Consider the following 57,664-nt stretch of genomic DNA (forward strand, 5'->3'; position numbering starts at 1 on the left):
ATGGATGGATGGATGGATGGATGGATGGATGGATGGATGGATGGATGGATGGATGGATGGATGGATGGATGGATGGATGGATGGATGGAAACCCTGGTGCTTTGACCAATAAGTTTAAGTTATGATATTTCCCAGATATTCATTATTTCTATTATTGGTTGTCAGTCATCCTGGACTTGCCAAAACTAAAAAAGGTTTAAAAATAAAGCAACTTAACAAGTTATAATTTAAATTAATACATAACTTGTATTGCGAGCCGCTACAATAAATCAATGTCTATGAAGAATTTTTTTAAAACTTGTTTTTATTTAGAGCCTTAAATGTTTTGTACAGATGTAGCAGAAAGAAATTAGTTATGTGACACTGAAGCAAACTCAATTCTAAACTAAATTTTAATTTGATTTTGACTTTGAGTCTCAACAGTTTGTTTACTGAGAAATACACACATTTGATGTGTATTGCCACCTATAGTAATTTTTGATCCTGGAGTTTGAACAGGTTAAAAACTTTTTAAACCACACTTTAGTGCTGGATCAAATCCGGCGGCATACATAAAGCCCCGCCCACTCGGCACACTGCTACAGAGGTTTGTAGATAATGCAGACCCATTGATGACGCTCAGCTCCGACAACTAGCCAGGGGAATATGCAAAGTTTCCGAGTAATGGATTTGGATGGATGATGAGTAAATTGACCAAAATGTATGGATTAGAGGATAAGAAAATAGCTCAGATTAATCCAATTAGTGTAATTCCTCCATGGCTATTTCCTGAGGTTAATGTAGACATGAGACTTCTTAAAATGAAAAACGACTGGAATTTAAATGAAATAGGGGTAAAGACTGGTGTATATTTACGAAAATCATATTATAACTACCTCAAAATTTATTCAGATGGTTCTAAAAAATCCCAAAGGATGTGTGGGAATAGGAATAAATATACCAGAGTTTGAAATCCACATCTCCAAAAGATGATCAGATCACCTATCTGTTTTCACAGCAGAAATGATGGCAGTTACATTAAGCCTACAGTGGGTAGAGGAGGTTCGACCAGACAGGGTGGTGATATGCACAGATTCTAAAGCAGTATTAGAAAGTATTCCGGGAGAAGGAAATAATAGGAAAGATTTAGTATTAGAAACTCTGCATAGTTTATTTAGATTATATAGAGGTGACATTGATGTTTGGTTCTGCTGGGTACCAGCTCATGAAGGGGTTAAAGAAAATGGAAAAAGCAGATAAATTAGCAAAAAGGGCATTAGAAATGGCAATAACGATAATAATTTCTTTTGGGAAAGGGGAAGGGAAATCATGTATTAAAAATAAAGAAATAGAAGAATGGCAAAAAGGTGGAATGAAGATAAGAAAGGGAGAAGATTATATAAAGTACAAAAGTCAGTATTAATTAGAAATATTAATGAGAGAAACAGAAGGGAAGAAATAATAATGACCAGATTAAGAATAGGCCACACCTATTTAAATGACACCTTACATTTAATAGGGAAGAAAAGTAATGATAAATGTGAAGGATGTAGTGAGAAAGAAAATGTAGAACATGTATTAATGAACTGTAGAACATATAAATCTGAAAGGGAGAATTTGAAAAGAATGGTTGGAAGGACAGGTCAATAATTGAGTCTTAAAGGAATATTAGGAAATGAAGGAAACATAATGGATATTTATAGATTAAGGAAAGCATTATTTATTTTTCTTAAAAATACAAGATTAATAAATTTAATTTAATAGATGTAAAGAAATGTTACACACACGTGTACAGTAGGTGGCGGTATGCACCTCAAAGTTGCTTGCAATCCGCCATAATAGAAGAGAAGAAGAAGAAGAAGAAGACAACTAGCCAGGGATCTGCTAAGAAGTAGCAGTTTGCGACTTCCTTTGTTTTTGACCATTGTGTCATTGCGAGGTTTGGGACATGGCTGAAAAGGAGGGTAGGTTAAATACAACTCTGTAGCATGTGGGCAACGGTTTAGTTTTCTTTTATGTATCTCTTTGTGTGGATTTGTCGGGCTTTATGGTTAGCATCTTGTGCTAGCTCAGTGAAGCGCAGTCATGCCTTCTGGTCTTAGCAGACTGCGTGCTGGTGGAGCTGAAGTTATGTTCAAGAACTTCTGTCAAGGTTTCCACAAAAGGCTTTCTGCATTCCAGGTGATTAAGCATGGTGAAGAAAACCCTGAAACTCGAGTAGATAGTACAAAGTTTGTAACAATATTGCAACTAAAAAGTGAAAAATAAGATGTCTATGTCGAAATTACTAAAATAAAAACCTTACAACGAGAACTGCCGTATCAGATAGATGCGTGGGACAAAAGAGTCCAAGATTGTGGAAATCTTAGACACTTATTGGTTGTAAAACTCTATTGCGAGCACTTTTTGGAATTACCTGCCAGATATTTGTGTTAAATCAGCCAAACTCACTATAGATGTATTATCTTACCGATAAAACAGACCAGTCACCTTTTCCCCATATTGTTTAACGGGATAAACTCTTCTCCTTCAACTGACAAGCTTGTGCATTCTATGTACGTCACTGGGAGACGTCACAGTTGTTAGTTGAAGATCTTTATGAATCGTTTTTGCAATATAGGCACATGTATACAGAATTACTAAATGCAAGGGGTTAGAGGAGACAAACTTTAGACAAGAACTTACAAAAGAAAAAAGCACAAACAGAAAATAAATTTACTAGTGTGTAGAAAAGCATCACTTATCTGTTTATTATATTTAAGAGTATAACTGGTTCCTATAGAATATGCTTTATTAATCCCCAAGGGGAAATTGCTTGTGGTTTTCTTGTTCCCAAGTCTTTTACCTGTGATGCTGTGTTGCAAAAGCTCATTGCTAAAGTGGTGGACTGATGGTCTGTCCATCTCGCATTGTGAAAGAGAAAAGTTTAAAGAAACAGAAGTTTGGCAAAAAAGACGACAACAAAAACAAACTATTATTCACAGGATCTAATGCAGTGGTCTCAAAGGGCCGGTGTCCAGCAACTTGTAGACGTCTCTCTGCTTCAGCACACCTGGCTCTGATTAGCTTCTGTGGAGCTTGACTCCATGCTATGGAGGAAGTTTCACCATTTAATTCCAGTGTGTAGGACAAGGGACACATCTACAGGTGGCAGGACTCTGGTAATTCAGGACTGCAGTTTGAGATCACTGATGTAGTGTTTGTAGATTTGAGAGTATTTTACTTTGCAATCATATAAGCAAAGAGAAAAATCTTCTATTATCAATTTATCAATAAATAGATGTTTTATGATTTTAAAAATCATATCCTTATTAGGTTAAAGGTTTATAAATTAACCTTATCCCAATCAAGATAAATGGCACCTAATGAGTACCTAAAAACAAATACACATGTTTGCTTAACGTCTCACTTCTAGTCCATGGAATTGAGTGATAATGTACAATATATTTTTTTAATAAATGCAAATTTATGACTTATGTTTATGTGAATAACCTTTCCATTATAAATAGGTTGTAATTATCTAAGCTATGATTCACAAATTCAAGTTTCGAGAGAAAACTAGATTATCTGGGCATGAAAACATTAAAGGTGTATGGATGAGTTGCTGACAACATTTTTGATGTCATTGTGGTCGTCACAATGCTAACATTTCTATACCTATATGAAGCAAAAATACTCTACCATTTCTATACTGCAACATTTTTTGAAGGCTGCGGGTTTCATCCAGTTGAGAGCAAAATTATGATTAATCACAATGTCAGTATTTGAATTTTCCATTACTGGAGTAAAACCAAAAAGTAGGGGGAGAACTCAGCCTTTGTTTAGAAAAATTCCTAATTAAAAAATGTCACTTCCTTGTTTGGCAAAACAGTAGACAGTGGTTCTGCTTTGTGGGAGCAGATGTGGTTCTGCTGGAGGTTACTTCCTGTTAAGAGTTTTTCCTCTGCACTGTCACTACATGCATACTCAGTATGAGGAATTGTTGTAAAGTCAACAACACAAATGATTGTCTGCTGTCGTTTGTGCTACAGCTGGCTAATATGGCTCAAAAATAAAATCTCCAATTTTAAGGTTTTTTTTCTCACTTTCTCAACAAAAAATTACGAATGATAGAACATATTTAAATGCAAATTAAATGTAATCTAAAATATATTTAAATGTTAAATATAGTTTCAAAAACTGACTTTTTTAAAATCCTGCCTTCTCTTGAGTTGTCCTGAAATCCAAATAAATGGAAGCTGTAAAACACGCTCATCAAACAAGATTGAAAAGCATGGTTGGCTTACATCACTGAATTATGGAAACACAAGTAGTACATTGGTGAGAATAAAACCCTGGTTTTCAAAAGTTCAATTTTACAAAACAGAAAATTTGATAAACTGATTTATTGACCAGCCGTAGTACATGCCACTAAAAGTCAAATGCAAAATACCAGATTGAAAATGAAAATATTGGATCATACCATGGAGGACAGATCCTGAACATTAAATGGGTTTAAGACTGAAGGCTTAAAGAATCTAGAGCAACATGCCAAACTAAGATAATTTAAATGGTAATAGACCAATCATAGTAACTACATTTTAACAACTTCAAGTCACTTTTTTGCACTCAGATTTACCTGGTAGAAGTCTAGTGGTAAATTTTACCACCAGACTCTACACAAACCTCTGCCTAGGTTTCACTGAACAGTGGACATCATTTGCTCTGAGGACCAATTCTTTCCTTTTTATGGCCAGCCACCCCCAACTTCTAATTGAAGCAGGGTGGTTGGCTCTGCGCAGCCTGGTACAAAATGCTACTTATTAAAATACTCAAATATTCAATAAATAGTTACAAATTCTTGCATGCAAATGGTTATTGATATGTAAATCTACAGTTAAAGTACAGTGCTGAATAAAATGCTAGTTAAGGTGATTTTAATAAAGTGCAAAGGTGTTCTTAAAGTGGTGTGCAAGATACTTGAGTAGAACAGTCCCAGTAATGAAGACGTCTCAATTAAAGCCAGTTTATAACCATAGAAATACAAGCTTCTGATCATGATAAACTAACTCTGAGAAAATATTAATTAAGGATGAAAAGGTAAGACAAATATCTGATTACTTGTGTTCATACATTTAACTTATCCCTTGCTGATCCTCTTCAGTGTACGATGATGCAGTGGAAGAAAGGGTCATCAATGAAGAATACAAGATCTGGAAGAGGAACACTCCATTTCTGTATGACCTGGTCATGACCCATGCCCTGGAGTGGCCCAGTCTGACTGTGCAGTGGCTTCCAGATGTCAACAGGTAATTAGGCCCAAGCAGCGAAGCGCTGGCGGAGGCTTATTGTAATCACAGGATTTCTTATTCTTATTTTTCCGCCACTTCACGGGGCTGTTTGGGGCCTTTAACATATTCAAAAACTCACCAAACTTCACCCAAAATTGTCCCCTGACGAAAATTTTCGGATTCTGGCGGAATCCGAAGTGGACGTGGCCAAACTGCTCTACAGCGCCACCTAATGTGAGTTGGGGGGAAAATGTAGGTCGTAGAGATCTGAAAATCGGTATGTAGGTAGATCTCCCCAAATTTTTTTCAAATCTCCCCAAAGAAAAAAAGTCTTGGAGGTACCCCCTAAAATCCTCAGGGAGGCAGCCATTTTGGGTCAAAGGTCAAATTTTGGCCATTTTTCAATTTTACTCACGTCGAACTTTAACGAACTCCTTCTAGGGATTTTGACCTATCGGCTTCATTTTTGGTCAGGATGCAGTTAATGGGTGTGCCATTAAAAGTTATCAAAACGGTGAGTTTTCATACATGTTGAGGGGGCGTTCCTGGGCGCCGAAGTTGGCGTACTCGCCAAAGAAAACGAACAGCTACAACGTTCACATAGAAAGGTCAATTGGCACCAAACTTGGTATGAGCGATCCTGGTTGGATGCCTGACGATCCAATGCCGTCATAGTCTTACCTCACTTAAGCCCCGCCCCCTCAGAACAGGAAGTGACAGTTTTTTTACTTGGAAAGATCCAACTCTGGCTCTCTTGACCTAATCAAGATGATCTTGTGTCAGAGGACTGATAACGAGTTGGTCTCACTTGCTTTAAAGCGCAAAGAATTTCCAGTGAAGGGCGTGGCCATGGCGACACGGCAAAGTCACAGGTCACACCGCCGCCATACGTTTGGGTCTAGATTCCACATGTTTCAGTCCAGCTGCACAAAACTCACTGAGATCGATCCTTGTTCACCCCCCAACAGGAATTCAGTGGAAAATTTGGTGGGCGTGGCCTAATTCCTCCACAGCGCCCCCTAGAATATTTTAAATAATCAGCCCCCAGCCATGCTTTATCCCACAATTATGAAACTTGGTACACATGTGTAACTTGTCAGGACCTACAAAAAGGTTTCTTGGAGCCATGATCCAAACCCCACAGGAAGTCAGACCATTTTGGATCAAAGTCGCCCTTTTGTCTATTTCATTGATGTCGTATCTGAGCGAACTTGTCCTAGAGCTTTCGAGATCCAGGCTCCATATTCCGTCAACACAGTCTTGAGGCATTGAGGGTCAAAAGTTATCAAAGGAATTTTATATGTCAAAGCATGTGGGCGGGGCCAAGCCTCAAATCTGGCCATTTGCCATAAAACATGGAGGCTGGGGGAACTGCGCCAGAGCGTTAGCGGTGGCGAGAGAGTGGTGGTGCAGGAACCCCCGCGGTTGCAAGTATGCCTTCGGCGCGCTTTGCTGCGAGGGCCTCCAACGCCTCTTGCGGCTTTAATTACAATTGTTTTGGTAATAAAGTCTCAGTAATGGTGACATGGAACTGCCTGATGCACCGCTGATCTGGAAAAATCAACCAGTTTGCATGTCTGTCCAGTAAAGATGCAGCTGCTTTCTATTTGGTAAGCACAAAATTGTCCTCCTGGAGACTGACTGGTAATGACATTTTATTCTCTTAGATTATTGTTGATGGTTTTCCCCATGTGGCATTTCACAAGCCAGTAATTCTCTGACATCAAAGTACAACACGCAGACAATACGGTAAATGCTTTTTCCAGTTACTGTCATCCCAGAACAACACAGAGAAACCTATTGGCAGGTGATTGTCTGGAACTTAATGGTCAAGTGAAAAACCTCCAAAGAACTTTGGGCATGAATCCAGTGATCTTACAACTACAACAGCAAGAAGGGAGACCTGAACCCAGAGTTTTGAAGGAGAAACCCTGTGCCTTTCTCCCATTGATGTACAGTTTCCCTGCTACCCTAGCCTGGCCTACTGCCTTCCTCCTCCACAATTCTGCTTGAAATAATTCTCACTCCCAGCACAGTCTGGACTTTCTGCCCTGTACTTGGTCATCTCTGGTAGAATTTTAAACGGGCTAATCCGCGAGCAGAAGAAGTTGTTGTGAATGATGACGTACGTTACTACAGGAAGTCCAGTCTCTGCTAGGCCTTAATCTGAACAGTGTTTATGTGTGAGGTTCATTTCTGGTCTTAGAGTGGTTCTGAAGAATCAAAGTCAGGATATATTTACTTTATGTTCATGTCTAACATCTTTATAAAATAGTTTTTCTTTTACAAGCATTTTTTCTGGAATGTTTGAAACATTGATTCTCCTTATCTTTTCTTTGTGAAAAATGCATGCTTAGGCCAGAGGGGAAGGACTACACAGTCCACCGGCTGGTTCTGGGGACCCACACATCAGATGAGCAAAACCATCTTGTAATAGCCAGTGTCCAGGTACCAAACGACGATGCCCAGTTTGATGCATCACACTACGATAGTGAAAAAGGAGGTTAGTACACAGATCATTTTTGAATTTCATAGCAACAAAACCGTTTTCTATTAACAAAATCAAAATTTTAGTGACAAATTTATGTCAACGACCAAAGTATTCATACCGCTTCAAACTTTACCACATTTTGTGACATTCTGACCACAAACCTCAATAGATTTGATCTGATTTCCATTGGTTCATTTTCATTTCAAGTTATTTTTGTAACCATTGCAGGGTTTCCCCCAGAAAACTTGTTAAGCCCGGTGGTCGGGGTGCCGAGGCGTTCCACCGGCGGCCCACCGTGTTTTTGTATTGAAAGATGTTAAGTAGGCAGGAAATGTAAAAATATTACTGGGTAATTTTATGTTACCCGAAAACATCGCCAATGAAACGCTATTTAAACCCACATCTAGTCTTAAAAACAACTAATCAAAAAATACAATTAAAATTAATATCAATTATTTGCACTTCTGTTTAATCCAAATTAAGTCAGCAGCTCCATCAGGCCCCCCAGGGCTTCAGGGGCCAATAAATGCTAATATTTTAACAGAGACCACAGATATATGAATGTAACACTTGTTTATTGAGCTAAATTTTATTTAATGGTTTCAACACACATAAATTAAAAGATTTTAAATTGTTCAAAATGTATATGTAAGATTTTAATGAGCTGACAAGTTTACTTTGTAAAAGTTCAAAGAACAATATAGTTAAATTGTTACCATAGCTACCAAATTGTTACTGATGCTATGAGTTTAATCTTTGAGTTTGAGCTTTGTTTGTTAATACAAATGAGTAAACTGCTATTATAACTTATTGATTTTTAGGTTGGCCAATTAAACTAGTCCCCCTCTCCCAGATTTCTCTAAATTTAACGCAGAAGCTGTAAGTGGTGCGGATGTTTTTAGCATGAAGAGGGGCCCCCAAGTCAAATTCTGCTTCAGGCCTCATGCAGCTTTGGACCGGCCCTGCATGGTGAGTTAAATCCGCTGCACTGCGCAGAGATGCGTAACAAACAGGAGATTCAATTCAATGCTGCTAATGTGGCTTTAGTAGCTCTTCCATTTCATGTCTGTTGAGTTTTTAACAAGGAACTATTTTGGTTGGTCGAGTTTATGGGACGAGTTTCTCAGATCTCCACGCACATTAACTCTGACTGATTAAGTGGACAAAGCATTCGATATGGTTTAATGCGTCGTTTAACCGTAAAAATACTACTACCAATAAAATAATATAAAACCAGCATGATGCGTGACTGCGAGGCGGCAAGCGCGAAAACTCCTCATCGGGCTGAACCTGCATGATGAAGTTGGCGCTGGTTTCTTAACCACTAACGCTCTGACCAACCGGGAACACAGCCAGGCGCTGGACAGCATGTTGAAATGGAAAAGCCGCACAAAATTCTTTGTCCACAAATATAAATCATTCTCTACAAGTTATTCCTGCGGTTCACATAGAGCTAACACGGTAGGGTTTGAACTCCTATCTTGATCAAAAACTCTGGAAAGAATCATAATTCCTCACAGGGGGTTGATGTCAATATCCATACAGGTTAGCTTGTGTCCAGTTTGAGTGAAAGGAGGCATGGGATCTGCGCTGAGGTAAACTTAAGACATCCAGCTGCTGCAACGCGCAGAGGCAACGCGCAGAGGCACCAGCTGTGTGATTGGTCCGACTTTAAATGCATAAACTATAAATCTATCTTCTCTAAACTTAATCTTTTTCTAATCTTTTAGGAATTTAGGAATAAATCTGCTCTGCCAGTGAAGTGCTCAGAGCAACAGAGATGCTTACAATACGGCTAAAAAAAAAAAAAATTTAAAATTGCTTTTTTTGTTATTTTTCTAAAAACATAAACAAGAAATGCTTAGCCTGGCGGCAGGGTTATCAAAGCATGGCGGGCTGCCAGGCCTGTAATACACTGGGGAAAACCCTGCATTGTTGCTGTTTGGTCATTAACAGAGGTACCAACAATTTTGTTTGTGTGTGTAGATCTTACACACTTAGATTTAGCATTATGAATGCCATTTTAAACCACATACATAAATCATATTCACTTAGCATGTTGAAACTTAGTTTTTAAAAAAACTGTTTATCTTCCAGCAGGTATGTTGTTGGAGGTTCTGCTGTTTGTAGGTGTGGGGTGTTCATGGCATCTGAGCAAATGACAAGTACAGTATGTTTGATGAGAAGCAAATATCCAGTGATGCTACTGGCCGTAGCCAGGGGATGTTTCTACTACCAGAACCAAACGGTACTGTAGTTCTTCTATTACGCTGTAACTGGCCACAGGTGATGTTTTATATGCAGCTGTTCAGTGTTTTATCAGATTGTAGTGCTTTCAATGTTGGGCCTGTGTGTTGTCAGAGTTTGGCGGGTTTGGCTCAGTGAGTGGGAAAATAGAGATTGAGATCAAGATTAACCATGAAGGAGAGGTGAACCGAGCACGCTACATGCCCCAGAATCCCTGCATTATTGCCACCAAAACTCCCACATCTGACGTTCTGGTCTTTGACTACACCAAGCACCCATCAAAGCCAGGTGAGTCAAAATTGAACTTTTGCCTATTGACTGTTCCTAAATAGTCAATAGGCATTTAGCCTATTGACTAATTAGGAACTGGAGTGATCATAAATTATGAATATGAATATTATTATTTCAGATCCCAGTGGGGAATGCAGTCCTGACCTGAGGCTCAAAGGTCACCAGAAAGAAGGTTACGGCCTTTCCTGGAATCCAAACCTCAGTGGGAACCTGCTCAGTGCCTCTGATGACCATGTAAGTGGCTGAAGGAACACTATTAGTGCTCTGCTCTCTCCTTTCCTAAAATCTACATCTGAGTATTTGTCGACATCGACATTCTTAAAATTGTGTACAGTTGGACATGGGGTGTTTGGATCAGAAATCAGAACCTTCCTGCCAATAAGAGATCCAAAGAACTGAACAATTGCAAGAATAATTTGTGCTGTTTTTAATTTTACCTCTACAGACCATCTGTCTGTGGGACATCGGTACCGGCCCTAAGGAAGGAAAGATTGTCGATGCTAAGACCATCTTCACTGGTCACACCGCAGTTGTGGAAGACGTGTCATGGCATTTACTCCATGAATCCTTGTTTGGCTCCGTTGCTGATGATCAGAAACTAATGATGTCAGTAGCTGATGTCAAAGCAGAAACTTTCCATAAAACACTACTCCTCCATGTTGTGTTTCTGATAACTGACATGTTCCTGTTGGTTTCTTTGGGATTTGGGCTGCTTCAGATGGGACACGCGTTCCAACAACACTTCTAAAGCCAGCCACTCTGTTGATGCTCACACTGCTGAGGTCAACTGTCTGAGCTTCAATCCCTACAGCGAGTTCATTCTTGCTACAGGTTCTGCAGATAAGGTGGAAACCATGCTAACGTTGCAAATTCAAGTTTACCTGTAACTCCCAACTGATTAAAGACAGATGTCTTTTTCTGTTTGGTCCTCCCAGACTGTTGCATTGTGGGATCTAAGGAATCTCAAACTGAAGCTCCACTCTTTTGAGTCCCACAAGGATGAAATTTTCCAAGTAAGAATTTTAGTTGTTTTGTCAAGAACTTGTTGGGTCCTCATATCCAACTTATAATGCATCATAAACAATAATAGTAATATGCTGACCAGAAATAAACCAGTCATCTAAAACTGTCAGACCAGCTAGCAGTGTGATTGGGAAAGATCCCAATAACCTCCTCACTTCCTGCTTCAAACGAACGTTTGTCTTTATATCCCTTTGGAGTTTAAATCCTTCAGAAGTTCAGTGGCTAGAGTTGTGAAGCTGAGACGATTTGTGTGACGCAGATTTCAGACACCAGACTTTCATATTCTGTGTCAGAACAGTCATTTTTATGGCAGGCAGCTGTTTACATGCTACATGTTAACGGGTCAGGGATGGTTTGATACTTTGGGCTGTTGGACTCTGCATTCAGTTTGATCTTACTAGGGACTATCCATTCTGTTCATTAGGTCCAGTGGTCACCTCACAATGAAACCATCCTGGCCTCCAGCGGTACTGACCGACGTCTCAACGTCTGGGATCTCAGGTAGAATCTTAGTGTTCAGTGATGATTGCTGATCATGAACTTTCCTGCTCACATGTTCAGGGGTTGACAAGTGGAGTTACTGTGCAGGGTGATAATGATGGATTCTGTTTTCAGTAAAATTGGGGAGGAGCAGTCTTCAGAGGACGCTGAGGACGGCCCACCAGAGCTTCTGGTAGGTGATGTTTAGCAGAAGCCTGTGATGGACAGTATGACACGAAACCTGTCTGCTGGTTGTCCAGATGGAACCTTTTAGTGGTTTGTTGGCAACCTGCTCATGTCTTCATCCAGTTTATCTTTTTTCTGCCACTTCAGTTCATTCATGGTGGCCACACGGCCAAGATATCGGACTTCTCCTGGAACCCCAATGAACCCTGGGTCATCTGCTCCGTGTCCGAAGACAACATCATGCAAGTCTGGCAGATGGTGAGAACAGTTCTTATCCAAAGTCTCTCTTGATCAAATTAGAAACTAGATCCCAAGGTTTGATCACTTTAACCCTGACTGTACCTTCATCTAACGGAGATGAAGGAAAGTCTGAAGGGACATTTTGTGCTTCCCTTGTCTTCCAGGCAGAGAATATCTACAATGATGAGGAGCCAGACAACACACCCGCATCAGAACTGGAGGCTCAAGGATGATGAACACCCTGACCAACTAATCTGCCACCACCTGGACCTGGCTGCCTCCTGATCCAATAATTTGTGAAATGTCAGAGCAGCCTGTGCCCTCTCTAGTTCACACTTGAATTTGGTGTCATTCCACTGGCCCCTGACGGCCAGGGCTCTGAACAGAAGCACAGATTGGTAATGCTGTTCCCCTTCAAGTGTTTTCTCTTCAGTATTATGAAAAACATTTTGTGGTAAAGGGCTTTAGAAAATATTGTTCATAAAGTTATTTTTTCAGACCCACTAAGTTCACAGGAAAACATGATACCACAACATTAAGATGAATGTTTGCAGCTCTTGTTGGTAGTTTTCTATCACCACTATGCAGATGTACATTGCCAACTGTGAGCTCGCTACTTTCCAAGGTACAAAACACTTGGCGGTTTGGGATTATTCATCATTACATAATGTAACACATTATCAGTGATGTTTCTGGCACCAAACTGCAATAAAGCTTTTCTAAATGTTGCTTTTCAAAAGCAGATGTTTGAGATTTGCGTGAAGTGGCTAGGGAAAATTAATCCAGACATTGGAAATCCTACAAAATGTTTATTGAAAAGCATGACAGACTTGGAACATTTTACATTTAGAAGGTGGTAAAAACAAAAGCAGTCAGTTTGCTGACTCATGGCCCTGCCCACAGAGGTAGATTCTGACATTACTCGAGTAATTCTGGGGCAATGCCAAGGTCAAGCTGTCTGCAGCTCAGCCTGCTGAACATTTAGTTTCCTCTGATTTCAACTCGGCATGAAGAGTCGCTTAGAAAGGTGGGCAAAGGTCAAAGTGCACATACTGCCATTTTACACATTCACTGCTATGCAACACTTACAATCTTAATTATCTCACCTGGACTACATCCATATCCGTCCCACTACTTTGTTATGCCAAAATATTAGTCAGACAGATCTGGGGTCAGCCTGGAGCTAGAGGACTACATGTGAAGTAAGTGCTACAGTAAAACAGGACAGGGCACATTGCATGGTAACAGCTGCTGAGGCTTATGGAAAGGAACAATGATTACTACAAGATGTGCAAATAATGAGATGAAGTGACAAATCTACTTTTCAAGTGAAGAGAACCCAGAAGGGTCAGTAGTACAATCCTCCCCAATGACAGCAGTCAGGCTGGTACCTGCTGCTACTTCCTACATTCACTTAAGGTGTAAACTCACTGAAGAGGCCACACCCCCATCAGAGCCCTTAATGGTTCCTAACAGCAGATGTATTCAAACTCCAGAAAAGCAAATCCCATCTTCTCTTCCAAGATCAAATCTGACATGGTTGGATGTCAACGTTTCAAACATAATTCACACCAATGGCCCGTTAAAACCAGCCTCTGCGCTCTGAAGAATCTGCAGGATCAGGTTGGAGACAAACCCTTCACATCTCATTTTGATCTGATATTTCAACATTTATCTTGTAAAATGTGGAAATCTCCACCTGAATGACAGCAGTGCCGTTTAGTCTTCCTGGAAGTGCTTTAAAGGCCAAGTTTGATGAAAACGGACAGATGGAGATAGTCACAATGAATAATACTGGCTATCTAGTCAGGAGAAAAACTTAGCATAGGATGACCCTGAGTTTCACTGGAGATGGTTCCTAAATGATCCACTGGTGGCAGCAGACCAAGTTAAAACCAGAAAGACTAAAGCAGACAGCCAACATTACGAGACATTCACACCTTCACTGGGAACTACAACTGACTGTTTGGGACCAAAAGAAACCCTAAACATTTGTTAGAACTCCATATGATGGATTTTAAAGGAAATTTCCTTGAAAAATACAAATGAGAATGTGACTTAGAAAAATAGCTCAACTATTTGATGGTCTTCAATCATCTGGTGGCCCTTATGTACTAGTCATATTTTCAGGAAGCAGAAGCTTTGAGGAAAATGTCGTGATTAGACAGACCTCTGTACTGCAGTCTGCTGGAACGATGTGCTCCAGGCCCAACTCAGCCTGACTGGTGGAGGAAAGGGCTTTGCTCACAGCTCAGCGCCTTAGAAATGTGGCAATTCTTCATACAATAATTTTATTGAGCAAAGTGTAAAAACACAAAAAGATCAAAAAGATAGTTTACAATTGTGAAAGGGTAAATCTTTAGTAATGGTAATGTTTCAAACTGCCCCATAGCAGCTTCAATCCAGCAGCCTCGTCGGTGGTGTTGCTGCAGCAGTAGTGGGTTTATCAGCAGCATGCTGTGGGGGCTCCTCACACGCCTCCAGCTCTTCATTATGCGCCAAATCTTCAGAATCCTCCTCGTCGTCGTCGTCTTCCTCGTCCTCCATGGGCAAGGCCTCGTGCTGGTCGGGGCCAGGCGGCACCGGCCCCTTGTCCCTCTGCTCCTGCAGGAGGCTCAGCTGGTTGCTCAGGTCGTTCCTCTCCTTCTGCAGAGCTCTGCACAGGCGCTCCAGCAGCTCCAGCTTCCCCTGCAGAGCCTTGAAGTGCCCATCACGCAGCGTTTTCTGCAACAGTGTTCCAGACACAGCAACTGTGTATAGTAGTACTATTGATTAAAACAAAAACAATCACCATAACCCAACTATAAATATGCACAGTTGTTTTTCTCGCAGAAATGATACTCGTGGTGAAACCCCTCCTTCTGCTACGCCTCAACCAATTCAAATACAAGCAATTATCTGGGTTTTTGTAGCAGACAGCAGGTAATGTAATCTCCCATTACTCAACGGCAACTAAGAAACTTACTCCATTGCACGTGCATACAAGTAGCAGCAAACTTGTTCAGGGGACAAAGAGATTTTATTTTCTAGTTTCTGGGTGCCCCACCTCTTTCTGATGCTGCCCTGGGGAACTGCAGATATTGCCCAGAAAAAAACCGCCACTGTGCACGTTGTCAAGAAATGTTTGAGAAGTTTTATTGTCTTTAACCAAACATGTCCAAAGATTCCTAGTTTTCCAGGTGTTAATATTCAGGAAAGTTTAAAGGAATTTATTTTAAACGTGTTAAATTTAGAAATGCCCCTCTCCATTTCCTGTGGAGCTTGTGTGATGAAGCCACAGTCACTTGTTCTCATCCAGCCAAGCAACCAGCATAATTTGTGCATTTGAAATTTTGAGCTTGTACACGTAGATGTGCACACACAGTCGGTCTGATTTTTCTGCAACTTTCTTGCATCGCAGCCTCACTTATTTTTCTTGCAGCCTAGCGACGCAAGAAAGCTATAAATAGCCCTTCACAAGAGAAAGGTTTTAGATCAAAATAGGTAGTTTCAGTAATCTGTATCATGTAATATTAGCGCATTAAAATGTTCAAATTAATGTTATGCGTTAACGTGGTCAGCCCTAGTTTAAAGAGTTTGTGGGTAAGAGGCTCACCTCCTCAGCCATCTGCAGCAGCGCCTGGTTGTTGCTCTCCCACTTGGTCCTCCACTGCGTTGTCTCCTTTTCCAGCTTCTTGATCTTCTTTGTCATCTGGAATTAAATCCACACCAATCTTGTGGCTGGTGTTATCTTACCAATCTACTTAGAACTTGTATCTCACTTCACTGTACTATAAATATTTATTCAGATTGAAATTAGTGTGAAACTGCTATGAATGGTACATCTTGATATTTTTGGCCAGAAGTTGCCTTGAAATGTTGCTTCTAGCAGAGAAAATGTTTGAGGTAGGTTTATATTGCTCTGAAGGGATCCAAACTCTTTCAATGAGTAGACTGTTGTGAGACACCAACATCCCATAATAATTTCACCAAAGCTACAGGCTGATAACCAAGCTCCTCCTCCAAAATAAAACTTGGCAGCTTCCTCTAAACTCTCAGTCCCAAAGCTTCCGCAGTCTAAAAGTAACTCCTAATATAGGAAAATTGATCAAAATTCTCAAATTCTAACAAGATTATTCTCCAAATTTTCCCTCAGCAAGATAAAAGTTATTCACAAACCAGTGTTTATCAAACTTTTTCAGAGTGAAGACCGCTTAACTCTTAAACAGTCAGGGGCCACTTAACCTGAAATCACGATTACACAGTTTTTTTTAACCACCAACACTGTGTACATTAATAACATTTAGTTCCATTTGTGATTTAGAAGCACAATTAAAGAAAAATAGACTTGAGTTGCTTTAACAGAAACAAAAATTCCTTTTCTGCACCATTAAATATAAAAATAACCGACCAATTGTATTTAATATTTTTTTAATTAATAAAAACAAAGCATCATTCATTAACAAGCAAAGTCACAAAAAACAAAGAATAGTTCAGACTAACTGGAGCGATTCATACCGCTAACCATTCAAAGGAATCCAATCGCTAGTGAACAGCGCATCACTTCCTCTGATAAGTACAAGGTGTCCTGGAGTCGTTTTCTTTCTGTCGGTCTGCAGCTTTTCATTTGAGAAAACCCGGTTTAAGCCAGTTTTCTATCATTATTTTTAACACAATCCTTTGGTGAACTAGCTCCGAGCACATTGAGCTAACATTGCGGCAAACAAACGGAGGCCACTGTTTGAGAAAGGCCATTAATGAAATGTTAGCAGTTCATAAATATCCATATCAAATGGATGATGTAGTAAAATGATCAGACCAGAATCATTGGACATTGCGAGAAACCATGACCAATAACAATAACGAAGATGTAAATAAGGTTTGATCAAACATGTTCATTGGCATTAATACAATACTGTAGTTTCGTCATGACACATTTTCATTCTAGATTTAATGATTGGCTCATTTCTACCATTGATTCATGAAACAGCCAAAACTAGGCTGATTTCTTTCAGAAAGACTCAGGAAGTAGCTTAGCAAGGAAAAAACTTGCTAAGCTAGGTAGTCAGGGCGCTGAGGCGGTTCACTAGCATCCCATCATGTTTTTGTATTAGAAAATGTTATGTTCACAGAAAACGTAAAAATTAGGGATGCTCCGATCAGGTTTTTTGCTGCAGATTCCGATCATCCATGAGGCTGATCTCTGCCAATCACAAATCTTTGCTATCGCCTTGAATGGCTGTTAATTTTTCATTTTAGGTATAAATAATACTATTGTTTGGCAAAATGGAATAATTATCTGGCAATAAATTCACCTAATTTAGACATAATAGACATATTTTAATTCATATCTAAAATCTTTTTTTTTTTTTTGTTACATGCTGCAGCTTTCAGCAGACGTTCGGTGTGAGAGTTCACTGTCTGGTGGAGGTTGAGCGGCGCTATGTCTGTGAAATATTACTACTACTAGCGGCGGTACAAGAGCAACAACAGAACCAGCGTCTTACACCGTCAGCTCCAAGACTTGACTTACTTTTCAGGTATTTGTTTAGCTTTCTGATTGTGATACTAATCCGGGTGAGTTGGTAGTTGTGCGCTGCTTTACCTGCTGTCTGGCCGCTCTGGATGAGCTCTATTTCCTGCAGTGAACCTCGAGATGGCTATACTCCCATCAAGTGCCTGTTTTTTAAATCCCCTGTTAGATTCGTTGTGTTGATGCATTTTGACATGCTTCACCGCCGAGGTAATTTTCCACCGCAATACGCAAACTTCCTTATTCATTCTCAAGAGCGTTATAATTCCACATGACAGGATTTGTTGCTGCGCACTTGTGCAATGTGCAGGAAAGAGGAGATAAGCTGCACATGCAGGCTGCAAAGCAAGATAAATGTGATCGGTTTTGGTGATTGGCAACACGAGTCTGATTGGCGAGCACCGATCATACACTTTTTCACGGAAATCGGCCAATTATGATTGGTGGCCGATCGATCAGCACACCTCTAGTAAAAATATTACTGGATAATTATGCTACTAGAAGATATTGCTGACAGTACTTAAACCTGCAACAATGGAGTCAGAAAAACAACAAATCATAAAATACAATTAAAATATCAATTATTTGCACTTCTGTTAAATCCAAATTAGGTCAGCAGCTCCATCAGGCCCCCAGGGCTTCAGGGTCTCCATAAATGCTAACATTGCAATACAAATCACAGATGTATAAATTAACATTTGTTTAATGAGAATATCAATGCCATTAAATTTGATTTAATGGTTCCAGCATAAATAAATTAAAAGATTTTAAATTAACATATACACTTAATATTTTAAGGAGCTGCCAAGTTTATTTTGTAAGTGTTCAAAGAACAAAATTCATAGTTAGATTGTTTCGTTACCACAGCTAAAATCTGATGTTGCTATGAGTTTAATCTTTTGAGCTCTATTTGTTCACAAATACTTCTAGATAAATTAAAATTATAACTGATGACTTTTAAAGTTGACCAATTAAACAAGGCCCTCTCTTCCAGATTTCCTTAAGTTCATGGTGAAATACTGTTGGTGGTGCTGATGTTATTAGCAGTAAGAGGGGCCCCTAAATCAAATTCTGCTCAAGGCCTCATACAACCTTGGAGTGGCCCTGGATGATGAGCTAAATCCAATGCACTGCACATCTCTGCTGGACACAGAGGGACAAACGAGGAGATTTAATTTATGTGGCTTTAGTAGCTCTTCCATTTCGTGTCTATTGAGTTTTTAATGAGCACCACAGAAACTGTTTTGGTTGCCCGAGCTTTATGGAATGAGTTTTTCTGATCTTCGTGCACGCAACTCCTTCTCCTCCACACCTCCTCAATAAGATAAAAATGTATGTTGTCTTGGTACTCAGAGTGACCCTAAAAAGCTGAATGAATCATTCTGAAGCAGCGACTCCTAGCAGGAATCTCCAGGCAGAGATGGGAGCTCTGTGGGAGGACATCATGATCTTTCTAAGTCAAGCAACAAGTCTTCAGGACACAAGTCTAATTTGAGTCTGACTTACTTTTTGAACTCAAGTCTCTGGTTCCATTTGATTTGATTTGATGGAACAATTTTGCTGTGAACTTTTTAGAGAGGTCACAGCTGTGAGACAGAATGTTCTTCTCTAGTTAAATGATGTCAAAGTCGTAGGCCTGAGGATGCTGTCTAACCATTAAGACACAAAGAGGTGAAGATCCAAAGCTCACCTTCTCCATTTCTTGTCTGAAAGTGGTGAAGACTTCATTACTTTTAGCCAAAGTGCTTTGAAACTCTTCAAACTTGTCCATGTACAGGGAGAGCTGAGAGGAGAGAACATTATACCAGAGCTCATTTGTACAACACTACGTTTACTTTATTACAGCACATTGTGTTGCAGAAGCATCCATCCTGATTGGACCAGCTCACCTGTTGTTTCAGCTGAGATTCTTGCTCTTTCATCAGCTCACATTTGCGCCTGGACTCTGTGGCGTCCTTCAGCAGCTGAAATGCCACAACAGACAAATGTTTAACCCTGAACTAGGCTTCAAGACTTAATTTTTCCTCTTCAGTCCTGCTAACAGTTTAGGTGCTTATGTTCCATTCTACACGGCTGATGCTGCTACAAAGTTCACAGTTTGTCAACCTCCCCAGTGTTCAGAACGAAGAGCCACCATGGAGAAAGAAGAAAGTAGCAGCGGAGAGCCATCTCATCCTGGTGTAGAGGGGTGACTACTAACCCAGAGTGGTCAATAGTCCAATCCAAGCATGACTGCTTGGATTGGACTATTGATATATACAGCATATTTATAACAACTGAAGGAAACAGTTACTTGATTGTGATATAAAACAGCACTATGTGCCTGGAAAATACATAATACTGCCCGTTTGAGTGTGAGTTAGCAGCCTGAGTAGGACTAGAACTGAAACTCACTTGTATCACACAGCTTTTTAGAGTGTACAGTGATCCCTCGCTATAACGCGGTTCACCTTTCGCGGTCTCGCTGCTTCGGATTTTTTTGTGCAGTTTTTTTCACAGAGCATTGTGTTCTGCGTCCTGATTGGCTAAACAGTCTCCGAGCTCCTTCTCTACCTGTGTGCCAATAACGTTACGGTATTTAAATATAAGTAATACAGATTGGCCATTCAGGAGATGGAAAGCTGAAAACTTTGAATGCCAGCTGGAAAAAAAAAAAAAAAAAAAAAAACTGTCCAGAGGCAGCGCAGAACCCGACCGGAGGCTCGCTTGACGAGATCCGTCGCTCTGCCGTAGATATAGCTGTGAATCTTGCAAAGCAGCTTGGAGGAGACGTTTTAATGACATGACTCCGGATCACATTAAGGCCCGATTGATGAACACGCACATCCGCTGACCTGAAAACAGGTTTTGTTCTTTGGTTTCAATAGAGTATTTAATTTGCTGTATAATAATTGTAAAACCTAAAGGTAACTACTTCACGGATTTCACTTATTGCGGGTTATTTTCGGAACGCAACCCGTTCCGTAGGATCAGGATCACTGTACTTAAAAAAGAAAACTGTGTAAAACTCATTAGTATTAAACATCAGAACCACTATTCTAAAGGCCATAGCATGCCGCTCGCATCTGACTCTTAAAGCTTTAATCCCTTTTGGTTTTTTTGGCATGCCAGCTCCGACTTGAGTCTTACAGACCACTGGACTAAGATCAAGTATTCAAAGAGAGATTCATGAGTGTTGGTACCAGAAGTCCTGGCAGCATGAGTGCAAGCTGGCCTAGCAGGAAGCTCAAAGCTGCTACCCCCTTTCATCTTCCTGTACTTCTTGCGTCCTACAAAGAATAAGAACGCTACTCTTTTTGTGTATAGAAGATTCTAGTTTATATTTTCCCCCAAAGCAGGTCTACTTTGCTATGCCAACTCATCTCACTGACATTCTAGTTTAAAGGCACAGTCCATACCGCCACAGCCAGATTCATTTTCCAGATCCGCCGCAGCTTTGCCTGGCAGTTCCCAGATTTTCATATCTACCTCAGGGGTAAAAATAGCAGGACCGATCCAAAACCATTTGAGTGACATTTGACCGTATGTATTGATTGGCTCATGATTTACTATATTATGTTATAGTTTAGCTATAATAGAAAATAGAATTCTAATCCCTCACTGTTTGCATATGGTTGTGTCTACATCATACATACACTGTAAAAAAAACAAAAAACGGGTAAATGTACAGTAGAAATTTGAAGGAATTTTTCCGTTTTAGTTTTACAGGTATTTGCACTGTATTTTCCATTTTATGCATTGCATCATGGGAACAAGAACCTTCGCAAAGCGCGAAAACTGGTCAAACGACATTTCAAGCAGACCCTGGAACATATATCTTTTGGACTTCGGTTGGATTAAGAGATGGAGTTACCATTCTGCCACCACCCTGGTAAAGTAAAATAAATAAGAACACATTCTTTTCTGTGAATAATGTTTTTAAATATTTGTAGTTGACTTCATGAGACTTCTGGCACAGTCTATAATTGCAAACTATTTTGCTGTCTTTTTTTTTACAAAAAAGGTGTATATTATTTTTACAATGTTGTGTTTGCTTGTGTATTATAAAAGTAAAATGCAATGATTGCTGTATTACTATTCATGTATTTTACCAAACTCAAAGTACCGGCCATTTTTTCAAGTCAAACTGAACTGAAAGCTAACCGTTCATGGCGTCATGCTACTTATGTCTCAATCCTGCTTTTTAACTTAACTTTTCCTGGAAAGCACCTAGGCATTTTTATAATAGGTGTGTACATTTGTTTTTGTTTTACTCAACCTGTTAAACCTTTAGTTTAAATTAAGAAATATGTGGTGTTTTCTACAATAACATAGTTATGTCTCTTTCTAATAATGTCTAATGCAGCACTATGTAACACATTTTTTTACATATTTGTTGAAGCTGTCACTGTGTCGTGATATTGCATGAGAGATAATCTGTGGAAAAAAATTTAGCTCTTCTGTTAGCCAGTGCTAACTGAATTCAAACAGTCAGAGCCAGGAGGCAGGTCTTAGCGTGTCAATCACAAACTCTTGTGGTGCTGCTCATCCCACTTCTCACCGATCTCTTGCGTTTGGCTACGCTGCAGCTAACGGAACCTCTCATGAATGTTAAGGATGAATGTTAAGGCTAGTTAGCATGGACACCGATGACAGTGGATAAGCGGTTTTCCTATAATGGTAAATTGATTGACAGCATGAAGAGGTTGATTGACAGCGCTAAGACTATCCTCCTGTCTCTGATTGGTTGGTTTTGGTTGGGAGTGATGGATTTCTTCAGATGGAAATAGTAGCACAGGGGGAGTGGAGGAGTTTGTTATTTTCACAAATTATACGTCTCATAACATAAAATCAAGACATGGTGACTTTATTTTAACAAATATGAAAAAAATCAGTGTATGTTTTTATTTTCTCAAGAAAATATTTGTGTATTGTGTATGCCAGGGGTGCACCAATAAATCTTCCCCAAATTCTTAATTTTGAAGATTGGTGATCCGCCAATACATGTGAAAGTGATTTCATCCACTGATCTTATCTACCTCAGCTAAGATCTAAAAATCAAAGCTTTCCTCTCCTGTTAGAGACGTTTGACTGATAGACCGACCCACCAGGTCATGTCTCCATGTTTGCAAGTTATCAATAGTCACCCCACTGTTGCCAACCCACTGACGTTTTCTGCATTTAGCAATATTCAGACAAGACAATCAGTATGGACCAAATCAGAATTAACAAGTCAGATTTTTAAAGATTGGCCAGAAATCTGCAATTGACACACTCGCAGTGTAGATTTTTTATCTGTCAGAATTCATCAAAATTACTCAATGTTGTTTGTGAAAGAGCGATTAGCAATTGGTGAGACACTGATGAGCAAGGTGATGTGCCGCTGTAATGTAATTTAGAAGCATTTTGTAAAAAGTACATTTATAACATGAAGTGTTTCTGTGTTAAACTTGAGTATCCATTCTCTTTGTTTAGAGTTTTTCTGGGCTCAAACCCTGAACGAGGTCGACTGACACTATGCAGAAGGTGAAGAAGCAGCTTTGCATCCCAGATGGCTCAAGTTCCTTAATGAACTGAATGACTGGGAATCCATAGAAAATTTGAGCCTTTTGAAGTTTAAACGTGATTGATCATCTCATCAAACTTGGTGCACCAAGAACCTTTGCGAAGCACAAGAATTGATCACTGAACATTTCAAGCTCTTGGTAACTGGACCTCAGAGTTGGATTAACCTTTTTTTTGCAGAACATAGACATAAAATACTGTAAAATACTGTTATGTTCACAGCGACTAGAGGTAATGAGAGCACACACTCATGAATCCAGTGTCTTCCACTGTCGTTGGCCTTAGGCTGGGTTTATGTAGCATTTGATTTTTAACTAAATATTTATACCTGTATTTCATAAAAATAGTGGTTGACTTTTGGCATTTATTTTGAAGTATGTTGGTCCTGTTTACAACTATGATTTTCATGTTCCAAAGCAATTTTTTGTATGTTCCATCTTATAGTAATTAACAAAATTGTTTGACTACAAAGACTAGAGTCAAGACTGCTTTACATTTAATTTATACGTTGAAATTTGTATAGTAAAATGCAATAAATTAGTTGTGATGTACAGAAGATAAACATTAGCAAGCTCAAGAATATGTTTAACACTTAATATATAATAGCGAAGGTTAGTTATAAAGATTAGATGACGTCTTAAATTGCAAAATAAAATCTGCAAATTGTCGAATGGTTTCATTTTTATATCACTTTGCATGAGCTGCTTTCAAACTAAGTGTTTTGTGTTCTACAACTACATTTCCTGTGGATTTAGAATTTAGTTTTGTTTCAAAATTATGCGAAGAATATATTAAATACATTAACTTTAATATATTTTACACTATAATTAATATATGGTATAGAATAAAGACTGCAATGGTTTGGAAGACAAAAGTATTTGGAAATGTCCAAGGTTTTTTAAAAAAGTTTGTGAATATATCACAAAAGACAGAGTAAAAAGACAAGAGAATTTCAGTTTTGGGTTAACAAAATAATGGTATATTTGACATAAACTGTTAAATTATGGAAAATATTTTGGTGGAAATTCTGGAAGAAAAAAAAACAAAAAAAACAGAAAATGTCCTGGTAACTTTTTGCCAGGATATTTTCAGTTTTTTTTTTTTTTACAGAATTTCAGTCAGAAGTTTCCCGTAATTTAGGGCTGCACAGTGGCGCAGTTGGTAGAGCTGTTGCCTTGCAGCAAGAAGGTTCTGGGTTTGATTCCCAACCCCGGTCTTTCTGCATGGAGTTTGCATGTTCTCCCTGTGCATGGTGGGTTTTCTCCGGGTACTCTAGTTTCCTCCCATAGTCCAAAAACATGAGTGTCAGGTTAATTGGTCTGTCTAAATTGCCCCTAGGTGAGAGTGTGTGTGTGCATGGTTGTGTGCCCTGTGTGTCTCTGTGTTCCCCTGCGACAGACTGGCAACCTGTCCAGGGTGAACCCCGCCTCTCGCCCGAAACGTTAGCTGGAGATGGGCACCAGCAGCCCTCCTGACCCCACTAAGGGACAAGGGTGCAAGAAAATGGATGGATGGAAGTTTCCCGTAATTTAGTTCACATTTTTCTGTTAAAAAAAAAAAAAAAGGAAAATGTCTTGGTAATTTTCTGCCAGTACATTTTCTGTTTTTTTACGGAATTTCCAGCAGAATTTTTTTCTGTAATTTAACAGTTTTCTGTGTTTAAAATTTAACATATAAAAGCTGTTAAATTACGGGGAAAAAATCTGTTAAATTACTGAAAAAAATTCTGCTGAAAATTCCGTAAAAAAAAAACCCCAGAAAATGTACTGGCAGAAAATTACCAGGACATTTTCAGTTTTTTTACGGATTTTTCTTTTTACTGTGTACATCATCCGATTTGCACCAAACTTGATGATTGACCTTTGCTAACTCCCAACAAGCAGCAATACCATTAAATAGTAATTTGACTCCACTGCACCCCGCAGGGTATTCCAACAGCTATATCTTCTTACTACATCAGCTGATCTACACCAGAATTTTTGTGCATCATGAAGGATACGCAACACATCGTCACAACGGAGAACCCTGAAGTTTTCCATTGCCGAGGATTGCTGCAAGCATCAGCAGAGAGTTGAACACAGCTGCTGCTCATATCCCGCTCACAATAAGGAACACAGCGTATAATGGAAAAGCTCACTACCTGAGGTTGAACTGAGCCACACATTAACCGGTTAGAGCGCAATTTGTCAGAGGAAAAACACCTCTTGTATTGTGTAGCTCTGACCCCAGGTTGTTCACATATTGACTCCAGATCCAACTTGGTCATAGTCACAAGAATCACTAGCTGTCAGCCAGGCCCTGTTGACTTCAATATGTTCCATTTACTGCTTATGTCTTTCAATCCAATTTTCTGTTGGATCGGATGCAAAAACGGATATGGTGCATTTTGGCCACAATATTCTGATGATCTGATTCTGATCTGCCAAGGTGTTCTGATGAGCTCATACATATCACAGACAGTTAAAAAGAAGAAATTATCTTACAAACTCTCTCTCTCGCTGCTGCTTCTCCTCCACTTCTTTCATCATCTCAGTGATTCTTTGCAGCTTGGCATCCATTAGCTGCTGCTGCAGCTCCTTGTGTTTGAACACCTTGTCTATGTGCTGCAAAAAGAAACGATGTCAGCATGCAAGACAAGCACAGGAACACAAACGTCTTCATTTTCATTAATTATATCCATGAATTAGAAAACCTCCCTAGCAGTGACAGGTTCCACTCCAATCGCAAGTACTGGAACAGGCTCCAGATCACAGCATTTTTGGAAGGATCATAATCAGAGTAGCTGACGATATTTTCTGTCACACTACAGTTTATGATTTTACATCATCTGTCCTGTAAAAAGTCATCAATTTTCCCCTTAGTCGTCAATCTTAGAACTCGGAATGTTCTAAGATTGTCGACTTGCTTGCGATAATCATAACCAATCATCCTGCAGTGTTTGGTGTATTGCGTAGAATATCAGGACCGCTCCGATTTAAAACCGGGCATATTCAACAAGTTGGATTGTCTTGGCCCAACTATCGCAGCGTGTGCGGTTTTCCCTGACTGGGAGCGAGAACGCAACCTGTTGAATGTGACAGGTAGCCAATCAGAAAGCATGGTGACATAAGCACAGAGAGGAATCCCAAACAGCTGACAACGAAGATGGTCTGCGGAAACAGCATGAATGTTTATTCAGCATTTCATACAAGGAATATCAATAGAAATGATGAGGAGAGGAGTTGGAGCGAAACTGGTTTAGATGTGTGTATTTATCCATAATAAATGATATTTGGAGTTTAAACTATTAAAATAAAAGTGTTTATTGTGGAGACTTCACAACTTTGGCAGATTTCAGTTATTTGAAGGCAGATGTGGTCCCCAATGAATACCAAGTGACCACTAGCCTTTTGCAAATTGCCTGCCAGGATGTGAGTATTTTAATAGTCTTAAAATTCAAAAATACTTTATTGCTACCAAAGGAAAATTTAATGTTGTAACTTATTAACTCAAATTCTGACACATTCACAGTATCTCACCTAAATCATTCATCTGTCAGTCAGGTGAAGCATCCACCTGACTACAGCCTGGTTTCATTTAGTCTGTTATAACATACTTCATGCCAACACGTTTCATAAACACCAAATGTTAACTCAAAAGTGAAGCAGTGGGACTGCAGCAGATATTTGTGTTTTGTTTTTTGTATCGTATCAGCTGACGCATACATGCATTCGTCAATCCATTATCTTATTAAGCAGTATGCCATGAGATCACATGACCATATGCACTGTTGTTCTCTCCCTGGCTGGTAATACTACAGTATTACAAGACTAGGTGCCAACAACATCAAGGTACGTTTTCGACTTTTAATGGATTTTTAGCTGTTTAATTGTATCTGCCCTTTGAAAGTCCATCTCTGCCTCACTGTGAGCAGTGTGTGTCTGTTTCACTTTGACATCGTGCTCAGGGTTTTAAATTCACTGCGGGATTGCAGGTAATTTTCCAATCAAGTTTTTATAATGTGGGAAATTCACAGTGACGTGATGATGTGCACTGGAAGAACACTTCTCCTTAGTATGAACTCTCTTCACTGTCCAACAGCTGCCGGATTCTTTTTACCGTCAGATAATAAAATCATGGAGTTAAAACATAACTTACCAACTGCAAAGGGCTTGGGGGGCGTGGGGCACTAATGATAACAGGCAAAACTGATGCCAGTGATGTCGGAAACGACAGAAATCCTTATTTTTCCTCCAACAGATAGTGTCATTGGTGGCAACTTTACTGACTGAGTCTATGTGGCTTACATAGCAGAGATCAAATCTGCAGATGCATTGGGGGAAAAACTAGTTGATGCTAAATATCAACTTCGCTCCGTGGCTCAGATGTTTCTCATTTACCAGCAGCGAACAGAAAAAGGGAGGCAGATTCGGCAAGAAATGGTAAATGATCTGTTTTATACAACACTGGACTGGTCTGGGGACTCTTGAGCTACATCCAGCCATTCACCCATTCATGCACAGAATCACAGACATGTGAAAGTTAAACTGAAGATATACAGATGAAGTGTGATGAGAAGCCTAGCTGTATGGAGGGCTGATCCTACCAAAAATTCCAATAACTATAAAAACATAAGTGAATTGATAACGTAATTTATGTGGCAAATACTGCAACCAAAAAAAAAAAAACTTTACAAACTTCTTCAATTACACAATGTGACAAAGTAATATTTGTTTATAATTTTTAACAGTATTAATGTAAATATCATAACTATTATTTAATTTGTGACATCATAACTATTCTTTAATTTTCATTTTCTTCAATCTTAGTTTTCTTTTCAATATTTTTTTCTCTTTTGTCCATATTCAGTATTTATTTAATGCAATATTTGTATTTACTGCAACAATTCAATTAAGAATTTGTGTGTAGTTTTTTATGTACCGTCACCTTTGTGAACCATGCATTGATTTATTTTTTCCTTTACAATTTCTTGTTACAATGCAATGCTCCAAGAACTTAAAACCCTTCCGCAGTTTTAAATCAACACTTCTGAATAACATTTATCATTGTGTCGTTTGTATCATGTAAACAGAGGTAGACAAAGAAATATTGGCTTCAACAATACCCCCCCCCAAAAAACAAAAAAACGGCAGCACATATCGGAGTTCTGTCAAACCGATACCAAAATAATTTCTGACTGGTCAATTTCTAGTTTGAACTGACCTGGTGGCAGGAGGAAGGTTAAGTGTGACTTGGCAGGCTAAACGTTCATGTGAAGCAGAGTGGAAGCATAACTAAACCAGACGATGGGAAGCTGCTACAGTAGAAACCACTTTTAGAACCTGACTCACAACAACCCGAAGTTGCCCATGGTGCTGAGTGAAGCTGCAACATGACTGCTACATTTGGTTCTGACCTCCTCTCTGAGCTCGTACTGCTCTATGAGCTTCTTGAGCTTGTCGGCCAGCTCCATGTTCTCCTGCCTCAGCTTGGCATTGTGGGAGCTGTGCTGCTCCATCTGCACCTCAATGTCACCCAAAGTCATCTGGAAGTGCAGCATGGCCTCCTTCCGCTGCTCCTCATACTCTCTGGACCGCTGGCCGTTCTCCTCCTGTCAGTGAACACAGAGCCAATCTGCTTCAACATTATTACAGTAGCTCACAAAATTAAGTGTAACCCTCACAGTTATGTAAATATTTAGTTTCATCTTCTCATGGGGCTAAACTGAAGATATGACACTGTTATAGAAACTGTAAACTGACTACTTGACATTGTATCAGAGTAGATTTGCTTCGGCAAGGCAGTGGTCGTCTTAGAGACATGTTTGTGGCCCAGTTTCTGAGGGGTGGGGAGAGACCTGGTCTGCTTCAGAGCATGTTGGAAAAATTCTATGTGACCAACCTATGAACTGCCTCTCCACTACCTGGGGGCATTGTGTTGCTTAGCATCACTGGAAATCAACAACCAGACCTGTTAGAAATAAATTTAAAATGGAAAACATCTTAGCTGTATAAAGGGCTTTGTAAATTTAAACGTGCGCAATGAAATGAAATGTATGCAAAGCTTTGTAGACTTCAAGGAGCCTAATTCTTGTGAAGAGAGCCATTACCTTCAGTGTCTTGTTGTGTCTCTGGAGTTCTCTGCAGAGACTCTCCAGCTTGCTGCGGGCCAGGATGGCTTTGCTGTGTTCTCCCTGCAGGTGGATCTTCTCCTTGACAATCTGAGACTGCTTCTTCTGCAGGGCTTTCAGCTGTTTCTGCATACAACGGCTCTCCTCTAGCTGAACCAACCACAAAGTCACAACACATGAAAATAAAAGGTAAATAAAAGCTGTACAATCTTGTAGGGATGCACCAATAAATCAGCCCCGATTTCCTTAATTTTAGAAAATCTGTGATTTGTCCATATCTAAATGTGAGGCTGATCTTATCCACTGATCTTATCTACCTCAGAAAAGGTTAAAAATCAACCTGTCCTCTTTAACTCTGCCATGAGAGAGGTTTGACTAATAGAACCAGCATGACCTGCAAATATGCATATGATGTCTGCACGTTTGTTTGTTTTTTGTTTTTTTTTCAGGCAGACAAAAAAAAATGCATCTGCAGATCAGGAGGATTTTTCAAGATTGTTAATTAGCCAGAAAACTTCTGGCTGATGAAGTTACATCAGCCAGAAAACATATAGACCAGTCACAGTGCTGGTCTATATGTGAACACGGTCACAAATCAAGCTTTAGAAAGCTAATGTCAGTCTCTTTCACAAAGTCATTCAATGATTTTGTGTTTTCAAAAATAAAGTTGACATCACAACACAGAACATGTGGCTCAGAAGGTGTTCTGTTCTAAAGGAGAGAACACAAAAGCATTCCTGAGACCTCCAACTGCTCAATAAAGGTCAGGGATCTGTTCATTCTCTGCACTTAACGTAATTTAATGACAAATATTAAAGCAGATCAAACTACTTCCACCTTAATCCTGCAGCTGGCTGGCCCCACAAACGTGTCATGCAGGGTTTGCCGCAGTGTCGGCCCGCCATACTTTACGAGCCCCCCGCCAGGCTAAGCGTTGATGGTTTTTGTTTTTAGAAAAAAAAAAAAAAAATATATATATATATATATATTTTTTTTTTTTTAAGCGGGACTGCAAGCATCTCTGTTGCTCTGAGCGTTTCACTGGCAGATCAGACTTATTCCTTAAAGATAGGTTTATAATTGATGAATTTAAATGGTAAAGCCGGGAGCGCAGATCAATCACACCGCTGGCGCTTCTGTGCGTTGACGCTGCTTGATCACTGAAGTTTACCTCATCGCGGATTGCACAGGCCTCCTTTCACTCATACTGGACAGGCTGACCTGTATGGATATTTACATCAACCCCCTGAAAGGAATTGTATTTCTTTGGACAATTCTATATCAAGGTAAGAGTTTAAACCCCACCGTGTTAGCACTGGTTGCGCAGCTCTATGTGAACCACAGGAATAACTTGTAGTCACACTTTCAGAGGTGCGTGTTGAGGGAGTGGTGAGAATGATTTATCTCACCATTTTCACCAGAGCTGCACATACAGGGAAGATAGATCCGCACATAACAGACTTATGTGCGGCGTTTACATCTCAACACGCTGCCAAGGGTGTGGCTCTGTTTTCCCTGTAAAGTTTATGTTTGTGGTCCCGCTTGGCTGGTGCATTAGTAGTTAACGAACCAGTGCTAACCTCATCATGCAGATTCAGCCCGGTGAGGAGCTTTCGCGCTCGCCTTGTAGTCACGCATCACGCTGGTTTTATATTATTTTAGTATTATTTTTCCAGTTACAAGATGCATCAAATCATATGAATGCAAATGCTTTGTCCACTTAGTCAGCCAGAGTTAATACGTGCTGCGGCGCAGAGATCTGTAAAACTTGTCCTATAAACTCGAGCAACCAAAACAGTTTGTGTGGCAATTATTAAAAATTCATCAGACACGAAATAGAAGTGTTGCCATTAAATTAAGTCTGCAGCTTTGTTGTACATTTCTGAACGCAGTGCAGTGGATTTCATCCTGGATTACTGGTCCAAGGCTGTATGAGGCCTCGAGCAAAATTTGACATAGGAGCTCCTCTTGCTGGTAAAAGCATCAGCACCTCTAACAGCTTCTTTGTTAGATTTAGTGAAAACTGGGAGAGGGGAAGTAGTTTAATTAGTCAACCTATAAACAATGAGTTACAATTGCAGTTTACTCATTTGTATTTGTGAACAAACATAGCTTAAACTCAGATTAAACTCATATCATCAGATTCTAACTATGTAACTATGAATAATGTTCTTTGAACTTTTACAAAGTAAACTTGACAGCTCCTTAAAATCTTACATTTAAATGTTTAACAATCTAAAATCTAATTTATATATGCTGAAACCATTAAATCAAAATTAGCAGCACTGATAATGTAACAACTGTTACATTTATTGGTAACACTTTATTTGAAGGGGTGTGCACAAGACTGACATGACACTGTCATAAACATGACATAACACCTGTCATGAACATAAAGAAGTCTTGGGGGGCGCTGCTGAGCACCGGATATGTGGTTTAAAGTACATTCTTGCACCTCCTTACACACTTTTTTTTTAGAACAGACTGGACTACTAGTGAATGAAAATACATATCTGATTTGCAACTTGTAAGTACCGGAGTTAAACATGAGGAAAAACAACAAGGCTACTCGCAGCAAGGCTGACCACGAGGCTCCGGCTGATCCACATGCTAATAGCATACTGCTAACCAAGATGCAGGAGATGCTGAACGACTCACGCACTGATCTCAACAGGTTTGAGAACATTGTTTCGAATGTCATTAAGCGGGAGATCTCAGCTGCTGTGACACCGTTAGAAGTTATAATTGTCTCGTTTGGGAATGCTATTCAGGACTTGGAGTGGGCTGCTAATGATCAGGACAGGAGGCTAGCTACCCTGGAGGCATCGGTCAATACCTTAAATGTATTAAGTGGAAAAGTTGTCCAAGAAATGTGAAGACTTGGAGGGTTGCTCCAGACTAAACAACATCCGCCTTGTGGATGTACCAGAGGGATCCGAAGGTCAACAGCCAACGAAGTTTGTATCAATGTTGCTTCAGGATCTACTTGGCCTTGATGCTAAGCCTGCCCTTGACCAGGCTCATCGCACATTGTGGGCCAAGCCAGCAGAGGGGGACCCACCGCGCCCGTTCGTTGTCCGTGTCACCCTGTTTCAAGAACGGAATGAGATTCTACGGAGGGCTCGAGTCGTCTCCCTTACTCTACGGAGGAAAACGTGTGTTCATTTTCCCCGATTATTCAACCTCATTTGCTAAAAAAAACGTGCATCGTTTACGAAAGTGAAGAAGGAACTCCATTCTTGCCCCAGAATCAAGTTTGGGCTTCTTTTCCCTGCAATATTACGGATCACTCTTCCCAACAGGCAAATTCGCTAATTCGAGGACCCAGCCCTTGCTGCAGACTTTGTTGAGAAAAACATTAAAAACGTGGTTGATCCGGCCACAGTTTAATTCGGGAGGTGCCGCTTGCCAATATATATGCTCCTAATTGTGATAACGAATACTTTTTTAAACATGTTTTCCAGTCACTTCCCGATTTGTCCACTTATCACTTAATATCGGGAGGTGATTTTAACTGCTGGCTTGATCCTCAGCTGGATCGCTCGTCAAACATAACCAGGCCTTCACGCTCATCCAAAATTATTAACTCCTTTATGTTCGAATTTAATGTTCATGATGCCTGGCGTTTTCTTCACCCTTCCCAGAAGGTTTACTGTTTTTTTTCCCCCAGTCCACCACACCTTTACGTGTATTGATTTTTTTCTTGATTGATAATAGATTGCTGTCCTCTCTCATTGGGTGCAAATATGATGCTATTGTTCTGTCAGATCACGCCGCAGTTTCTATAAATATTAGATTCGACTCTTACCCCACACTGAGCGGCCACCGTGGAGGCTAGGCACCCGTCTGCTATCAAGTGAAAAATTTGTATCTTTTGTGGCACGACAGATTATTTTTCTAGAAAATAATAGAGGACCTGAGGTGTCGGCCTCACTACTCTGGGAGACACTTAAAGCCTTCATCAGAGGGGAAATTATCTCCTAAATAAGCTGCAAAGAGAGAAAATTAGTACTTTGACACGCCACATTTCTCAAATTGACAACTTGTATGCAATATCACCACCTCCCACTTTGTACAAGGATCACCTTGTGTTGCAAGCCGAGTTTGATGTGCTCATGACACAACATACTACTGAGCTGTTGCTTCAGTCTGGTGCCCAGTTTTACGAACATGGAGATAAGGCTGGTAAACTCCTGGCTCACAAAATTCGAAGCGTGTCAGCCTCTTGCCGCATCTCTTAGATCCCAGGGTGTCACAACTAACCCAATGGAAATTAATTTGGCCTTCAAGGATTTTTATAGGACATTATACTCCTCAGAATGTACTCCTTCTGTAACCGATTTTGATAACTTTGACGGTTTCGAAATTCCTACCATCGGTCAGGATGTAGCTGACAATCTTGAGCCCTATCGTCACCTTCGAACTTACTGAAGCAGTTAAGACCCTACGGGGGGTAAATGGCCCTGATGGGTAACCTTGTGAGTTTTATAGAATATTTTGGGACAAGCTTTCTCCACTACTTTTAGAGGTATACAATGAATCTTTGACCTCTGGGCACTTACCTCAGACCCTTAATCAGGCAATTACTTTACTTGCTAAAAAATGCAAAGACCCTCAACTCTGTTCTTCCTATTGCCCAATAAGTTTACTTAATGTTGACTTTAAATTGCTTGCAAAAACAATAGTACTAAGACTAGAAACAGTGCTTCCCACTGTGGTTGGCATAGATCAGACCGGCTTTGTACAAAATGGAAACTCCTTGTCCAACATAAGACGACTCTTTAATGTAATATACAGCCCACCCTCTGTCAGTACTCATGAAGTTGTGATATCTTTGGACGCCGAAAAGACCTTCAACAGAGTCGAATGGCCATATTTATTCTACTCGATTAGGAAATTTGGCTTTAGGGAGAATTTTCCGTCTTGGATTAAGTTACTTTATTCTGACCCATGTGCATCAATTAGGACAAACAATACCCAAATCTGGCTATTTTTGTCTCAGTCGCTCTACGCGCCAAGGCTGCCCGCTGAGTCCGCTATTTGCTTTGGCAATTGAACCCCTTGCAACGTTAGCTGGAGATAGGTACCGGCAACCCTCCCGACCCCACTGAGGGACAAGGGTGTCAAGAAAATGGATGGATGGATGGATGGATGGACCCCTTGCAATAGCGCTTAGATGCAATACAAGCATTATTGGTATTAAGAGGAATGACATGGAAACCAAGGTTTCTCTATATGCTGATGATCTTCTTTTGTACATCTCTAATTTGAATATTTCTATTCCTGCTGTACTTGCCACACTTGGTAAATTTGGGCAGCTGTCGGGCTATAAATTAAACCTCAGCAAAAGTTAATTATTTCCAGTTAATGAGTTAGCTAAAAGTTACCCACTGCACACATTGCCATTTAAGGTCGTAGACTAGAGCTTTACCTACTTAGGGATCCAGATTACATCCAAATACAAAGATCTTTTTAAAGCTAACTTTTCCCCTTTATTATTGCATGTTAAGGAGGACTTTGATCGCTGGTCGGTGCTTGGCTTCTCGTTGGTTGCTCGGGTTAACTCGATCAAAATGAACATCCTGCCACGTTTTTCCTACTTATTTCAGTGCATCCCTATTTTTCTTTCACGGTCCTTTTTTAGCAAACTTGATAGTATAATTACCAAATTTCTCTGGAATGGGAAGGCTCCTCGTATACGCACTCAATTCTTACAACTCTCATAAAGACTTTATGTTCATGATAGATGTTATGTCATGTTTATGACAGTGTCATGTCAGTCTTATGCACATCCCTTCAAATAAAGTATTACCCATTTATTTATCTGTGGTCTGTGTTAAAATATTAACATTTATGGGGCCCCTGAAGCCCTGGGAGGCCTTATGGAGCCGCTGACTTAACTTGGATTAGGGCTGTTGTAAACGATTATTTTAGTAATCGAGTAATCTATAGATTTTTCTTACGATTAATCGAGTAATCGGATAAAAAAAATTATAAAATAAAATATAGGTAAATCTGGCATAACACCGGTGTTACTATCAGATATCAATATCAGTCTAATTTTTCATATTTGAGCATCTCCAACAGTTACTTGATTGTAGTTTAGAAAACTAACCTGTAACAATAATAGCTCACTTTCTAAGTTAACCAGAAGAAAAGTTATACAAAGATCTGAAATTATATTGAATTTGATAATAAAGAGGCAGGCTCACAAATACACTTGTAAAAAATGTCTATAATTCAGCTTTTAGTTAATGTATTAATCTTCAGTGAACTCTCACCTTGCCCCATACTTGTCAAGCTTTGGGCTTGAGAATACAGGAAAAGTCACCTGGAGCTGGGGACTTGAGGAGGTGCTGGGGCGGGGGCGGGGGCAGAGGGGGGTGGAGGCGAATGAACAAACGTAAGATGGGGGTGGAGAGGAGAAAGTAGACCAGGGGACGAAAGTAAGAAAGCAATATGGGATATTTACGGCACCTTCGTTCGTCACACTCTGAAACTCATCTACCAGCCATGTACCACCACGATGATTTCCTTAACCTGTTTGTTGAGACCGGGGTGATATGAAATTTATTGTGCGGTTTGTCCGTAAAGATACATTTATACTATAAACATCAACTACTCAGCCGCCCGCCGTGTTCAGTCTATCCGCTCACCTGTATAAATTCTCCTGCAGCGCTCTTTCCACCGTTCGCTTTCAACCAGCAGCTCCTGGAGGAAAAAGGCTGCCGTACTCCAAGCATCACACCAGTCATTTTAAGGATGCTTACTGGTCCCCCAAAAAACAATGAAAAGCCGGCCATTATCATCAATCAATAAAATCCCACGGGCTGAACTTGAAAATTGGGACATTATGCCGCCAACACTTAGCTTTCGTCAACAACTCAGAGGCGGAAGTGAGTACTACGCGTAACGCAAATAATGTCCCGGCCGGAACACGGTGCGCCAAATAATAAAACATAAATTAACGAAGCTTGGGGGTAGGTAAATTTTCCTTGAGGAATTTTAGTAATCGAGGTACTCGAATCATTCGAGGAATCGTTTCAGCCCTAATTGGGATTAAACTAGGGTTTCTCAAAGGGGGCGGTACCTCCCCCAGGGGGCGCTCAGAGGACAGCAGAGGGCGCTGGCGGAAATATTTACAAAGGGGGGCGCTGTGATGCCTTTGGGGGGCGTTTGCTCGAAGGTAAATTTTACACCTTATATGCACAACAATACAAGTTTAGACTTTGAGCAACTTGCTAAAACGGTATTATGTAACATTAAAACATGCTTGGCTGCAACTGTATCAATGGCAGCTCTTCTCCTCTTCAGTGTTTGTAGCTTCTTGGTGCAGCTCCAAGCTCCTGCTACTAGTAGCTTCACCGCATCAGTTCAGCATTACACCGGCTGATGACGTTTGTGTGATTTCAACTAAGGTAAATAAAGAAATCCCTCCATGGGTGATACCACGATAGAGCACTTTCATTTTATAGAGTTATTGGTGTTGTAAGTGATCTGGTATGAAATGGTAGTACCACAGCACTTTTGAATTTTAATCATCAGAATACCGGGATTTTTTCCGTTGTTTTAAAAGGTTGACGTCAGTCTGCCTTTCCCTGTCGATGCGCTTCCCAACCGCCCCGCACTGTAGGGAGTAAAAAAAAATATTTAAAAATGACTTGCACGTTGCGCAAAACTCTGAAACAAGAGAACCGTGACATAGAACGGGGCAACAAACTAGATGTGAATCAGGATCAAAGAATTCGGCGCTGAGCAGTGAAAAATCAAGAACTTATGAGTAGCAAATCAGGTGAAACTCATGATGATTACGCGGTGCAGCAGGTGAATGACATGATGAGTGAAGATTGCTGGTGGTGTCAATAAAAACAGTAAAATAAAACTAGAAACAGGAGAGAAACTAAATGGAAATGAATTAAGAACAAAATGCAAGGATAAACTAAGAAACTAAATTACCGAAAATATAGAGGAATAAACTGGTATGGCAAGATCTTTCGAACAATAACTAATGCAGAGGACTGTATGGCAAGAACAATCAGACACTGTTTTTAGATAAAAGGTAAGATAATATTGTTGAAGTGCCATGGGTTTGTTGAGACAACATCTAGTACTAAGAAGGAATATATTGTACAGACAATAACAGTAAAGAACTTATCACTTATTTGTTTTTAATTAGATTTTATTTTATATTTATTTCTTCAATATTATTTTTCATGTCCGTGTTAATGTCATAATGGTGTTAATGACACTTTCAATTAGTCTCCTTAGGATTTTACTAAGAACCACTTTGTTCTTTGTAATTTCTGTCCAGTAAAATTATTATTCTATAAATCAATAAGACAGGTCTATTGAAAAATATCATCCATCTTTCTGTCCCATAAATATGGGACAGAAACATCCTTTTAATGGCATTAAAAGAATCTGAAACTTTTGTTTTTCTACTTAAAAAACTGGTTTGCACAGTAAATACCATGTGAGTGAAATGTTATAGCTGATACTCTGATGTCCCATTCTCTTGAAGGCAGCACAGAGCTGCACCACCAGAACCTCAAACACTGAAGAGAAGAAGAGCTATGATTAATATAGTTGCAGTTCTATCCATGTTTTAATGTTGCACAACACAGTCTTTTGCAAATAGTTCAAAGTTTAAACTGGCATTGTTGTACATCTTTTATCTGGTCATTTTGTGCAACATTTAAACAACTAACATCAGAAAATGGCACAGAAGAAGAATTTTTTTCCACTCTGGCTGCTGATAGGCCTACCGATTTTAAGCTGAATGTCCGTTACATTTCGTAGACACCTGTGAAAATTTTTTTTATTCCCATGGCTTTTATGTTCTCTGGAAAATTACTCTTGATTATAATTACAGAAGCAATCATAAAAATTAAAGCATCAACAACAGTGTCAGTAATATTAATAAAATAATGTTCAGTGAAAAGTAACATACAAATTTTTGATGGGGGTGGTAAGGGACCTGGATAAAGTATAGGGGGGCGCTGGCCCAAAAAAGGTTGAGAAACATTGGATTAAACAGAAGTGCAAATAAATGACATTAATTTTAATTGTATTTTTTGATTTGATGTTTTAAGACTAGCTGTGGATTTAAAAAATGTTTCACTGGCGACTTTTTCCTGTAGCATCTAATTAGATGCTACAGGAAAAGGTCTGGGTAATTACCCAGTAATATTTTCACATTTCCTGTCTACTTATAGTACTGTTATAAACAAATATTTTAGTAATCTAGCAATTATTTTTACAAGTAATCGGATGAAAAAATTAATAAAATAAAAATATTTGTAAATCTAGCACAACACCAATGTTACTATTGGATATTAACATCAGCCCAATTTAACATTTAAAATGTTAAATTAACTTTCAACAGTTACTTTTCTGTAGTTTAGAAAATTAACCTGAAACAATAATAGCTCACCTTTTAAGTTAACCTGAAGTTATACAATAATCTGAAATTATATTCAAGTTAATAGTAAAGAGGTAGGCTCACAAATATAAAATATGTATGTGCTCCAGCTTTTAGTTTATGTATTCATCTTCAGTCAATCTAATAGATGAACTCTCACCTTGCCCAGCCATTTATAGCTTTTGTGTAGGCTGATTTTAAAATTAGTTAACTGGACTTGTAGCCATTATTTTGTGCCCATGTGGCTGGACACCACACACCACTATCGAACCCATTATACCTAGGATTTCTGTCGGCTAATGTGTCTCAGGTTTTGAAAATGGGCCGACAACTCCTGTAATGTGCGCTGGACATTAGACTAATGAAATGAGGAAGGGAGGGTCAGTGGAGAGCACAGGAGCTGAGCCTTTTTTCATTTAGTGTCATCAACAGAAAGACAAAAGGCCGGAAGAGATGATAATTAAAATGAGGTCGATAGGTTTAATTTATCGTCCGATTAATTGACACCTTCGTTTGTCACACATAGAAACACATCTACCAGCTATGTACCGCCACAATGTTCTCCGTCACCCGTTTGTTGAGACCGGGACGATACAAAATTTACTGTGCGGTTCGTCCATAAAGTTACACTTGCACTATAAGCATCAATTACTCAGCCACCCGCCGTCTCCTTTCTATCTGCTTATATACACTTAACATCTTTAATACAAAAACATGGTGGACCGCCGATGGATCACCTTGGCGTCCCGACCTCCGGGCTTAGAAAGTTTTCTGGGGAAAACCCTGATCATGGCTCAACACGTCGGGCTGATCCTTCTAGACGTGTTCTGCAACCTTAGGCGTTTGGTTTTACACAAGGTAGTGAGATTTTTAATTTTTTTTATAAAGGTTTTATTGGCTCTAGTGGCCTTTATTTGATAGTTAATTCACAGGAAACAGGGTAATGAGAGAAGGGGAAGACATGCAGCAAATGTCGCCAGGCAGGGAATCGAACCTGTGATGGCCGCGTCGAGGACTGAGGCCTCTATATGTAGGTTGTGCTGAACCCCTGAGCCACCACAGCACAGGTAGTGAGATTTTCAATTATACGCTCTGTTCCTCACTATTGTAGGCAGAATGTGGTTCTGATGGACTCCAATAAATTATTAAAAATTTATATCTGGCCTAAACAAAGATAAAGACTCAAATCAGCTGATTATTTGGCAATACATATAAAAACAATTACATTCTGGCATTTTATTTTCTTGAATTTGCGATCTTTTGGATTTATGCATCGTATTTTCCGCACTATAAGGCGCACCTAAAAACCTTCAATTTCCTCAAAAGCTGACGGTGCACCTTATATATGGACCAATATTGAGCCACAACAGGTCTAGCAACTACGATAAGCAGCCGCCGACTTAATTTTCCCCCGTAGAAGAAGAAGCGCACGGTGCATGCTGGGATAGTTTTCAGAACGCTGGTTTGTAATCTATTAATAACGTTTGACTGACCTATCTACCTACCGACCGTCTAGAATCAGGTCGTCTGCAGGTCATTTTGCACCACGTTCTCCACAAACATGCTGTGCGCGAGCGGAGAAGGATCACCATCGTCAGGCCACGCCCCAGCCCAGTCGCAGTAGGCTCTCCTCGTTGACCGGAGTCGGACTGTTTTGTTGATATTCACTTTAGTGCAGCTCCATCTAGTGGATGCATAAAGTAACTCCAGCCTCTCCTGCAGCATCTATTCTATGCAACTTATAATGCACCCCTTTAAAACTTATATATGAAAAAGTTTTAAAATAGGCCATTCATTTAAGGTGCGCCTTACAATCCGGTGCGCCTTATAGTGCACGGTAATACTGTAATACTATAGAAAATACGGTAATACTGTCAAAAAGTGGTAAACAAATAGCCAGTTAATAAAAAAAAAAAACTCTACAGTGGTTTAGTGTCTTATGTAGCCCTATGTAAAAAGACAGAAGCAAACATTCCTACCAGATCTGCATATTTTTTGCACAGTGCTGCCAGTTTCTCTTCAGGCGTGGCAAGAGAATTCAGTGCCTGCATCAGCAGTACGACCTCTTTTCCTGCAGGGAAAATGACAAGACAGCCAAAGAAACACATTAAAAATAGTTTAATAAACAGATCACAACACTAAAAGCTCCAGTACAAGAACTCAACACATTACTTTTAGATTTATGCCATCTTGGCAAATTATTTATCATACAAAGACAATTTTGCATAAATTAGAGAATGGACATTAGAATGAAACTAGTAAAAAGGAACAAAACTGTGATTAATGATATATTTAAACTGTTTTGAAGCCAAAGATCAAACAGAAATAATTTTTAGTCAATTTTATATATAGCAGCTGCTTCAAACATCAGCAGACCTAAATGTAGCTTCCCAAACCATTACTAACTAGTAGAGATGTGCCGATCAGGTTTTTTCCTGCCGATACCGATCACCCATGAGAACCGATCACCGATACCGATCACATATTTTTTTAATTTTTTTTAAATCATAAACACTACCGGTAAAATTATGTGGAAAAAGGAACCATGAATTCACCTTAGACAAAAGCTTGTTTTTAATAACTTTTTCCAAGAAGAAAACTAAACAAAACAGGCATTGTGCAAATTGTACTGCTATCGGTAATACTATCTTTAACAGACTGAAAACATATGGAGGCTCTGAAGAGGCTAAATAATGCAAAGAGCCAAAATAAAACCTCTCAACATTGCCAAAAAATTCAAGTATAAAACTTAACATTCAAAGGTAAATACAGGATCCATTACAATAAACAATCCAGAGTTACTGAATGAAAACTTCCTGATAGCATGGCGGCTAGCTGATTACTGCTAGTTCTGAGTGGCTGTTTCTGACTGAGCGGAGTAATTATGCAGAACAGGGAGGAGATCGATTATTTTTTTAGAGATTATCTGTTTCATGTTAGGACAGCGAAGGTTTTAATATGTACGTAAAATGTATTTTTTTAGGTTAGATGCTGCAGCTTTAAACAGAGGTTCAGTGTGAGAGTCACTACCAGGTGGAGCAGAAGCGGCGCTCCGTCTGTCAAATATTACTACCTGTAGCGCGTAGCAGCGGTTCAACAGCGAGAGCAGAACCAGCGTCTTACATCGCAGCTCGAAGACTTAAATTATTTTGCAGGTTATTTGTTTAGCTTTCTGACCGTCATGCTAATCCAGGTGTGTGTTTGTAGCTGTGCGCTGCTTTACCTGCTATCTGATCCTCCATGTCTTTTTTACTGTAGTGAGCCTCGATGTAGCCAAAGTCCGTCAAGTATGTCATTGTTTTTATGTCGTATTAGATTCGTCATGTTGATGCATTTTGACGTGCTTCAATTTTCCGCTGCAGCACATAAACGTCCCCTTTCACTCAGTGCGTTCAACATCGCTTAGGATTTGTTTCTGCACGTTTGCGCAGTGTGAAGGAAAGAGGAGAACAGCTGCACAGGCAGGCTGCGAAATGAGATGCAAGTGACCGGTTTGTGTGATCGGCAACAAGAGACCGTGATCGGCGATCACCGATCATGCACTTTTTCACAGAAATCGGCCGATTATGATTGGTGGCCGATCGATCGGCACACCTTTACTAACTAGTGTTCAGAGTGCGAATGCACCAACATGTATGTAGGCTGTTGCAGTTACTCCTCTCGTCTTTTTACTTTTTCATGTTATTTATTTACAACATGAATTGCTTTTTGCACTTTACTAGAAGCTCATCCTCAACAATGTTGACTAAGAGTCTAAATCTTTTTCTTTGCTCCAGAAATATGTCTTTTATTCTGCCAAGTACAACAACTTGACCACATTGTTTACACCAGCTGATTGTGCTGAAACCAGAAGGCATGGTGTTCAGATCTGGAGACACATATGGGCTGCAAAAAAGGAAACAAACAGCTGAGAAGAGCAACAAGCAATAAACAACAGAGTGTTGTGGAGAAGAAGAGCAACAAGCTGTTTCTCCCCTCTCGTTACCATGGGCAACATTAGATCGATGGCCAACAAGACGGATGAATTAACAGCACTAGCCAGGAGCCAGAGGGAGTTCCGGGAATGTAGCTTATTGCGTTTTACGGAGACATGGCTGAACTCCGACATTCCTGATGCCAATGTCTCCATCAAGGGCTATGAGACTGTTCAGGCTTACAGGGATTGCACCAAGAACATAAAGCAGAATTGAGGGGGGGGTTGCTGTTCAACTAAACAACCGTTGGTGCAATCCTACTCATTTAACGGTCAAGGAGCAAATCTGTTGCCCGGATGTTGAACTGTTGGCGGTTGGTCTATGTCCATTTTACTTACCAATGTGAACATTTCCATGTTATTGTGGTGACTGTTTACATTCCTCCCTCTGCTAACGCCACGATGGCCATGATGTCTGGACATTCGACTGCATTCATGGTTATCGAGGGTGATTTTAAACATGTTACCATGGACAAAACCCTGCCCAACTTCACCCAGCATGTGAGCTGTCCCACCAGAAAGGAGAGATCCAGAGTCCTTTCTGTTAACGTAATGCATCTTTTACCGTCTAACTGTATGCTAACGTAAAAGATGCATACAGTTCCTCTTCCCTCTGAGTAGAGGGAGTGGAGAGGTGCAGCTCAGTTCTTGTTACATACATCTGGTAAAGAGACAGCCTGCAACCACGACGACAGCCAGGAAGTGGTCAAAGGAGGTCAATGAGACACTACAGTAGTGGTGCTCAAAGTCGGTCCTCAAGGGCAGGCATCCTGTATGCTTTAGTTCTCCCCCTGGTTTAACGCACCTATCTTCACATGATGGCTCATTAGAAGACTTAAGAAGAACAACGACATGCTGAAAAGGTTGTTAACTACCACCAGGGACTACGAGGCTGGTCCACTAACGCACCAGCTAACCAAGAAATGCATAGGAAACATGCATTTCCTATGCATTTCTGAGGAAGAGAGGCTGTGTGGGCCTCTCTTACTCAGGCCCACACAGACCTGATACCTACAGATTTTAAGCTGAATGTCCATTACATTTTTCATAGACACCTGTGAAATTTTTTTTTATTCCCATGGTTTTTTTTGTTCTCTGGAAAATTACTTTCGATTATAATTACAGAAGCAACCATAAAAATTAAAGCATCAACAACAGTGTCAGTAATATTAATAAAATAATGTTCAGTGAAAAGCAGCCTACAAATTTTTGATGGGGGTGGTAAGGGACCTGGATGAAGTATAGGGGGGCGCTGGCCCAAAAAAGGTTGAGAAACACTGGATTAAACAGAAGTGCAAATAAATGACATTAATTTTAATTGTATTTTTTGATTTGATGTTTTTAAGACTAGCTGTGGATTTAAATAGTGTTTCACTGGCGACCTTTTCCTGTAACATATAATTACCCAGTAATATTTTTACATTTCCTGTCTACTTAACATAGTACTGTTATAAACAAATATTTTAGTAATCTAGCTATTATTTTTACAAGTAATCGGATGAAAAAATTGATAAAATAAAAATATTGGTAAATCTAGCACAAGACCAATGTTACTATTGGATATTAACATCAGCCCAATTTAACATTTAAAATGTTAAATTAACTTGTAACAGTTACTTTTCTGGGATAGTTGTCAGAACACTGGTTTATAATCTATTAATAAAGTTTGACTGACCTATCTACCTACCGACTGTCTAGAATTCCTTTGCATTTCTGAGGAAGAGAGGCTGTGTGGGCCTCTCTTCCTCAGGCCCACACAGACCTGATACATTTAATCAGTGCAATCACAGAGCCACGCACTGAGCAGCATGTTGAGACATAAACACACGCCGCACATAACGCTTTGTTCACACAGATATACTATCGTCACTGCATGCTTAACACGCACCTATAATTGCGGTTCACAATGAGCTGTGTAAGCAGAGCGAACATGGTGGCTTTTTAAACTTGACTCATACCTTGATGTAGAGTTCTCCAAAGAAATATGAGTTCTTACAGCAGGCTGAGATAAATATCCATACAGGTGAGCCTGTGCCCAGTTTAAGTGAAAGGAGGCGTGCGCCAATCCGCGCCCACGTAAACTTTAGAGATTCAGCCGTGATAGTGCGCGAGGCAGCCAATGCACAGAGGCGCCAGAAGTGTGATTGGTGAGTGCTACCGGCTTCATAAATTATAAACCCATATTTCAAGAATGATCTTGCACTGCCAGTGAAATACTCAGAGCAGCAAAAACGCTTGTAGTTAGCTAATGCTTAAAAAGAAAAAAAAATGTAATAAAAACAAGCAATGCTTAGCCTGGCTGGAGAGCAAGTAAAGACTGGTGGCCCTTCAGGGCCACACAAGGGAAAACCTTGAACCTTGTATGTGTTTGCCCTTCTGATTGAATACTTGAAGCATTGTGCCTGCATTTTTTTTTTTTACGTTTTTCTCTAAATTAAGTGATTTTATGGTTTCATTTATATCCTAAATCAAAATCAGAGATCGGGAAAAAATCTGATTGGAGCATCCTTACTGTTTTCATACTAACAGGTTAAGTGAATGACATTTGGATTTTTCCACTGAGCAGCAGAATCTTTAATCCAAATGTTGTTTTAGTGTTTAGCAGTTTGATCCATGCACCTCCTGCAGTTTTGAGCATTGACTAATGTGGACTGGATTGATCTTTGACCCTGACCACCAAAAAATATTCTGACTCCACCTACACATCACATATAAACAAAGGCAGGCCAAGTGTCCTGAGTGTAATCAAACATTCAACCTTTGCTCACATTTTGTTCCATCAAAATAAACCATATTTTAACTTTAAAAAAAAAAACTCCATAACATTATGAAAACTCAGCATTGTTGAGAGGAAACTGATAAAGGAAACGGAGATACGCAAGCAGCAGCGTTCCTACCAAAAGCCTTGTCGTCTCCAGCCTTGGGGTCTCCTCCAGGATCAAGTTCCGCCTCCCCCAGGTCACTGGGACTGTCCTCTCTACCCGGGGTTTCCCCTCTCTCTTCCTCAGGCCCACACAGACCTAAATGAAACCCTGCGACCTCCTCCTATAAACACACACACCATTATGACAACACATCAGCTCTAATCTCTCATTAAACAACACTGAGCTGGAGATTTCATTGAAAATTCCAGAAAAGGTCAGGGCTTAAATCTTTAGTTGTATGTCAAAAGTTATGCTGCAGAAGTAAACTTTAACTTTGTTTCCCCAGCACAGTGATTCACAAAGTGAGGGACACAGTAGCTGTGTCTGAATTCAGGGTCTGCATCCTTCAAAGGACCCAGTCTACGTAGAACATCTGACGGATGTTAACAGAATAATCAGTCCCCTAAGATATTCTGTTCTCAGGCTTGATGTTACTTTTTGTTAAGTTGTCACTTGAACACAGCAGTGGTTGATTAGCTAACTTCAATACTGATAGTAATCTGTCAGTGAGTTCATCTGTGGGTCGCCTTTGATTTTTGTTAACCAAACAGCACCTTAATAAAGTAATAATTACTGTGATTACTATCATTATTTTATTGATTCAATTATTTGAACATGTTTTATTGAGGTTTTTTGTCTTTAATAAAGGTTTAAACTTTTTGGATCTTAAGTGTACATTTTTGATTTGTCATAACCAGAGAAACAAGCTCGTCTCAGCTGGTGGCGTTCAGTTTGTCTGCTGAAGACCCTACAGGCCAGATCGACTTAAAACCTTCCTGAGATCGACTCGTTGGACACACCTGCTCTAGTGCAACCTCTCATTTACACATAATGGTATCTGATGCTACATGTTACTCAGCTCTCACAAAAATTTTCTTATTAACCAAAGGAGGACCCAGCAGAAAACATTTTGGAAGCCACTGTCCTAACCATAACTTGATGTAAGTAGCTCTCCTGTCTACTCTTTAACCAATAGGGTTATATAAATAAATCGATTCGGCGATATATATATCGATACTTTCCGCCCTCGGAAAGTATCGATTTTTCATCCGCAAGTATCGATCCGTTAAACCATAGGGGTCCATAGCCTTACAGCTCTTTTTAACATTTAGTTTGTGAAGGCATAGCAGCAAGACTCCGCCTCTTCAGTCTCACTTTCAACTTGAGCTTAAAGTGCACATTAAAAATTACACACCAGTTTTTAAATTGTGTTAATAGGCTAAGTATAACCGGAGTTATGTTAAAATTAGTAAACCATATTTTTCCGAATGTCAGAGAAATGTCAAAAGCRCCGCCATTCCCCGGCTTTTCCGATTATGTGAGAGGGAATGAGCTTCCAAACGTACAAAACGAAACAAAACATTAGATTTCTGTGTTTTTGGCAATGTAAAATCTTCAATAAATAACGATGGGCTGTATGTTGTTGCTGAGAAACGAAGTAAAGTTGCGCTAGTAACCGTGAAAGAGAAGCGGAACTGAGAAGCGGAAAGGAGCAGCGGCGCGAATGGAGCAGCTGCAAAAGCAGTGAGATCGCGAAATTAATGCAAATTTTGACTGGTAGCATTCACTTCGTAATTAGTTTTTAGCTTAGCGGTTTCTGTTCTGTATATAAAGGATCACCTGAAGAATGAACATGGGTTGATAACATCTGAAGCGGGTGCGAAGCGGTGCTGTGTTTTGAGCAGAAAAAACCCCAGCCGGAATCTGCGGCGCAGTGAGGATTTCCATGATAACAATGGCTGATCGATCATTCTTATTAGTAACAGACAAAGAGTATCAGAGACTGAGAGAACTATGAGATCCTGGCAGTCTGAGAGGCAGCTACTCAGAGATCCAAACAGGGGAAGGAGTCGCTCACTACGGGGTGAGGCGGAGCCACTACTTTAGCAGTTAGAAGAAAGCAGCTTACAGCCACAGCTAACTCCGGGAGCCAAGGTAGAAAAGCCTTTTTCCCCATAGTCCAAAAGACTGCATTTGTGGCTGCATTTTTACTCCAAAATGCAACCACGGTGTCCAAAAGAAAAAACATAAGTGCAATCATTTGCATATTGAGAGTCTACAGAGGTGATAATCTCCCCACTCTCCTGGATTACCGTTTAAACTTTTGAGTTTTATGTCAAATCCACATGAATTAAATGACAGAAACTAATTATCTCACTGCATCTTTGATTAATTTTGTCCAGCTGCAGACTGTTAGACTGTCCAATCAGAGTCAGGTATTGTGTAGTTGGTGCTTTTAATCAGTTTTCAGTTAACTAAATTCAAGTCTGTGGAACACAAAATGTCATGAAAATCACTCTGTCCTTCCAAAATCTTTCAGAAAATCATAAAAGTGCACTGAAAAATGCACCGTATCGCTCAACAAATTTCGTGTTACATATCGCATTGTGACCAGAATATCTTATAGCGTATCGTGAAATTATTGTATCGCTACACCCCTACTAACCAACAACAGCCTCATCTTAAAACAAAGCTGATCTTGTAGTATATGTAGCCCATAACAGGACATGCTGACAATAACCTAACTGGAAACTGAAAATCTTGATCAGTTATAAAATTTACTTTCTGACAGATCCTACTATCACGAATTATATTTTTACCTAAAACTCTGAGCATTTTTCCATTTTTGTGATCAATATATCTGTAGAAAATGAAGTCAGGGAGCTTCGAAAACCGTTAGTAAATATTAATTTAAAAGGTGCAAAATAATCTAGCAGATTAAACCTGAGAATAGCCAGCACATAAGAATGATCACATTGTCATCTACCTGACATGGACTATCCAGATCAGTTGGGGATTCACTGCCGCTCACTATTCTTCTGTTTGGCAGCTCAATCTCACAAACTCCTGGCGTCTCCATCAGTTTTGATCCAACCCTAGAAATCTAAACAAAAGAATGGTTAGAATTTAGACTCACTATATTAAGCTGTATAGTACAAGTTTTGCCAGACCGTGTGACCCTAAACCCCATTTGTGTCCACCAGGTGAATTTACAAAATTAAAGAATTGTGAATTTGCCCTGACTGTGTGGGAATACAACTAGCTGTCAGATACTGGGCCAAGCTGGATCTTCTTGGCAGGGACCATGCTTGAGTTTTGGATCAAAATATACCCCTGTAAAGTTCAAATAAAAACTTCTTCCAGTCAAAGATCTTAAATGGTTGATCAACTATGTTAAATTAACACTTAGAAGATGATCCAATGTCTAAGTGTGTCTGTAGCAACACAGCTTCAGACCCAAGCTATGTTGATCAAGTCTCACCATTGTCTTTTTACACATTTCTATTTTTTTTTTCTTTGTTAACATCTGTTGAATAAAAAGGAATACATTGTGGGCAAGTTCACTATTCTATAAAATGGTCCTGGATGCATCTTTGGGAACATAAAAACAGTACACAACTGGAAGGGTCAGAATTCTGGTTCCAAGAAACTCTTTTATTCAGCTGTAGCTTGTTGGACGCCAGAGGAGCCTCTAGCAACTCGTTGTTGTTGCGTTCACTCAAGAGTTGTTAGAATTAGCAGGTGTTTAGCTTGACCCTAACATCAGCACCAGCCTCACTGGACCCTTTAGTGTGGAAACGAAACCAAAAAGACCGGAAAATAATTATTTAAATATACAATAAAACAAATACACTTCAAATAACTTTAAAAAGTTGAAAAACATGCTGGTATTTACTATATAAAAATATTTAAGCCTAAACTAAATTTGAAACGACACATAGTTTCGCTTCGCGTATGAGACGGTGACGAGAAACCCCAGACCGAGTGGCAAACGTGATTTTCCAGAGAAACAAGTTTTCTGGAACCCTCTGAGGGCAGACTTGAGCGGAACGCATGTGTTCCCACTCTGTTCCGGGTCGTTTTAGCAACATGGCGTCATTCTGCTCCGTGTGAACGGAGTCCCACTGAAACACAAAGTGTCTCTTTCCCAGAAACTTCTCAAGTATTACTCGGAACAGCAAAAAATACAGCTGTCGAGATCAAACCCCAAAACCGTAAAAACATTTACGTTACACGGTGTTACGTAGCTACTGCTAGCGAGCTAATAGTTAGCTTAAAGCTAACTGACGCTAGTCTTGTTGGCGAACTTACTTCAAAATGTTGAACAAATGAAAACAATCACTGCGCTGTAGACCTCTTTGTAAAACTTCGTTCAGTGCGTTCAGGTAGCGTATAGTCTGCATGCCACAATACAAAACACTCCGATAAACAGTCCTAAAAACACTCACCTGAATATTTTCACTGTACTGCTCGAAGGAGGACGTCAGAAGCTAGTTAGTGTGACGTGAACGCATACGACATCCGGGTACCACCTTTCAAACTATAACCACTGATGTGTTTCCAAAAAACGGAAACATTCATTTTATCTACTTTGTAGTTTATTGTTCTAATCTTGTTTAGCTTAGTATGTGTTTTTTAAATATTAGCCGATCCATCTCTAATGTTAAATTAAAGAGCAGACCAATCTGAATTCAAATTGTATTATTTTAACTTGAAGGTGAAACTCTTCATATCAGTCAGCATCGTAAGATTCTTCATGCAAAATTTAAACCAAGGGCAAAAACGACCATTTACCTGCGCCTTCCAAACAGGACTTGTATCTTTTCCAGAAATAAAAATGTTTTTATTTAAAGGCTAGCACAAAATACAAATAAAACAAGAACTTTAATAAAACAACATGAAGCAGTACATATTTTAAAAGTAAACAACACAAACTATCCAAGTTTTCCCTTCTGAAGTTTCTGACACAGCTTCTGAATTTGATGAAGTAGGTGTATGATGGCGTCTTCAATACCACAGTGATTAACTAACTCCAATGGATCCTAAAAAATACTTGTCTCTCAAGGACCCTCATGGTGTGCAATGTCAGAAATGAGCTAGGTCACAGTCATCAATACACATAAAAGACAGGAACAATCGTCCAGCAACACTTTCGACGTTAAAAATGTAGTGTCTAGTGACAGTGGTAACTTTCTTATCTTCATTTAGAAGAGAAACAGCTAACAAAAGCTTTGAGCCTGAAATATAATATACACAGTGAATAACAAAATACATACCCAAGTTAGCTGCTGCAAGAGTCATTTAATTTCTTAGTCTGATAGAGACATGACTGAACACAGAAAAATGGGGTCAGGTGGACCAGTTGTAAAAACAGAACATAAAGTTATTGGCATCAATAACTGTAGACAATGCATCATTGGAGAGTAGAATAATAAAGTAGTGTAGAGAGGAGAAGTGTTCAGTTTGTTCTCCAGGAGCCTACTGCAGCAAAACTACAGAGAAAGCACAGGGGCCAGTCTATAAACTTTATGGCAAGGAAAGTGTTACACCTTTTCCTAAAAGTAGACAATGTGTCTGCTGATTCAATTAATGGGAAATTTTAAATAACTACTAAAATAAAATGGTGTAGCAACTCAGCCAATAAGAGATGTTATTTGCAAGTCTAAAACAACAATAAGGATACAGCTGGGCACCAATGGAAAAATAACTTTGTTGATCATTTAACTGTTCTGTTTATAATGGTAATGCATCTTAATGATGTAAATTCCAAGGTTTCTGCACATGCCTCCAAGTGAGAGATTTTTTTATAACATCTTTACAGTCCAGTGAAACCGAACAGGACACATAACATAAAAAGCAGGCTAACTCTGAAATATAATAATATCTTTGGTGCTGGTCTTTGGAAAAATTGTTATTTGATAACCATTAGAGGGCGCCAGTGTTGTATTTCTCACTATGGTATTTCTTTTAGCAAACGACATTGAATCGTTTTCCTTTTTCTTCTTTCCTTCCTGGTTTAGTTACGGAAAACGTAAGGGGACATGGAGGAAGAAAAAGCGATTTTACTTTCTCGAGATCCTGTGAAACTGTCTCGGTCCGCAAAATGTTTGTAAAATTGACGAAACTGAAGTTGGTTTCCGATTGCAGCTTCCGATTCGGGAAATGACTAAAAGTCGATTCCATCTAATTTCTCATGTACTCCTGTTAAAAAATAATAAATAAATAAACAAAAATAAAAACTACCATACCTACACGCCTCAAATCTGGACCAGATTATTCTTCTCTAATAGCAAAAACATTAAAACCACGTTTGTGATTTGTGAAACATTTATCTGATTTGTGAAACTTCAATGAAGGACTATTTCAGCACTTTTTATGCATTTGGGTCACACTGCAACTGCTCCTGTTCCTAACTACAACATAATTTCAAAGGTGGACGAGATCATACTATCACACTGATTTTAGATTACAGGGATGGGCAATCCTGGTCCTGGAGGGCCAGTGTCCTGCAACTCTTAGACGTCTCCCTGGTCCAACACACTTAAATCCAATAGATATATCTGATAATAAATGATGATGCTACTAATATTTTTGTGACAGATTTCTGCTCGTCCTGCATTGGAATAGAATGGTTTTCTGTACTCAAAGCATCCAATCCAATACTGGATTGCTAGTCAATCCAGTAGTACATTTTAATTAGCAGAAGTACGTAAAAATAATTAACTATACTACATTAAGAAATTATATTTAATCCTCAGTGCTATGTATGTAGCTTCTTTGTGTGCCTTGGAGTTTCTGTACTGAAATTTTTTTTTTTGAGAAGCAATAAAAGTTGGGTAGCTCTTGAATTGCTACAAAATAAAGCTGTATTTCCCTCATTCCACTGGCTGCAATGTTGGCACCTTGAGATGCTGTAAGACCTAAATTCTGAACATCATGGCACTGAGTGCATCCCAGTTTTCCATATCTGGCATGTAACCATTCATTTTAGCTTTTAAACTGGTTATATTGATCCTGTGTCCAGACAGTGGGATAATCAGTAGCCCAGTATCATGACCTGTTTGTTCTGAAGATCCTGCAGCTTCCACATCTCTTCCTAACACGGAGCCTCCTCACCCTGACTCATACTGATTCTGAAAGCTCTGAACCACAGAGCTCTGTTAGGTTAAAGCTCATCTTCTGAAGTTGGGATGTTTTTCCTCCAACAGGTTCCAGAGGAACCACCTCAAACCAGATGTTGGACTGGATTTTATTTCAATGTCATTTGTGAATATTAGAGCCTCATTTTCAACAGTGGAGCTATAAAGGTTGAAAAAGGTTATTATTTTRGAGAAAGTCTCATCAACATCAATATTTCCACTAAATAAGAGACAAAAAACAAAATTGTTTGATAAAGTAAAAGCCTCTCAGACTCTGAACCCGACAGCACCAAACTATTTTTTTATATTAGACAACTAATTTAATTTCACATAATTATCGCAGTAGAGGCCATTTGTTTGTTAAATACTTAATGAAAAATATATACCATGTTTGATGTTTGTTGTAAATGACATATGCTCACAAAGAACGAGGTAATTAGTCCAAGTTTGTCATTTATTGAACGTTCAGAAATTACAGCGGCTGTGATGTGCCAAGACAAAGGTAAAGAAAGGTAAAACAACCTGAACAGGTGATCAACTCTAAACCACTGGCACCTTTTTACTCTCCGTCTCTGTCATTTAAGCACACCCGTTGCCATGGCAACCTGCGATTCACAAGCCTACCCGAGATTACGTTAAAAATACAACATTCTGTCCGTTACAATATTAGGTTTGCAGGGTTGATATTTGTCATGGACGGCTATCTTGACGAAGAACTGGATGTGAACACCTCGTGCAGCTTGTAGAACTCCGCTTTATTCCTCTCAGTGCCGCTATACAACTGCCGGACGCACAGCGCATGCTCATGAGTCTGAGTCTGCCCCGGTTACGGAAGCCTAACTGTGATATATCACTACATCTCCCCCTTCCAGCAGTGAAACCCACTTGCTTAACCTTTACATAGATACTTTACAGAAATACTTAACAAGTTAGAAATAGCATCGCTTAACACTAGGATGTTAGGGTTGACTACCCTCAGTCCGCAGCAACATAGGGATTATTCTGCCCTCAACAGTTGTCGTTCCTACCAAACCTACAAAACAAACTTAAAAGTTTCATTTAGTAGACTGCTGGTAACTCCAACATATGAATCTTTACACTTACAAAGTTCCAGTGCTCTTTCAAAATTTCAATTTGCTTCTTTTCTCTTCCCCCCCTTTTTTCACTCTTCTAATGAAATAAAAAACTGTAACATGCAATAATACTGTCCTTGAAAACTCAAAATTAGAATGAACATAATACATTTCTGAACTCTATAGGTTTCACACCTAGATACCTGAACCAAAAGATTGAAGTAAAAGAGTTTTGAGTCACTAAGTGTCTCTATATCTCAGCGGAATTTTAACTACTCGTCCCCTGGATGTAACCCGTGACCCTTCAAGTTTAGAAGGATGTTCCACATTCGGGTACAGCTGCTTCTGAACAGGACTTCTGGCAGTGGAGTCGGAACTGTCCTCAGGTGGGAAGCTGGTCCGTTCCGCTGGGGGATCAGGTGACTTTAGCTGATCTGGTCGATCGGTGGGAAGTGGGACAGCTTGCAGGTGTCTCCGATTCCGTCGTAGCACAGCTCCATTCTCTGTTTCCACCATGTAAGACCGTGGCTCTTTGCATTTGGCAATAACTTTAGCTGGGGTTTTCCAACCTTTTTCACCGTCCAGTTTTATTCTGACGTTCTGTCCTGGTTGTAGTGTGGGAAGTGGTTGTACAGAGTGATGGCAGTCGTGGAAGAACCGATAGGCTGACTTAGTCTGGTCATGCCTTTGAGCCGGTTTATTTTCTATGCAGAAGTTGCATGATGACACTGCCTGTTTAATGTCAGCACTGATGCTCGGCCACCACACTGCCATCCTAGCATGTGCCCGGCACCGTGTTAGTCCTTGGTGTCCTTTATGTAGATCTGATAGCACCTCAGCCCTTTGGACAGTAGGAATCACCAGCCGGTCCTGATATAACACTAATCCATCCGTTTCTGAGAGATGTGCTCTTGCAGAATAATAACGATGAAGAGATGAGTTCATCACTGTTTTGGGCGGCCATCCGTTCCTGATGAAACCTATAATCTGCTGCAATTCATGATCATGCTGAGTCGCCACACGGATCTTAGAGAGTCCTTGAGATGAGACTGTGCATTTGCTACAATTGACTCAATATGTGCTTGTACCACATGGTCTGTGGTCTCATCACTCACGAGTTGCTGCGGCCTCCTGGATAGAGTATCGGCCACCACCAACTGCTTGCCTGGGACATGTTCTGCTTCCACATTGAACCTTAAAAGGCGCATCAGGAGTCTCTGGCACCTTGGAGGGGGGCTTTGTCCAGGTCATAAATATTTATGAGTGGGACAAGTGGTTTGTGGTCTGTTTGCAGAAGGAAACCGTCCATTCCCTGAACATAACGTGCAAATCGCTCACACGCCCACACACCTGCCAAACACTCTCTCAATTTGAGAGTATCTTCTCTCTGCATCCGGCAGCGTGCGGGAGCAGAATGCCACTGGCCTTAAACCGTCCTTGTGTTCTTGTAGTAGCGCTGCCCCTAAACCATAGCTGCTTGCATCGGCGCTGATGACAGTTTTCCGATTTGCCTCATAATATGCAAGAGCTGGGGCTGACACGAGCATGGCTTTAACAGCGATAAATGCCTGTTCTTGTGTGTCGTCCCATACCCATTTGTTCTCTCTTCTTAAGAGGCTTGTGATTGGGTGTAGTTTGGTGGAGAGGCCTGGCAAAAATCTCCCCACGTAATTAATCAGGCCCAGAACCTGACGGAGCTCCTCCACATTTGTGGGACTCTGCATCTGTGTGATGGCTTCTACCTTGGACGGGTCGGGCTTAATGCCTTCGGCACTGATGATATGACCGAAGTACCGAGTTTCTGATTTGCTGAAGTGACACTTTGCTTTGTTCAACTTCAAACCACTGTTCTTGATGGTCTTCAGAACTGCATTCAGATGGCTATCATGTTCCTCCTTAGTCTGTCCGTAAATGAGAATGTCATCCATGACTACGACAACCCCTTCATGATCATTTAGCAGTGTGGATAGCTGTCTTTGAAAAATCTCTGGCGCTGACGTGATTCCAAATGGCAGTCGCCTGAAGCAGAATCTACCAATAGGTGTTATAAATGTTGTTAGTTTTCTGCTCTTTGTATCCAGAGGGATCTGCCAAAATCCACATGAGGCGTCTAAGGTGGAAAACACCTTAGCCCCTGACAGTTTTGGAGCAATGTCTTCCAAAGTTGGTAAAATGTAGCGCTCTCGTTTTACTGCTTTGTTTAAGCGTTTCAGATCCACACAGACTCTTACTTGATCTCTGTTTTTCTTTTCAACAGGAACCATCGGGGCACACCAATCAGTGGGCTCAGTAACCTCTTCTATGATGCCCAAATCCAGCATACGCTTCAGTTCTGTTTCGACCTTCGAAAGGAGGGGAAATGGGACACGGCGTGGCGTTGTCAGGCTGTAGGGCTCTGCGCCTGCTTTGAGTTCTATTTTGACAGGGTCGCACTTAAGCAGGCCAATTTCTCCAAAGACATCCCCTAGGAGGTCTGTGTTTATGTTGTTGATCCTTCTGACCAAACCCATCCTCCTAGGAATACTACCTCCCAACAGGTTGTGTGCATAGGGTCCCTTTATGACAGTGACCCAGAACCGGTATTTCTGTCCCTTAAACTGACTTGTGGCCAGAAACTTGCCCACACAATAAACTTCGCCTCCAGGGCTGGTGACCAGTGGCATTTCACTGGCTGTGATCAATCTTGGGCTCTTTGGCAGTCCGTTAAATGCAGTCAGTGACATCACCGTAATGTCTGCACCTGTGTCGATTTTAAATCTGATAGATTAGCCATTTACAGGTAACTCTACGAGCCACTCATTTTCTGAATCTGGCTGCTCAATTATAGCTGGCTTAGTATTAGTTACTGCTCCAAGAAAAAACATGTCGCCCCTCTCCGCTGAGTTGTCAGACACCACTGTCACCTCTTTCAACATTTTGGTTTTGCAGACTACTTCAAAATGTCCAGTTTTATTGCATTTCCGGCACCTCTTATTCTTGGCTGGGCATGACTGCGTTTTCCCATGTCGTCTATTACAGCGAGGGCATGTAAGGATATGTTTGGACTCACCGAGCTCCGGTTTTCTCCGCCATTGTGCATCGTTGTTGCTCTTTTTAGTGTGAAAATGCCGTCTCCCTTGACTCATTCCGTCCACAGCATGTTCCACGTGCCATCTGGATAGCTCGTTCAAGTGTGAGGTCTGCCTCCAGCTGCAATTTTTGGGAAACATCACGGTCCAATATGCCTATCACTATCCTGTCTCAAATTTGTTCATCTTTGGTGCCTCCGAACTCACAGTATTGTGCTAGCTCGTATAAGCTTCTAACAAATGCTTCGACTGGCTCTCCGGCTTTCTGCACTCTCTTATGAAAGCAAGCTCTGTCGTGAATAATGTTCCTTCTAGGCACAAAATTGTCGCTAAATTTCGCCATTACCGTCATATAGTCCAGCTCAGGATGAGTCTCTACGGTTTCTTCCTCTGCCTCTTCTTCGTTGTTTTCCCTCTCATACACAAAAGAGTCATAAATAGTCTCTGCCTCTCTTCCTAGGGCATAGAGAAGCGTGTTAACTTGGACTTCCCCGCTCTTTCTGTCCAGCTTCGATGCTACTCTGAAACGGTCAAAGCGACGGCGCCACATGGGCCAGTCTGCTGGGCGGGAGAAGTCAAAGGGTTCTGGTGGTCCGAACTKTGCCATATCTCACTCAGTAGATGTCCTGTCGGCCACTTCTGACACAATGTCATGGACGGCTATCTTGACGAAGAACTGGATGTGAACACCTCGTGTAGCTTGTAGAACTCCGCTTTATTCCTCTCAGTGCCGCTATACAACTGCCGGACGCACAGGGCATGCTCATGAGTCTGCCCCGGCTATGGAAGCTTAACTGTGACATATCACTACAATATTTATTTTGCGATCATTAATAAACCTCTCATGAACACAGCGGTGGTTGATTAGTTAATTTTAAACTCCTGCTCTGCTAGTTATTTTGGTAATGGAACC

General features: G+C 40.1%; 2 protein-coding genes across 6 annotated transcripts; one reads left to right on the forward strand and one right to left on the reverse strand.

Annotated features, from left to right (window-relative positions):
* The first annotated feature begins 1,816 nt into the window (after positions 1–1,816).
* Positions 1,817–12,935, forward strand: rbbp7 (RB binding protein 7, chromatin remodeling factor). Of its 2 annotated transcripts, none has more exons than XM_017304038.1 (12): positions 1,817–1,943; positions 5,123–5,267; positions 7,607–7,752; positions 10,099–10,275; positions 10,397–10,512; positions 10,724–10,884; positions 10,997–11,123; positions 11,214–11,291; positions 11,726–11,802; positions 11,917–11,974; positions 12,115–12,225; positions 12,372–12,935. In XM_017304038.1, exons 1-12 carry the CDS (start codon positions 1,928–1,930, stop codon positions 12,438–12,440), a joined length of 1,281 nt encoding a protein of 426 aa, XP_017159527.1. In that variant the 5' UTR covers positions 1,817–1,927; the 3' UTR covers positions 12,441–12,935. The 2 variants fall into 2 exon arrangements, with proteins under 2 accessions (XP_017159527.1, XP_008403254.1); XM_008405032.2 differs by having other exon boundaries at positions 10,102–10,275.
* Positions 12,936–14,481: 1,546 nt separating this feature from the next.
* txlng (taxilin gamma) lies at positions 14,482–50,025 on the reverse strand. Of its 4 annotated transcripts, none has more exons than XM_008405028.1 (11): positions 49,920–50,024; positions 48,458–48,574; positions 45,664–45,811; positions 40,773–40,864; positions 29,352–29,522; positions 28,659–28,853; positions 25,747–25,866; positions 19,609–19,683; positions 19,410–19,502; positions 15,803–15,898; positions 14,482–14,931 (listed from the first exon to the last, which is right to left on the reverse strand). In XM_008405028.1, the coding sequence occupies exons 2-11, from the start codon at positions 48,548–48,550 to the stop codon at positions 14,605–14,607; spliced, it is 1,410 nt and encodes a 469-aa protein (XP_008403250.1). In that variant the 5' UTR covers positions 48,551–48,574; positions 49,920–50,024; the 3' UTR covers positions 14,482–14,604. The 4 variants fall into 4 exon arrangements, with proteins under 4 accessions (XP_008403250.1, XP_008403252.1, XP_008403251.1 ...); XM_008405030.2 differs by lacking the exon at positions 49,920–50,024 and adding an exon at positions 49,783–49,871; XM_008405029.1 differs by lacking the exon at positions 49,920–50,024 and adding an exon at positions 49,091–49,255.
* Positions 50,026–57,664: the final 7,639 nt, after the last annotated feature.

This window comes from Poecilia reticulata, linkage group LG3, assembly GCF_000633615.1.
Source record: "Poecilia reticulata strain Guanapo linkage group LG3, Guppy_female_1.0+MT, whole genome shotgun sequence".
Lineage (NCBI taxonomy): Eukaryota > Metazoa > Chordata > Actinopteri > Cyprinodontiformes > Poeciliidae > Poecilia > Poecilia reticulata.

Excerpts from the sequence above, each read along its gene's own strand:
- rbbp7 (XM_017304038.1), top strand. Across the intron at positions 7,753-10,098 it reads CTACGATAGTGAAAAAGGAG|CAGAGTTTGGCGGGTTTGGC; the intron begins GTTAGTACACAG and ends CCTGTGTGTTGT. Across the intron at positions 10,513-10,723 it reads TCAGTGCCTCTGATGACCAT|ACCATCTGTCTGTGGGACAT; the intron begins GTAAGTGGCTGA and ends TTACCTCTACAG.
- txlng (XM_008405028.1), bottom strand. The coding sequence starts at position 48,550 with ATGGAGACGCCAGGAGTTTGTGAGATTGAGCTGCCAAACAGAAGAATA. Across the intron at positions 25,867-28,658 it reads AGTACGAGCTCAGAGAGGAG|CACATAGACAAGGTGTTCAA; the intron begins GTCAGAACCAAA and ends TTCTTTTTGCAG. Across the intron at positions 19,684-25,746 it reads AGCAGCGAGAGAGAGAGTTT|CTGCTGAAGGACGCCACAGA; the intron begins GTAAGATAATTT and ends GTGGCATTTCAG.